General features: G+C 39.6%; 1 protein-coding gene across 2 annotated transcripts; it reads right to left on the bottom strand.

Annotated features, from left to right (window-relative positions):
- Positions 1 to 21674: 21674 nt before the first annotated feature.
- CCDC34 (coiled-coil domain containing 34) lies at positions 21675 to 51582 on the bottom strand. 2 transcript variants are annotated; one of them, XM_082485186.1, is made up of 7 exons: positions 51272 to 51582; positions 47311 to 47443; positions 44725 to 44832; positions 30730 to 30888; positions 28896 to 29037; positions 27132 to 27286; positions 21675 to 21950 (listed from the first exon to the last, which is right to left on the bottom strand). In XM_082485186.1, exons 1-7 carry the CDS (start codon positions 51454 to 51456, stop codon positions 21936 to 21938), a joined length of 897 nt encoding a protein of 298 aa, XP_082341312.1. In that variant the 5' UTR covers positions 51457 to 51582; the 3' UTR covers positions 21675 to 21935. The 2 variants fall into 2 exon arrangements, with proteins under 2 accessions (XP_082341312.1, XP_082341311.1); XM_082485185.1 differs by lacking the exon at positions 21675 to 21950 and having other exon boundaries at positions 26856 to 27286.
- Positions 51583 to 52901: the final 1319 nt, after the last annotated feature.

The following is a 52901-nucleotide window of genomic DNA, read 5'->3' on the forward strand; positions in this document are numbered from 1 at the left end:
GGTGAAGGGAGGAAGTTACAGCTTCACTCGTTGGCTTTTGGCACTGACTGTTTCTTTACGTGAGAATCACTGGAAGGCTGGACGAACCGGGGAATTAGTAATAAGAGATAAAATACTTTCTAGACCGTGCATATGCTTCTGATCAGGCTTGCCTGGACGGCAGTCCGGGGCTGTCATTGTTGCAGAACAAGGCTGCTTTGGTTTTATTTATTATTGGTAACATGGAGGCAGCTAATGGCCCCAGCCAAAAATCAGGACTGTACTGGATCAAGTGCCGTTCTGTAAAATCGTAAGTAAAAACGTTTATCCTCAAAAGCTGGCACATGAGACAGGCAGCGGAAGGAAGGAAACAGTATCTCTGTTTTCCTCCGGCAACTGATGCACCGGGATGTTTGTGCAGGGTCACATAGGAAATCTGTAGCAAAGCCAGAATTTGAACCTTCTGCATGCAATTACAGCACCAGCGCAACAGGTCCTTCCTTCCTCTCACGCATTTGTCGTCTGACTTCTAGCTGAGGGCTCGAACCCAAGAACGCCAGCGTGGAAAACAAGCCTTAAACAGTCGCATCGGGAAAGTGACTCCATCAGCAATCGGCAGTCGAAAATTCCAACTACGCCTGCAGATCAGGACAGGGCAGTTGTTCCACCGGTGACTGCAGCCAGACACAACCTAGCTGCTCGATTATAAGGCTCCACCACACATATGAGTATTCCTGAGCCGAGGTTGAAAGCCATCCATGAGGCGAAACGGCAAAGCTTGTTTTGCTGCCGTATCATCGCGCTGTGGAGGTGTGAACGCGGTGCCAGGGGATGCAAATTCAGACCTGTCCCTACCGGCAGGAAGAGCTGGACGTACCTCAGGATGTTGTTCAACATCTCTGCTGGTTCCCCGTTCACCGCTAATATCTTTGTTTTCATCGAGGAGCCCTAAATAAGGTCTTCAGAAATTACTTGTTCTTTCCCAGGATGCCATGACAGTCGCATTCCTTTGGGGGAAGGTTTGCAGACACAGCATTATCTCTGATAATGTCTAAAGCTAATGTCTTTCGACTGATGTTGAGCTTGTACAGAGCAGGTTGCCAGTTCACAGAACAAGCACGGTAACAGAAAAGACAAAGAACAGAAAGGGAAAAGCAAGGAAACTGATGGCGGCAGATATTTGTGAAATCGATAGCCTTAATTTACTGTGTATCCTTCTCAGAATTTATGGTAACGGAACATTTCATTTCATTTATTCACAGATTTGAATGAGAAAAAGTATGTTGGCTCACTAATAGGACAAATCCTTGTATTAACCGTAAACTAGCATAGCAAATTCTACTTGAGAAATTTAAGTTGAAGTGCACCTTGCACTATTTTTCCGCACTTAGTCATTGCTGCATGTCTCTGAAAAAGACTTTCAATTTACACCACTTTTTTTAACATTTTCCAGAAGTCCAATGAAGTACAAGCATATGGTGAAATAGCGTTTATTTTCTGAAACAAAATTGTTATTGCACGTGCAGCTTTGTTGCCTGCTGGCCTAGGAATCCAGATGCTTTAACAGAATGGCATTTCAGAGCAGCTCAGTGGCCGTTAGAGGTTTTTGGACCCCCAGTTCCCTTAGCGCTTCAGCTGAGACCCTTGGCCCACCCCAAGCCATGGGCTTCTAAGCTCTCATCTCCTGGACATCGCTGGAGAGGCAGCTTCTACAGCCTGGGGAAGGTCATCGTTCAGAGTGACCTGGTCATGGAGAAGCCAGATAAAGAGAACGAGGACAAAGACCATTAGAAAACTGCCTGACAGGCAACCTTTCATTTCTTCCAAAATCCACTTTATTCCAGAAAGTTACCAAAATAGGTAGCACTCCACACTCTCATTTTCTCAACAGTGATTGGGAATGAGCCAAGTGACAAAAGGCGTTGATCGGATTTGTTTGCCTGCCCGGTACCACAGATCTCGAAAGCTTTTTGTCACGTAGAGCAAAATCCTCCAAAAGATGGATGAGAGGAACGTGGATTCACTGATTTTCCAGGACGCGCTTTTGGAATTTTGTAAAGTGACTCGAGAAATCAAAATGTTGATGGTTAAAAGGTGGCCAAAGGGTTTACAGGAACAAACAAGCTGCACTGTATGAAGCACCCTATAGCCTTTCCAGCTAGAAATTCAAATGGAACAGGGGATAACATAGTTAACAAAACCCGAAACTAATAAATGTTAAAATAGTGGACTTCTCTCTGTGGACCTGCAAGATGTTATCTGGAAGGGAAAGGAAAGGGTGTTTGAGGACAGAAGGATACATTTCTATGCTACTTCTAGAAGTCTTTCCTAACATACCAGGTTCATTTAGGAAGTTTGACACAGCCCTTTAAAATGCCTTTTCTTCAGCTGTTTTTGACATGCCTTTGCCATTAACATCAGTGGGAAATGCAGGCAAATTCAAATAATCCCCTCGGGCTATTGTAGGGAATGTTCCCGCCACGTCCACCGTTGGCTCAACTCCACCCACCACAAAACCTGTAGTGGGAGAACCGGAGTAAAGAAAGCATGGGCGACCTTGCGCGCGCTACAAGGCCCTAAATCTGAGTGCGCAGGGGTCTGCTGCTCAAGGCTAGAGAGCCCAGCGGTCAAACGTTATTATTCCGAGCCTGATTTACCACTAGTACTTCCAGCATGGTTACCTGGAGGTTAGCAAACCTAGGAAGCACAAGAGATGTTTAGGGAGCAAAGAAACCTGGCAGCAGGAAGGGTACACAGGCAGCAATCACCGCACCCCCCTCAGCTCATGAGATTTAGGGCAATATCTGACCGTACAATATGTACTCATGCAGTTCTGTGCTACTCATGACTTTGAAATCAAAAGTGGGACTTTTTCTTTCCCTTCCCAGTCCAATTTTTCACCAATATCTTATCAGTTTGCACACACTGTTAGTACAGTTATTATTATGAGCCACACGTTGATATGCTCACCAGTACAAACAGTCTCACTGAAGCAAACGTGCTTCATGCTGTAAGGCGCCAACATTCAACGTGAGAATGCAAAGTAAAACCTGTTCCTAAATCTCGTAGGCTAAAATAGGAGAAAAACCAAACATGACTTTTTAGTTATGAGACACTTTTCGTTTAGAATTGCTTCTCATAATTGTAATCAGTTAAGTGCTTGGTTTAAAATCATTGTTAAACCAAGTGTTCGAGGATGTGCTGTAGTGATAGATTTTTATACAGGGAGCTGTATCACTACTTAGTAATTGTCCTGTTTATTGCAGGTATAAAAAAAAATAATTACACTTTACCTTTTCACAGTAACTACTATTAGAACTGAGAAAAGGCTTGTTAAAGCATGAACTTTTGGAACTATTTGTTTCAAAGTTAGAAAAACCAGCTGGACGGCTATAGATACAGGACACAAACTAACTAGGAGTAATCCTTAGATCCAGTAAAATTAAGTCCTAAACCCAGGGATTTCACCTGAATAATAAAGGAGATTAGGCTTTGATCCCCCGTCCCTGATGTTAATTTGTCGCCCCATATTGCCTGGCAGTAAACAATTAAGGGCCAATCCTGGCAGGCTGATAGGAGTCGAGGGAACTTCATGCCTAGCAAAGATAAGGAAAGTATATTGTTTCCTGTTTACACTGGACATGAGCTTTATATAATTATCCTACCAGTTAGGATTAACTGGGCAATTATCCTGGCAAACAATGGGACATTGATGACAGCAAAACAAAGGCATCTCAGAGCAGCCGGAGCTCCGCCGAACCGCCTGGGTCCTGGCTGGGCTCCCAGCGCTATCAGCCCTCCAACAAGGGCTGCACAGTTCCAGGGGGAGCAGCAAGGGAAACAGTTTTCCTGACCTGTCAGCGTTTAAGAACTCAAACATTTTTCCTTACCACAAAAGGAGTTGAAAATTTGGAGGGAAAAAATGTGCACGGACTAAGCATATGCAGAAGAACAGACTGGTTTTGCTTTCCACGCTTTTGAAACGTTTCCTTCAGATTTTGACCTCCTTCATCCGAACGAAAGCAGCATTTCAACACTGGAATAGAAAAAAAGAGAAAATGTCAGAATGAAAATGTCAAAGGGCCTTTTTTTTTTTTTTTTAAACCCAAAAACCCTCTAAGCTGGAGACTCAGCTAGTTGAATCTTTCTTGGCAACAATTCCAGTTCAGTGAATTGACTCATTTTGTCAGAAAATTTCTGACCAGCAACAGTTGGTGGTTCATACAAGACAAAAGAATAAAACAACAGTGCTATTCCCATGACCGTTTCTAGCACAGGGGACTCCGTTCAGGCCTGGCAGGCATCGTGCTCTGTCTGTGGTAGCACTTCTATGTCCCTTGTCACACCAGTCCTAAACAACACCGGAGTCGCGGAAGGCACTCGCTCTGAGCACCGATTCCCATTAGACGACCCTTTAAAGCTACCCAGCCTGAGAAGCCGCATAACACAATTTCTAGAAATTAAACGAATCATTTCAAATTTTAACACTGAGTTTGTAATTTTTCCAGCATATTTCAGAGACGTCTGAAGATAGGTCTGAAATGTACTGGTGCCTGCTGGTCCCTTGTTAACCCGAGCATCCCAAGCCACCAGATGTTTAGACCTAATCCATAATCTGGCCAATTATATTTAGCCCTAATGTTTTCTTTCCTGTACAGAGAAAAGTGAAAATTTGCTTCTCCTTTTCTGAACACAAATCACAAAATGATTGTGTCTATGGAGCACCTCACACTAAATCTTTAAATAGCTACAATCTTAAATACGCAAAAACCTGAATTTTTACATAGAGATTCAATACCTATGGCAAAATTGACCTTTAAAATCCCCCATATTCCAGTATTTCAGACATGTTGTCTCTACAGCAATATCTACGAGCACCATCTTGAAGGAAACCAGAGCTGAGAATATCTATTAGTTATTGAAATTCCAGATATTCCAAGACCAGCTGAACCACACTGTGAGAACTGGTGCTGTGTACTTGTGCTTACTTCAATCTGGACAAGCTCACCACCTTACTGAGGCTTAGGTAAAACCTCCAGCAAAAAACACCCTTGCACCTCAAACCATACTATAAAACGGACAAATTCTCAGTCTAAGTGGATCCCAGTAAGAACAAAGTCTAAAAATCAATGACTTCTATGAATTCAAGTCGCTTTTATTCTTCATATTCCATTCTGGAGACCCTTAGCCACAGACTCCTCATCCATTGCAAATATACACTAAGCAAACAAAAGTTCCCTTCTGTTTAAAGAAACTAGTTACATAGGTACGCATTCTTCCAGAAATTGAAGACTGTCAAAAGACAGGACAGTATTTCTTTTCTCCTTTTGTCTTTTTGTGTTTGATTTTTGGTGGAGCTTTCTTAAGGTGAAGAAGAACCATGAGGAGAGGAGAGAAGGAAAAAAAAAAAAAATCATTGGGAAGCTGTGCGGGTTAGCAAAATACATTGGGAAAAAAACATGAGAAAAGGTCTTAATACTTTTACACTTGAGCAGGAAAGAAGCAGAGGGTAGATACTTTTTAATGAACCTGATGCTACTTTTACATCCTCGTTCTCTCTGGAGACTTGTACATACTTTTTAGTTTTGACTGATAATAAATAATAGGTTTCCTGCCACTAACGACAAGGTTCCCCTCTCCCCTCCCAGGTCAACTGGGTCTGTCCAAGAGATCTGGCCCTTCGCACACAATAGCTCGCTGGCTGCAGAGCCTCTGCAGAGGCATGCTGAAAGCACACTGAAAAATATTTCTTCTGCTCTCTTCCTGAACTTTTTAAACTCTAGGTGACCCAGAGTAAAATCCATTTTAATGGGGCCTCGCTTAAATCAGTCAACTGAGTCCTTGTTGAACTAGGCAACGCTATACAGAAATAAATTTAAAAAAAAATAATTAGAAAAAGACCTTCCTTTTTGGAGTCTTGGTTCTTACTTTCTTCTATTTAGAGAGCACGGAAATAGTTACGTTCCCAGTTTTAATCCTCACTTCACTGTAGAGCTAACCAGCATCACTCAAACAGTGCAGCTACTGTTCACTAAATAGCGGTGCGTTTGGGTTTATGGCAGTACTCCTCCAGTGCCATAGCAGATGAGGTCCTGTTACTCCACTAAACTATTCAACACACGCTTCTGATTTTCACTCAAATAATTCCCTCTGACGGTGACACAAGTCCAGCAAGCAACAGTTAGAACTGAGAATTGGTAAGCAACACATCAAAGTTGTTTTTAACGTAAAAGGAAAGTAAGAATACGTCTCTGTATTCCACCAGCGCATCAACTTTTTAACCTCTCATTTCAGTCTGATGCTGCAATGAGAGAAGCCAGAGATGTTACAGTAGATGTATTACTTTATCTCTCTTGTGCTCTTCTCTGGAGCAGTACTTATATCATGTTTAACTGTACTTTTAAGCAATTTTAAGCAATTTTAAGCCAAGTGCATAGAAAAAAATACAGAAGACGTCAGATGTCTTCAAAAACTTATTAGTATTGTAAACCTCAACCTTCACACATCCAAACTCCTGCGAATATGATAAATCTACATTACCAAAATAGTGCACTCCTGAATCAAGTTTTAACTTGGATTAGAGTAACAGTGACAAAAGAGGCAAATTTTGCAACAACCCCAAATCTCAGCTCTTGATATCGTCACCTGTATTTAAACAAAATTAGTTACACCAAAACCAGTCAAAGTAAGCTCAAACCACACCTTTCCTGCAGCATGCGCAACAAGTACTCTAGGAGGTGTGGGGGACAGTGGAGAGGTAGATCCTTCCTATCGTCTCGTTCTGAAGCTTCTTGCGTGTTCTCCGGATTTATGTATATATAGCACTGTTCTTTATGACCGAAAGACCTAAGCACACATTCCTTCAGGTCTCCCGTGCCTTCTAGTATTTCTGCGTCAGCAGCCAGAGTCTCTACCCATCCACAGCTCTACAAAACGCGCTTCCTTCACGCTGGCATTAATGCATTTCATTCCATTTTCAAAAGCATTTTAGGAACGAGTGCGAGGCAAACAAATCTTCTAAAGCATTAAGCAGTTCCTGGTTTTGAAAAATCTTACCACATCGCTTAGATGGACAGTCAGTAAACCCCGAGGCAAATTTTCAGGGCAGAGACAGCAGAGGGGACACGCACTCCTTTTAATACTACCAGGATTTGACCATTTAAACAGCCACATACATTTTGAAATGCCATCCTTGGAATTTTTACTCTACCCCCCAGGCACTCTTTCAACAAAGGGTGCCTACATTTGCTGTACAGGTCTTTACACAGAGGTTAGGAAAAAGGTTCTTACAGTAAAAACCACAGAAACAAGAAAAACACCAGTTTAAATGATGAGCCACAGCTGGGGATCAAAGGGTCAGCGTTTTCACCAGAAGGGAATCCCTCTGCCACTCCTTGGTATTATTTATCAAACTAATTTCTGGACTTTACTTCAACAAAGAGCACTGTTTTTCCACTTTTGGCTCTGGTTGCCTCTAAATTTCAAGTAATTTAGCAAGAGTTGGTCTAAGTAAGAAAGCTGTTAAGGGCTGCTACGACACTGACTGCCTCTATTTTCTTTTTGCCTCTCCCCTACCCCATAACCCACACCGAGTCTTGCTCTCTCCATTACCCGCAACTTCGACGCACTATATTTAGATTAAACCGTCACAGTCCTTAGCACGAGATGCTTATCTCCTCTCAACTGCTCCCATCTAAAAGCGATCACAGCCCTCAGCCTTTGTGAACTTTACAACTTGTTGGAGTTTTCTTGAAATGTGTCTCTTCTTAAAAGCCAAACCCATGGAAAAATAACTGAAACCAAATGCCATGTGATCAGGGCCAACCATAACACATGAGAGCCCTAAAATAACAGCAGAGATACTGCGGTAATGCCTGACCTTCTGAACCGTGCATATGGGTTGAGGCAAAACAGCCCATATTCACGTCTTAAATGGTGCATACTAATAGTTTATTTGTAATGCAGAAGAACCCCGTTTACAGAGCCACGATTTTAATGCTTCAAGGACTTGCTTCAGATGCCAGAAATGACTTCACTTTTGGAATAAGCTTAAACAAGGTCACAGTTGAACTTTATTAGCTTATATGGTCAAAATCGGCTCAGCAGGCAGTTTCGACGGCTGCAGACATTCCCCTTTTCTCCTATTGTGTTTCCACCTCAAAAAGGAAGGTGCTTTAGCAGATCTTCTGTTCTAAACATCTTTGAAATATGGAGTTATTCTGGTGGGCCTGAAACTAGCAGTTCACAAACTTTTATTTAAAGAATACAAGCAACACAACTTCAGCAAGAAGTTTCTTACAGAGATGTTATCAGCCTGTTCACATCTTCACCGAGCCCTTAACTCAAGCGATAATGCCTATCAATTACATTCAGATCACCCCTGTAGAACCTGTGCAATCCCAGTAGCCTAAAATGCAGATTACGTTGCTGCTGACAAAGATGACTGGAGCCCTTTGCGTACGTCCATAGGCAGATGATAATGCCACCAAGATACTTACTGACAAGAAACAGTAGTCTTTGCAAAGACAAACAAAGACGCCACGGTACATCGATACACAGTAAAAAAAAAAAAAAACTCTGGCAGTGTGGGGATAATGGCCACGGCTACCCCAGTTGCGTGTACGGTCAGTCAGGACGTTCGGTAGCTGGTATTGTTATGAGCCGAGTTAAATCTCTATACAAAGTACGAGTGTAAATGCTACCCTCTCTTCAGCTTAAATGTTCAGGATGGCCAGAGACACAAAACCCAACCGCAGGCATGTCACCTACGCCCCAAAGAAACCTTATTCAGGTTTGCTCAGGAATTGACGGACGTGTTTCCCGGGAAATATTTTTAACAGGATGTGCAACTGTGACACCAGGAAAGGGAAAAGAACGGGGGAAAGGACAGATGCATCCAAGAAGATGACATCTAGACAGCTGCTGAAGTCTTGACAGTGTGGATAAACGGGAAAAACTTTGAGAAAGCTGCTGAGTCTGGGGCTAGCTGAAAGAGGAAACTGAAAGCGAGGAAACCTTTTCTTATTATTCCTATCCTGGAATAGTTTCAGGGAAATTGATTGTCCTACTTTCTTTGTAAACGAACAGGATCACTTTAAGAGACTCCTCAATCCACAGCCATGCTTTCTTTCCTGCGTGAAAAACTTACAAGGCCCTTGGCCTTCCAGATAAGCACACAGTCAGAAGAGTAAACTTTGTTGCCGGCTAACAGCACTCGTACCACCGACAGCCTTTATGCTACACACGTAAAACGAAATCCTGAACCCATTCTAGCTGAAAGCGCTTCTGCTGCTGGCAGCAACACAGACAAGATGTTCTTTTTAAGCATAAAACTTCATTAAGAAGTTTTATATGAATAAAAAGAAAAGCATTAAAAGAACTATGCAAGATAGTTTCGTCTTTCCCTCCTTCTAGGTCTTGAGTACATACACATCCACATACCCGTGCTTACAGGTCTCTTGCAGCAGAAGCTACCAAAATCCTGGCAGAGGTGGGCAAGTCAACAGGTAAATGATACCAAAACTGTGTGCAATTTGCCACGCTCTGCTTGATAGGTAGTTATCGGAAATAAACAGTTTTGACGACAACGAAGGTGAGATGTGGCAGCCAGACCACAGAGGAAAGAAGCACAGTAAAATGTGTCTCGATGCATGATGAATTCAAGAGTAAAAAAAGAAGCGCTTGTAGACAGACAGGGTAGAACGGCCAGAGGATGAACTGTAGCAACAGTTGATTTTGGCACAGTATCATACTTCACTGTACTGCTTCCTTCAGGTGAACTCCTGCCAGAAATATCGCTGTGCAGAATCCAAACTCTCATCTGACCAGAATCACTGAGCGCAAGCAGAGACCGTTCGAACCGAAACGTACCGTAGAGAAGGGGTTAAAAATATAAACCACCACTTCCTACGGGCCTCCGAAAACAAGATCACTGTAAAGACATACCTTCTTTATAGGACCTTATTTAAAATCCACAGAAGTCAGTAAACTGGATGCTTCTAACTGTTAACAGGGATACTGCTGTGTTTTGGTTTGGGGTTTTGGTATCATCCATCCAGAACATTGATTTCTTCCTTCTCTGTTAGTTACCACCTCAGGAGAGAAGATGAGTACGCGGGGCTAACGGTGGCTCACACAAGAAGGCGCAGGACTTACAGCAGCCTGACTCTCCATGATGACAGTTTGTACCAATATACTGTTCCACCATCTTGTACCGCAGCTTCTGCTGGCAGCATTCAGAATGCTTTCAATATAACGTTGAAAAATGTTATTTTGCAGAAATGTGACTCTGCAGGGGAAAAAAAGAACAGTTGCTGCAATCTCTTTCTTCTGAAGTCAGTAATTATAATGGAAAGTGCAATTATTTAATAAGGACAGAAATCCTTCAGCTCTGACATCTGCCCAGTCCGGTGACACGAAGGATGATCCTGTTTTTTCCAAAAACATCTCTTCATTTGCCTCCTCTCCCATCCCATCAAACCGCTGAGCTATTCCCAAACACTTGTACAAACAGGAAGAGGAAACTGAACGGACACTAACATCCTCATCTTCAAAAATGAGGCAGCTGCCTTGTGCCGTCTCATTTGCTCCCTTTTGAGTCTTGATGAAGTACAAAACATAACAACACACAACACACAAAAGCTCTGCTTAACCTTAATTCTCAAGATTCAGGTTTAATTCATAGCTTACTTCAAAGTAGCTCAAGCAAAGAGGTCTTACTCCAGAACTTTGAATAGTTGTCTACACAAGAGTTTAAAAGCTGTTATTTCTGATTTCAGCAAAATGTTAGTTCTTTTATATATTGTGCCCTCTTTCTAAAAATAATTTTAGCTTCCTGTCTTAAAAATCTGTCGTCAGTCACAGAAAGAGGATGATTTTGAATGTTTTTCCTCTATTCATCTGATACTTTCACAAGTGTGAGAGGGCAACGAGTAACAGTGCCCCTCTTTGTAATAATTTTCATTTCACCAGTATCCTGTGAACTAAAAATTAACAATAAAGCAGGTCAGAGTCATACACTGTACCTTATCAACAAACAAAACATGATACCTACACACATGTCCAGGATGGGATGTCACTAAGCAGATGGGTTAGGGAAGAAAAGACAACTCGGGTTTAGCCTGGTCAAGAAACACATTGAAATTGGGCACAGTTATGCTTTTTCCTAATAGATACAGCACTCCTCAGAGCAGAAATGCATAATATTGTGTCAATAACAATGTCTCGCTCATTCTATCAACTAGGCAAGCACACAAAGATCATTTTCAAAAGCTTCTGCTAACCTGGGTTTTCCGAGCTTCACCACCATTGAGCTCTCCCAGGGAACTACAACATATAGCCACGCTAGCGGAGGATGCTGCAGAGCATCGGCTAACCCAAAAAACACTGAGCAGCAGAACAGGCCCCTGCCTTCTGTTACCTGAACGCGTATGCCCAAGGTTAGATACTTAACTCCGCAGAGTGGTTTTCATTCCTAGAGACAGTGAGCATCCTTCCAAGTGAGGCCAAAGCAAGACGAGGACTTAACATCTTTAAAACCAGGATGAACAATTAACGCCTATGTTAACGCGTTCAAGTTTTTACAAGCTGGAGCCTCAATATTGGCAATCTAATGATAACTGTAAAAATTTAGACATGGAGTTTGACATTTTATCTTCATTGCGTAGATCTAATACACAGAATATAAGTTCTTGTTTTGCACATGTATATCACGTATGTGAGATATACATTGGAAAATACAGCCAGATCCTTTGCCAGATATTGAACTGCTCTCCTCAGCTGCTTTTAATTTTTGGAACCTCTTTTAAAATGTGCAGATTAGCTCTTTTGTAAATACTTTGGCCTGTCATAAATATTTAGTATTATAAAGAACAGTAAGGTCAGATTCTTGCTTTCCATAGAAGTTTAGTCTTTCCCCAACATTTTATGAAAGATTTTGTGAAAATCAAGCATCTGACAATCTAATTAAATTAAATATCAACTCTTTGTCTGCTTTTTTTAGATTAAAACACACAGATTGAGATTTATGCAAGCGATGAAAGGAAACTTGTGCGCTGTTGAAGAGTTGCCTCCCGAATCTGAAGAATTCTGGAAAAGTTTTCTTGAGGGCACGTATACCAACACAAAACTTTGTATGTAGTGTCTCCAAGAAGCATACTACCTTCCTGAATAAGTGAAAAGGAAACCATAACCGTATTAGTTGCATATGTAGTTAAGACCATGTCAACCTAGTTCATATCATGACTGACGAATTGTTGCAGCCCTCCCTTATACTGATCTGGCGATACAAGGAGAAGAGGTAAGTCCTCATGTTCCCTTTACCTTCCTGTAACCTGCCTGTGCTATCAAAACTTCCTTGGAGGAGGAGAAATAAGAGATAAAGAAAATATGTTTAGGGGGGTTAAGAAGTCAACTCCACGAGAGAAGGCCTGGAGGCATGCAATGTGCTGCCTCCTAAAGATGAAACATTTGCTTTTCAAAGCAGTTGAGGAGAACGAGCTTCCAACAATGACAAGAGAACCTAGAGATCCATTAGGACCTAGAGTTCAACTACATGAAAGAAAAATCCCACTCATTTCTATCAGTACTTCCATCTAAACAGAATAGACTGAAAATGCCTTTACAGTCAAACTCCTTCCCATTTACCTAATGCACTGATTAACTGATATCTTCTTTGACTTATTTGCTTTGCAATCTTTTTATTATTTAAAACAAGGTGAACGATTACGTATTATAAAAAAACTAAAGGGAGCAGTAATATTAATTTTCCACTAGGTTAAGAACTGGCCAAACGTTGCAAACCTTTCATTGACGCGAGGATAGTTTGGTTTGACAGAATTGTTTTCAGATTCAAAAAGTACCCATTCCTTCTTAAAAAGCAAAGCTAGTGCTATACGGTATAAATGTGTAATCATATCCTCAACACATAGCAGGCAACGAGGAACATACATTCTAGATACTAAAATCCAGGGAAGTTTCTCAAATGGGTGGGACTTGTGCTAACAAGTATAGTTCAAAAAAATTCAAGAATCCAGTTATGTCTCAGGGTTTTTTTTCAAGACTCAGTTTACCAAGAAGCATACCATGTGCAGAACATTACAGAGCAGCAAGACATCTAGTGAGTTAAAAATATATTGCAAGTAAAGTTACTTTACATGACGTAAACTAAACAAAGTTGGGTTTAGTCATTAGATAGAAGAAGTCTATGGGAGCTTTCCCAGACAAGTGCCATTACTATATGATTTCTTTACTGTACACTTACAATTCTTAAAGTTCCCAGGAAAAGAAACGAGTGGGAAGATGCACCATTAAAACCCACCTGCGTGGGATCTCTGACACCCGACTGTATTCATAGGCTGCGTTCCACTCTCCACCAGGAAAGGCAAAACTCAAGTTCCACTAGGAAAGGCATACCTCACCTGGTGCTTTTGCAACCGCCGTTTTCCACTTCCCCTGAAATAGCTGAGGCAAATCCTTTAATCTGTGTCTCTGAATGTTGTTTAAAGTTTTCTTCAGTATTTTTCCTTATCTTGGGGGCTTTTAGCATTGCTTTTATCAGGTTCTTGCTTTCATAAAGACCTGGTACCATAAGAGCTCAGAGAAACAGTGTTTACTGGTTTTGCCGATAATGCAGGTTTGGTATTAAGTCCTACAAATACCTGGCATATTTATCACTATAGACCAGACTTATTTAAATTAAAATTCAGAAACTGTGATGAACCTCGTGGCATAGAAGGCCTGAACCCTTCTTTATTTTTAAAGGAAACATGAGTTTTCCACAATGGGATTGATGTGAAGAAGCACGACAAAATCCGAAATGACTTAATTCCCGAATCAATAAAAAGATCAAGCTAATTATTTTCCCTACGGGCCCAGCAAACACAGTTCAAGTAATTTACCGTCATTGGCTTCAAACAGATCAGAACTGCTTCTTGGGGCTCATAAAATGAAGAGCAAGCAAGTAAGTCCAGAGAGCAGAACCCCTGACATTCTGCCAGGAAACCACGCGTGCAAGAACACATAGGAAAGACGTAATGCCGACACGTGAATCGCATTTGAGCAACAGAAAAATAGTGGTTCAAATTGTAGTTAAAATTATCAAATAATTATAACTAAAAATGGAGGTTTAAAAAAAAAAAGCAAAGAAAAGAAAAAGAAATCAATGTATTATAACCGGTTCGCTATGAATTGCAAGGGTTGGTAATTATGAGAAACGTTAAGATTCCTTGAAAATGGAAATTAGGTCATATTCTCTTATTTACATAATTTTCTTTATCAATTCCTTTTTTTTTAACGTAAGCAAATTCATATACACCTTTATACTCAATAAATAGGACATATTGGATATACACACCTATATTCTTTTCCCCTATATATCTTCCATACGGAAAAAATGTCCTTTCAAAAAGGAGCAATAGGGAAAGGACTTGTTTTATTTTTTCCTCTCAAGAACTTGAGAGGGGGGAAAAAAAAAAAAAAAAGTATTTTCCCACCACACTACCACGATCCCCGTTACGTTTGAGACTCACTATGTTAGTAAGGCAGGAAAGGCTTAGTGGGAATTTCTGTTTGTCAGAACCCCTTGAAAACAGACCCCTCAGTCTTTACTCCCACATTTTATGCAGCGGTCTGCTGAGATGGAGACAGCCCTCGTATTACCCATTGGCTGGCCTTTCTGCTGGGTCAGGCATCCTTGACCTACTAAACTGCTTAGGTTTTAATTGCTTAGGTTTAATTGCTTACGTTTGACCTGGTGTTTTCAGATTTTTTTGGTATGTGAACTTTGCTTTTTGTGAAGTTGTGAGAAAATTTTGGATGGAAAGAAAAGGGAACCCCATAAATCTCGAGTTCAGATTGACTTCAGTTATCTACGAGACTTTCTCCTTCACATTGATTAGGATTCCATCATTAGTTATGGTTACATATCAAATTACTTTTGACAAATCTCTTATATCACAATCCATCCGGGGGTTCCTAAACCAGGGTTTCTCAGAAATTGCCAATCATTTCACTAGTTGTGGCATGTCTGGATTTTTAAAGGTGTTTGCTGAGCTGCTGGAAAGCTCTAGGAAATGGATAGTTCAGTAATCTAGAAGGACTGGGGAGTAATAGTCCTAGTGATAGCGAACAAAAATTAAGGGGTTTATAGTGCATATTTTAGTGCTGCTGTAAAAGATTTTCTTTTAAAAGTAGGTTAATTGGGTTTCATAAAAACCCTGATGTTTTTCACATATCACAATTTTCAATATTGCAATACCATTACTAAATTGTCTGCTGAGAATTTATGCCCATCATCACCTAACTACCTCATCATTGTAACAACCGCACGCGCTTCAGAAGCCTCACAGAGGTTTTTTCACAAAAATAATCTTCTAGACAATTTGCAGCACGTTCAACCTTACAGAGTAAATAGGAGTAATATTTTTTGCTTTTCTTTGTTATGTTGCGTTTCTTGCAACGTATAATGTTGCTGGGCACGAGATGCACAACCCATACTGTTCATTTATTTATGATACATTTGGGTGCTGCCCAAAGTGATGCTGGAAACTCCATGAGGACCGAGGATATAACAGGCTGCTAGCAACTCTTCTGTCCTACCAGAAACCTACACAACCATACGTGCAAATTATGTCTTTATACTTCTATGACCTGCTTCTTGGTTTTCTCCATCTGACAGTGTAAATGAAGTTAGCTATGAGACACAGTAACAGCTAAAATCTGATTGAAAGTTGCAACATATGTCTGGGAGGAACTGGAACCCAAACAAATAGAAATTTAGTTTGGATTGACCAGTAGCGCTGCTCACCAAAAGGTGCCAAAAGCATGAGTTGATCCTCAGTAAATTATTGGACCATTAGCCTACAAATCACAACACTAAGCTTTCTCTGCTTTCAGACCATTTTGAGGTTTTGCGTTTTTTTTAAGTGACGGTGAGATTATCATTCAATCCAGGATTTTAATGAAAAAATACCAAAGACTCATAATAAAGTTGTGATGTGACAACACCAATAGATATGGTTTATCTCAAGACACAGCTAATGCTACGAAAGCTGTGAGCAGAAATGGCACAGACAGCATAAACCTGACCAAGCAGCAGCAACCTGTATGGTAGATACCCTCGAAGGTAGTGGTTATATACAGTGGGAAGAAACACACACTTTGAGAGCTTTATTTCCCTTTGTCAAAGACCACTGCTGTAGCCTGAGCATGCCAATGTCCATTCATTGATATAAAATAACACAGTGGGAGTAGTTTACAAGGCGGATGTCTAAAGTCAGGCGAGATGAAACTGAACCTAAGTGACTTTTGCTTTTCCTCTGTCTCCAATTATTTGAGATAAATTTTAGGAAAGGTATATCTGCTTTAAACCGATGAGAAATTTCTCAAAATTCACCCAGTTTGAGGCATACCAAGAGTGGATCACCTAAGGAAAAAACCAGCACCTTAAAACCACTCTTGAAAGTACACAGCACTGCGACCAATTCTTGATGTTGCAAATCAAGTTGCATTTGAAATCCATGACACAGACTTTCATCCCTCCCCTCCCTTCTCCATCAACAGGAAGAACTCGTCTTTCCAAAAAGCTGGATTCTAAACTATGCCTCAGGCTGCAGTGAGTCAAGGTTTCATATGGGATTGGTTGAGCGGTTGTTTCTTTTCGGCCTTGTGGTTTTTGTTTTTTCTTCCCCTAAAAAACTACCAAAGGGATTCGGGGTGGACTTAAAAATGTAGAAAAGTTACCATGTTTTATAACTGGTAAGAGAGAAGAAAACTTTTACTAAGTAATAATTGCTCTGCACACAGTACTTATCTGTGCAGTATTGGACATTACAACTGGATATAATTTCCTTTTGTTGCCAAAGCTTTTTTTTGCCCTCACCCCCCTTCCCCCCCCCCTTTTTTTTTTTTTGAAAGGGCAAGCCCTTCTGGCTTACAATGTTAGTTCCAGACATTCTTTGAGCTTGGTTTATGCTCTACCAGTAAGCTTTTATTATATCTTTTAGCTTTTTAAAAAGTTCACATTGCCAAAATGCATTTAGTTGCCTAGCAGAGCGTGCCTTTTAACTCATAATCAAGAACAAGAACGCGGCAGCAAAGATAGAAACAAAATTAAAAACGAAGTCGTGGAAAACATATAGTGATCTGGTTTCTAGATAATATTTAATTGCATCTGGTTGAGACAGTGCCTCTTACAGCAGTGGAACATAAGCGCAGTTAAAGTAATACCGTACATGCTAGCCATTACAAAAAAAGGCAGACAATTGAAGGGCTCCCTTATCACTCAGCCATTCAGCGTAACCGAGTCTTCTACACCCGGTTTGGTACGTGTGTTTTTGCCTGGCAATCAAAAGTGCTAATTTATGAAAGCTAGTAGCTTTCAGACACGCTCTAACTTTGGCAGAGAGAAGTGACTTAGCTTGTCCTAGATCTAACAAAGAGTCAGAGGCAGCGTTAGATACATAACTCGGGAGTTTTAGATCAGGTTCTTTGATTTCATCACAAGACAGCATTCTTTACCCACTATATATTGTCTCAATGTTAATTAAAGAGTATACTGTGTAACTCTACAAACTACACACAGCTAGAGAAGAATTATTTTTGAGATCATGATTCAAAAGCTCATGATTATTCATTTTACTTCCCTTTTGTGTTAAGAAACACTAAAACTTAGCCAAATGTTTTTCATATATATAAAACTACACATATTATATATATTAAGGCTCCAAGAGGAGTGCATTTGAAATCTTTATGCAAATAAAAATATAACTTCATACATGTTTCTACTCTTGAAAAAGTCCCAAGATGAAACAGAACGAAAATGCTTCATAGCACTAGAAGGAAGAAGAAAACAAACAAACCCCTGGATACGCTTTGTAGATCATATCGTTAACTTGCGAGGTGTGTCTTTTGGCTACCAGTGATTTGGTCTAGAAAGCCTAGATTGCCAACACTTTTTATATGGGACTCAAACACAACTTACGATTGAATATGTGCAAAATTAAAAGGAAACAGTAGCACAGCATTGCAATACTCGTGTTACAAATAAAGTCAAAATGCTAATTAATGCTCTTTATCCTAGCTAGCCTCTCTGTCGACCACGCAGGGAAACGTAAGTTGCAGTGCGCAAGCACGAGTCACCACCCATGCATACGTGTCCTGCCAACCAGCTGTGTGCGGCAAAACCTTAACTGTAACCTAGACGCTAAGGGACAGAGCTGTAAAAATAATTACGGTTTCAACATCAGTAGAGGAACTACGTTTTCCCACCTCAATCCTTTCCCCAAAGTATCATTTGAACTGCATCCAAACCCAAGCCAAAACTGGCCTTATCGAGATCAAAAGCCTAAAATATTGTTCCCTCACCATTAAACTTTTGACATAAACCAATTTTTATTTGTTACTATAAATAAAATATGACACAATTAAAAGAGATCTTTTACAAAACTTCTGGAAAAAAAAATGAAAACACTTTATTTCCCAATAGTCAAACACGTCCCAGTGATTCCCATTAATTTCTGCCGTGGGCATTCAGGTGAGTGACCTAGTAGCCAAATGAGAAGATATCACCTGGAGATGTTTAATCCCTTCTGCTGGAATTATTTACTTTGTGTATATAAGTAAAAGTTAATGGATCTGAGACTGAAACTCACGTATTTTATTTTCTAGGCCAGTGGCTCTGGAATCATTATCACTTGTAAGTTATTCTATAAAAACCACAACAGTTTCAACAGCACCGTTGGAGTAAAGTCAAGTTCTATACGTTTATTGGCAAGGACAGCAAACTAATGGTAAACCACCATTCGAAACACTGGACTAGGCATGAAGTAGATTAATATTTTAAGTGACTGTACCAAACATTTTAACTGCTTTACAAGAAGATTATGCTTTAAAAGTATCAAAGGCTTAAGGGTAAGTTGGAAGGTGCAATGCCACCTTTCAATAGTTTTAAAAGGCATAATGTTGAAGCTTAGTTGCCTTACTCCTGTTTCAGTGGTTTAATCCTGAAATATTACACCTCTGAAGCAGTCTTAGAAGAACCCTAACAATTTTATGTATGAGCAACACACCCAGACCACCTGAAATAACAAAAAAAAGTAGGGAGGGTTTTTTCGAAGATTTGTTTGTGTTGGAATCTCATGAAACATGACCAGCACATCCACTACATTCAGGAGATTACATAAAATCTTACCAATTTTCAAAGCTGTTCAGTTTAACCAAGATGGAAGGGAAAATAGTTCCACGGTCAGGATTTAAGCATGGACTTTACAAATAGTGTAACAACAACTTCAGCCTAAAAAAACAGAAGCGGGGGGAAGAAATAAAACATCAGCAGCAGCACCTGGATCCTAAAGTTTCTTCAAATTCCAGTTCCTGTAACTTTTTGTATTACTAGCAGGTTAAACCAGTATGAGAATACTCTCCTTGCTAAATTCATTGGCGTCATATTACCCACTTCCCCTACACCAAGAGTCTTGGTACAGTTAGACTTACCCTTCCATTTTCCTTCCTGAGGAGTACGAGAATTTGGATATGAAAGAGTGCTAAGTTCTGGAAAGCCATTTGAGGTTGAAGAGCACACAAGGAAACGAGGAAGTTTCGTACAGTTTATGTCAGCTGCAACAGCCTGGAACATTACAAACCAGTGCTAGCCAAAAGCTTTAATGTTCAACTCTGTATCAGTGCAGCAGCTTTGACATTTAGCTTAATAAATATCACACTGTCTAGATTCTGCTGGTGAGGGTACTTCACGCTCTCGTTATTCACACGTGGCTTGGGAGAATTTTGATGCACCTCTGACAAACCGTGCAAAGGGTGGCATAGAAAAAAGTACCGGATGAGCACAATAACTCACTTGTAGACATGTAAGCAATGTTGACCGGGAATGTCACGTGAAATAAATAATGGAACATCAGTACCATACTCTGCCCTTTCACAGCTGCAGTGTCAGTTGCCATCTGCCTTTCATCTTTGTTCCCCACATCCCTAGCAGTTACAACTGGTATGGAAATTGTTTTTGCAAATTTCACGCATCCTTTTATACATTTGCCATTGCCTAACTCAACACGCTGTGAACTATGCTCAACTGGAACAGGCATCCTAACAGAGAGGGAAATCACTTCTGAACTGGGGAAATAAAACCACTGGCCCTTTAAACTCGTGCACTCACTCAGCAAGACCACCACAGGAATTCCTGGGACCCATCCTCTATAACTTGATCACAATTTTGTTAGCAAAGGCTGAAGTGTGGACTTACATCGGTATCTTTGAAGGGCCCTTTGAACTCAGGCATACCACTGTCATGCCGCTTTCCTCCTGGGTACTGATAAATATTCTACATAGCTTTCACTAATTGTTATTTAAAGATGGATGCACACGCGTCAATGTAAAGGAGCAATTGAAGAGCTTTCTTCTTACCCTGATCAACATATTAACAAAAAGGACTTACATATTATGGATTTCATATATGGTGGCATTGTATAATAACGCTTGTAGGGTTTTTTTGCTTTTAGTCAGACTGAAGTTACGGAGGAAACATTCTAGCATCTATCAACATTTTGGCATTGCTGGATTACATATTAACAACTTGCTGCCTCAATCCCAAAACACACCACCTTGCATCGTTTAAACAGATTACTTGTAAAAGTCAAAGACTCTTCTTCCACAGAACCTATACAGAAAAGCACCTGATATGGTATTTATCTAACTGGGTTAACCACTTATCATTGTTTAGCGCTAACAATACTGAAATCATTTCAGTTGTGACTTGAGTAAAAGAAACCAAAGTCTGAGTCCTTTGTGACAATATCATTATCATTAACAGAATTGAATCCACCCTTGGATCTGGCCACAGCATAGTTTAATAGATTTCAATATTAGAAGCTTCAAGTATCTCACTTCTGAAATTACCCACCCTGCTAACTTTCTGTAAATCAAAAGTTGTGAATTAAATCTGTGAATTAAATATTTGCAGTCCCTGCTTGAGCCACTAAATTAGACCAAGCAAACATTTAAGTCCACATATTAAGAAAACGTCTTCACAGTTTGCAAAAATTTACTCTCACTTAACGGCAGCTTTAGAGAATTGTCTAATAGGTCATTATAAAATGAGTTACACATGTGAAAACATGGATATAACACTATATACGAAACACAGGCTATGCTAACTGAATAGGCTTTAGGTCCAAGGCCTCAAATCCAGGACACCACGACTGCTTTATCAACGATCTCCCTAACACATTGCAAGCTAATCAAGTGTTTATATGCTTTACTAGATCAGGGTGCTCAGATTTCCTTTCTGTCACCCAGTGTAAACACAGCTCACGACGTCGCCCAGGGGACAGCAGTCTGGAACACTCACCTTTTGACCACATCAATAAAGTGTGAAATCTTTCATATTTACTCACAAAAATCTCCCAGTGAAAATTGTATCAGGACTACTCGCTGCTCTTCAATCTAGTTTTCAAAATTTAAGTTAAGAAATTAATTTTACAATTAACCATTACACTGGCAAGGACATTATTAGAATCTGATGCAGTCACTGGGTTCAAGGGAGGTCTTGGCTCCACACCAGAACCGGTCACAAAACTTGGAAGGGTGAAGTTGCATTATGTTACACTAACCAGACGACTTCCTAAGAACACAAGGCTGCCTACAATAATAGCGACCTCTTACTCACCGTGTGCTCTTCTATGACTTCTTTTGATCCACTTTCCTGCTTGTAGACTTTCAACCCTGAAACACCCGTGTGAAGATCCACTGTCAATTACTGGAAAGTCATGCTACTTTATGGAGCACCTACACAGTAATTTTCAAAACCAGTAAAAGCTCATAGGAGATGCAATCCTTTCCCGTGAGGCTGAGTCTGGCACTCTATTTATGACTGGCAGATGGAGAGGAGGAAAGCTTGTGAATCCTAGAAGGATGCAGCAGCCAGGATTTTGAAGCGGTCTGAATTCTTACAACCAGAAGCTCTGCAAAAACAAGGGGACGAAAATAAGCTGAGGTTGAGTCTCATATTTTAGCAGCATAGACATCAAGATGCAAGATCTTGGCTTGTTTCTAGTGAGTAACTCGAGATTCTGCAACCTGATCTACTGTGAAATTTCACGAGCACAGAAATCCAGGAGAGAACTTAATAAGAGACTACAGAATGCCATTTAAGCTACAACAGTGTTAAGATTTTATCTTTCCGACATCTGAGAAATAATAGTGTAAATTAATTATTTGCCGCAACAGCATGAAATTATAGCTTTCTGTAGCATACAATCTTAAATTATGCTACAAGGCCAGACCGCTTCATTGTGTGATTGATATCCTGTTGGAAAAAATCCAAACAATATTTCTCTTCTTTGCTCCGCACAAACCATTATGTTGATTGAATCGGAGCCAATGCCTATGCTCACAAGCTACCTCGACTTAACCTTATTTGTAACTTAGCTAGGACAGAACCGCATTTACAATGCTATAGATAAGCCTCAGCAAGGGCCTCCTCTTAAAGCTGCTCTTTCAGGGGTTGTAAGTCCACTTCAAGCTTGCTGTCTCTAAATGAAACATTGTTCTGATTCTGAAGACGGGATAAGCCTTTCCACAGAAAATTCGGTGGAGAAAAAATAACACTATCTTTTGTTGGGAAAAAAAAAAGAATAATGGCTTTAGATACTTGTTAGTATTTCCTACAATCTCTAAACCAGAATTCCGTTAAGTACTCGGTTCGATTATTCTGGCTGAGGCATCCGAAAGAAAACTACTAGACTTCAGAATTTACTGCTATATTCCCACTTCTGAACAAAATATACATTTAAGACTTATTTAGCCCTTCACCCTGGGTGCAGATGCGCAATCCTGAAGGACAACTCTATTTGGGTTCGCATAGGAACCCCTGTTAAATTGCCATTTGTCACTGTTCAAGCCAATAGAAGTCTCATCAACGGTGTGTTACAGCGGAATCGAGCTGTAGATTCTTTCTTACTCTGTTAATATAAATGCTATCAATGCCCCATCTTCATACGATAGGCTGTTTTATGTCACTACAAGCAAATAAATGCTAAAGCGAATCATAAATATACACTCAGTTAATTATGCCAACACACCTTACTGGCGGCCACATGCTATTACAGAAAAGCTATGGAGAAAATACTAATGTGATAGTATATCCCTCTTCAAATAAATCAGAGTCCCAAGAAACCTCTGTAAGCTAATCCAAAATTAATCATTTACATTACAGTAAAATGCTGTCCCTTCATCTAAACTCTAATGAGCTTCTGGTAGCTTACACAATCGTCAAACTTCTGACTCTCATAAGCTATCTCCACACGGCAAGGTCAGCTGGAGAGATTAACAACTAATCCATTAATCTACTCGTTTCATACCAATCCGTCACAGAGGTCCTTATAGAAAAAGCCGGGCACAGAGTTCTACATCCTGAAGATAATGTGCAGACTTCTCCTGTGAAGCCCATGTTCTCCTACTTAACAGAAACACAGTTTGACACTCCGCATATTTTATGGAGTCCAGACTTCTCCTAAGTGTGTACAGTAAAATTAATATCAAATAAATAAACAGAAGAGAATAGTGCGTGAACCATTACAATTATTTTCTGCCTTTAAAAAAAAAAACAAAAACAAAAACAAACACCTGCAGTGAACCAAAAGCTGTACACACTTAGAATATGGAAATAACCTATAAACAGCATTAAGAGAACATTCTAGTAAGTCATGGCAGTGGCTTTGTTAGGAGTTTTTATTGTCTTTCATGAGACCTGTATTAGGTGTCTTTGTTTTATTTATGTATTAGAATAAATAGGAAAATAAACTGTTAAATAAATCCAGCGTTAAAAATTAACAGATTTTACTCTGTATGGCCTATAACAAATATTAGACTGCAGAAAGTCAGGTACTCTTAACAGACATTAACTAATATAACAATAACCCATTTGTATATTACATATTCATAAGTGTTTGGCACTTGATTTACGCACTGTTAGAGAAGTAACGGGAACAGTCCCCCCACGGACACCCTGGAGCCTCGCTAGCTTAGTGACAGTAGGAGTGAAATGCATCAGATCAGCTTGGGCACCCACCGTATGTGATAAGCAGATGAACCCACTCGTATACTTGTACTAGCTTTTGTCGATTTTCTCGGTTTAAATGACCCACCTTCAAGTATTAAAACGGGCTTCCACTTGCATTTACATCTGTAGTACACAGCGGTCCCAATTTTAGTTATTTTTAGCCACTACTATAATAAAATGATAGAATTGACTTAAAGACGTTTCATACATTGCTCTTTAAAGAGTTTTTTCTTTCTTTTCTTTTTCTGATAAAGAACAGGGGTTTTGTTCATGATTTTACACTGTAAAATGAAAAATTAAACTCAATTGCACGTCCTTTGCACTGCTTTAACAACAGGTGTATGTGAAGTACCTTGTGAAAGTCTAAATAGGTGAGACCACACTAATTCATATCATAAAGTACTGACAAACAGAAACCAAATAATCTCTTAACATTAATTTCTGTAAGATGTTGCAGTCTTGTTAGCATTTGCCTCCATCTAGAAAAAACAATCTGGGCATATTGTATAAACTGATTCACTCAAAGTAGGGGTACAAGTAACGTTTTAAGTATAAACTTGACACGAAATAGTATTTTTCACAATTTGCTCTGAAGAAATTTAAATTGATTATTAGATTAGAAGCAGAATCAATATATCAGAATACTTACATGCCAGAATGTGCCTTAGTGTTTTTTTACCATTTAAATGTTATAATGCATAATATACTTTTTAACGTTGTGTAATTTTTAAAGGATAACAATGTATTTCGTAAAGTGGTACAACTAGGATAACAGGAAGAAAAGTCTGATTTCTTTCTGCTTTCTCCTTTTCACCCTTAGTCACAGAATTGTTGCGATTGGAAGGGACCCCTGGAAATTGTCTAGTCCAACTCCCTTGTTCAAAACAGGGCCAACTACAGCAGGTTGCTCAGGGCTGCAGCCAGTCAGGTTTTGAGTATCTCCAAGGATGGAGACTCCACATCTCTGGGCGACCTGATCCAGCTTTGATTGGTCTCACTTTAAAGATTTCTGTCTCGTGTTTAAATGAAATTTCCTGTATGTTAATTTGTCCCCATTGCCTCTTCTCCTGTCGCTGGGCACTACTGAGAAGGGTCTGCTCTGTCTTTCTCCACCCATCGGGTATTTACAGACATTGGTAAGCTCTCCCTGGTCTCTCTCTCCTCCATGCTGAACTGTCCCAGCTCTCCCAGCATCTCTTCGTCTGTCAGACACTCCATTCTCTTAATTGCCTGTGTGGCCCTTCACTGAGCTTGCTCCAGTATGTCCAACGGCACTCTTTTACTGGGGTGCCCAGGACTGGACATAGCACTCCAGATGTGGTCTCAACCAGTGCTGAGTACAGGGGCAGGATCGCTTCCCTCAACGTGCTGGCCAAAGCTCCTTCTCATGCAACCCAGGAGGCTGCTGGACACCTTTGCCACATCCATCACCCTTCTAGGTGAATGAGGTGAGATCCTCTTCCACCAAGATTGTCTCCCTTCCTCCAGATTTTCCCACTGGACTCTGGGACCTGTGACTGCTGAGGTCAATCAGCAGATTGACAGAAAAATAAAAGTGAAGAAAGCATCGAGTACCTTGGTCTTTTCTGTCTCCATTGTCACCAAGCCCCCACCCCACGCGGCAGCGGGTCCGCATTTGTCCTAATTTCCCTTTTGCTGATGATACACCTACAGAAGTCCTTCTTGTTGCCCTTCACATCCCTTGCTAGTTTCAACTCCAGAAAGGCTTTGGCTTTCCTCATCCTATCCCTGCAACACTCGGACAGTGTTTCTATATTCCACCAGGGTCACTTGTTCCTTCTGCCCCGTCTTGTATGCTTTTTTTTTGTATCTAATTTTAGTCAGGCGTTCCTTGTTCATCTATGCAGGCTTTCTGCCACTCCTGCTTGACTTTCTGCTCACTGGGGAGGACCATCCTTGAGCTTGGAAGAAGCAATCCTTGAAAACCACCAGCTCTCCTGGAACCCTATTCTCTCCATGACCACATTTCCGTGGGATTTTTCCAAGTAAGTTCCTCAACAGGATGAAATCTGATGTCCTGAAGTTCAGGGTTGTGATCCTGCTATTTGTTCCCTCCTCTCAGGATCCTGAACTCCACCGCATCCCATCGTTCCCAACCTTCATATCCCTGACCAGTTCTCCCTTGTTTGTACATATCAGTTCCCGCAAAGCGCCTCCCCCCTTTTCAGCTTCTCTACCAGCTGTGTCATGAAGTTCAGGAAGTTACCAATGCTCTCCAGAAACTCCCTTGACTGCTTGCACCACGCTGTGCTGTGCTTTCAGCAGATTTCAGGGTGGTTCAAGTTTCCCTATGAGACCAGGGCCTGCAAGCAGAAGGCCTCTTCCAACTGCCTGAAGAACATCACACACTTCTTCCTGATTAGGTGGTCTGTAGTAGATGTGCATCACAACATTGTCCACCTAGGTGTCCCTTTTCAATCTTAACACATTAGGTCTCAGCTGTCTATCCATTGGTCCTCATGCAAAACTTCATACATTCCTCCTGCTCTGTCCCCTCCTCATCATCCCAGCCTGTGCTTCCTAAAGAGCCTGTAACCACCCATTGCAGCAATGCAGTGATATAAGCTATCCCACTACATCCCTGCAAACCCAATGACAACATAGCCCTGCAACTGCACACAGGCCTTGAATTCCTTCCACATTAAGCCAAGAATTGTTTTAAAGTCTGTTATAATTAGCATCTTTAAAATAACCCAGTAATACTGTTCCCCAAAAGAATAATCACATACACAAAAGAACTCCTTCAACAACAAAAGAGGAAGAAAGGAAGAAACAATCCTGTGCATTTTATTGGTATTGAGGTACAGTGCCATTACAATTGGCTAAAAATGACTTTTTTCTTTTTCCTTTTTTTTAAAAAAAAAAAACTAAACCGCAGTGTATAAAAAACCATATGAAAAAGCTGATTGCTCAGTTGGCTGTAAATACAAAACCTGCTCACAAAAATTAAAAAAAAAAAAAGAGACAGCTCACGATCATAAGAATAGTTTTGGTTTCTGTACTATAACTGCTTTTTGCAAAAGGATCCAATACATGGGTTGTTTTTGGGCTTATAAATTACCGAAGGCAAAGATGCACGTGGCTGACAAGATACAGGTCTCTTACTCTTCTTCCCGGTAAGAACATTGTCTTCCTTTGGAGGAGGCACATGTATGGGTTTCCAAGGAATAGGGTTACAGTACGTTGGAACTGGATATGAATTTCCATCAGCACACCCTAAAATGTTTAGAAAATACACATAACTAAAAAGGAATATTTATACTACAAGCTTTACAAGGCAAGCAGTTATAATAATCATCTGAACTAACAAAGACACAACGATGTCTTCAGAGGAAGACAGCATAGGCACATGACATAATTTAAATGACTCAAAGCAATAAATCTTCCACCTTTTTTTTTTTTTTACCAGTAACTGGCACATTCTTCACCTCTATTTAAAATAATAAGCAGGTCAAATTCTGTGTAACATTCAGAATGCTCAGTCCTTTGTAAACTTAAAAGCTGTAAATGTCTACGAATTGGCTACTTTGCATTACTTCAAAGCATTTATAAATAAAACTTCCTGTCATCACATACACAAAGCTCACATTTTTCCATCTTTTCTTAACTGTTACTCTTCATTTTATCGAGGAGCAAAATAGACTAGTTATCCACATATTAATAAACTGCAATTAATAACCTAGGTCCCATAAAGCAATATCAGAAAACCTAAAATGAAACAGAAGGAACGTGTTGCCCTATCAGCCATGTGTCTGTAGTGAAATTTCAGTGCATACATCATGTGGTTGTGTAAAACAAAGTCTGCAATACATTCTGAACACAACTGAGTAGAGAAATATTTTTCAAAAATCACTTAAAGAAGTGATTGCAGCTGCGGGGGAGTAATGAAGGTCCAAAACAAAACACAAAGGAAAAGTGTATCACCATCTATAAACAGATGTAAGCAAAAGAGCAAAGGTTGTTCACGGGCTTTATATATTTTCTTAAACATTAAGAGCCTGGAATTTAGGCCCTAAAATATTTTCTCTTGCAAATTCAAATAACAACAATTATTTTAATTCTGTGAAAAAATAAAGGCAAAAGTATATACGTATCTTTTAAAGAAAATTTAAGCACTCAAATGTAAAACGCAATACTATTTCTTACAGCTCTTCTCCTTTTGTACCATGTGGAATGACAAAAAATACAAAAATAAAGTGAGATTTCACAAAGCACCACACTATCAACAGCATTCTCTTCAACACTTCTCTTTAAAACAAAAACGGAATAGGATTACAGAAGCTAAGTAGGTACAATGCAGGTGTAAAGCTAAATGAAAAGGAAATCTTAGCTCAGAACACAGGTTGATTCCCACGTCTCCTTTTTCAGCCAGGATTTCTGGCCTTTTATTAATTTTTGCGTCTCAAAAAACCACCTCTTTTCTAAAGGGGATTCAGGTGCAATGAAGTGTCACATAAATTCTGTAACACAAATATTAACTTTACAAGGATGCTAACATAACTGATTTGCTTCACAGGAACCAGCAACTGGCTCTAGTGATTCCCATGCCTGATAAGGAAAATTAGATTAAAATATAATTTGGTATGCCACATTATTCCCTCAAATAATATAATTTTCCTCCCAAATAACACGAAGGGCTATAAAAAACGCACAAAGCATCTCAGAGTAAAAGCTTCTCTGACTTACACAAAATGAGATATTCATTCCCATGTGCCAAAATGAGATACTGGATGAAAATCTTCAAGAGGCTTCATTTTATATTAAAAGTTTAGAGGGAAGGAACCACAAATCTAAGTTGCTACATATGTGTAGTAGAAGTACAAACCTGAAGACTTCCCACGTGGGAAGCCATAGGCATTTGAAACAGGGTGTGGTTTATTTCTAGCATTATGTAGCCATTCCTTAAATATCTTTTCTGATTTTGCTTTCTTCTCCTGTAGCTCAGCTTCCCTTTCTTTTTCTTTTTCCTAAAAATAAAAAATCAAGATCTAAGATACTTATAGGCAAAGCGCTGTATAAATATACACAAAATGGTAAATAAATCTTTTGCCGATTCCCAGACTGTTGCATGTATTTCAAATAAGTTTTCAAATACAAATACATTACAATAGAAAAGCTGCATTATTTTTTTTAAGTCTGAATTATTTTTTTTTTTAAATCAACCTTCCCATTAATCCAGCGTTTCTCTGTGAAAAGCTCTCAGAAACCTTTTGGAAGACTACATGTAGAAGATATTCTGAACATAATGGGCAGGTGAGCAGGGCCTTCTGTGCTGCAGTTGGCCCGAAGAAGCTGTTGCATCTGGGACAGCCATCCACCCTTCTCATTTACCCGTATTCATACACCCCTATATCAGCCGTGACCGGGTTGCCTCCAGGTTCTCCAAGCCTGGAGTAGGCTTGGAGAACCATTTATCAAAAGGAAGAGTAAAAACAGTATGTTTAGACATGGCATTTGGATTTAAACTAAGCTTAATTGATACTGTGAACATGGCTTGTAAGAACCTAAGTAATGAAGACATGACTAAAAGAATACACGTGGTTGCAATCTGTCTGATGACTTGCATTTTCGTGGGTTTCAAGGTCCTCGTGCTGTGCATTTTAGAGGCTCAGCAGCGACACAGCATCAGTTTGTTAAGCAGAAAGTAAACACCACCAGTACAGAATATTTAAGTGTGTTTAATTATATGGGAAATTTTGAAGGACTGCAAAATTAAGGTCATTAAGGCTTTAAAATTGATCTGATACAGTTTACAGTATTTTAAAGTTAATCCAAAGAAACTATTATACATACTTGTGAAATACTTACAAATGTGTTCAGCACTTAAAAAACAACTGCTGCATTTACAGGGGGAGTATCGATAAATTCTTCTCACCACAATCCTCCCCCACACTTAGCTACAATGGTGGTCCAGTACTCCTATAATATTACATATTCTACTGAAAAATTATACTGTAATGTTAATTAAAATATGACCAATCAACTTCACAGATAAGACATCTGGCCACACATTTCATCGTTTTCAGGCATAATAATTACCAATATGTGACACTTCAGAGGAATTCTGGATGATTCCTGCAAGTGTAGCCTTGTTAGAGCATTTGTTCTAGTGAACTAGAGGACCTCAACGCCCGTACTTTGGGAAGCTTACAATAAGGAAAAGGGCTTCTGAAGCTCACTATAAAAATACATAGGTGATTAATTAAGATGAAATAACATTAAAATTAGAACCCCTATCATCAGATTAGTACAGACAGATATGAAGAATAATGGTTTTAATTAGAAACATGTGCAAGTATCATAATCATACAATAGTGGTGCTGGGAGAAAAACATGCATAATGCCGCCCGTTTTCTGTCTGGGTCCCCCCGCAACAGACTGCGTAATAAAGGTTCGCTGTGTGGTTTCTATTTTTCTTTCCCTTATATCACATTTGCAGTGGGTTTGCAAAGACTAGTAACAAAAATGCATTGATATGCACCTTGCTTTGCTGACCATACCTCAATGTCTTCAACGCATTGACATTACAACTTCTGAAAGCTGTTGTCATGTATAACACTGCCATTTGATAAATTCTAATCAATATAATCAACCAATATATTTAACATAAGTTACAGATTAGTTATTCCCATCCAAATAAATGATTAGTTGATTAATACCTTCTCTTTCTTCTTCTTTTCTGCCTCTTCAGCTCTCTTCTTCTTTAACCATTCTTTATACTTTACTTCGGCCTTTTCTTGTATCTGCATTTTTTCTAGTTCCCTTGTGGCTTTTTCTGCCATTTCCTTGCTCAGCTTTCGTTCCCTTTCCCTTCTTTCCTACATGAAACGGATCAAAGAAACAGAACAGAAACTTTTCAGTATGTTTCAATGGGCAATTCTTTCAAGGGATAGAGTTAATTTTATTACATAATTACAAATAAAATTATCATAACCCTGAAAAAAATACCACATTGCAAGCTCTTTGAGGACAGAACCTATTCATCGCTAGGTTTCAGATAAAGTATTTTTAAACACATACACTTGTCAGAAAAACAATAAAAAATGTACTTTCAGCACTCCTTATTCTGTTTACTACTCTTTTATTTATTCAGTCATTTTTCTAAAACACTTCAGACACTTATCAATATTTCTGGGAAAGAAATATACGTTGCAATTCTTGACAATGGTGTGTTAGTTTCACTTTTCAGTGAATCCAGAGCAAACTATACTTCCAAATGGAAGTGACACAAACTGTCCCCTTCTAAGAGTCATTGAGATAGGCAGATCAGTACCCTTAAGCATAAATTGATATGAGAGTAAGAACTTCACATGGGAATCCCATTCATGTTTTGTGATATTCTCTACTTTTTTAATATTCTTTAGTTTATTCGCATACGGACTTCTTCTATGAGTCAATCTACACATTTCTCCTCTTCAAACGATGAAAGAAAAAATGAGAAAACACATTCTAGGGTAGGCAAAAGCTGGTAACTGAGTGTGAAGTGAAATTGCTAAACTGTATAATTTGGAAGATATACTACACAAAGGTGCCATTCACTTCTTTGCTGTGTGTATATCTAATGGTACACAAAAATGTTCTGGGGACAGTTCTCTAAGCTAACAAGCACATATTGATGACCTTTTCTCGATCTGGTGAGAGAGGTATTTTCATTTGAAGACTAACAATGGCTCTCACTTCGCTTCCCTGTAACATTTATGAAATGTCTGGCATTCTACTGATTCAGTACTACTTCTGCTTAGCTTGCTTAGCTCTGAAGAACCTGCGTACACACATAGCGGCAAAAATCTTTACTAGACAAGCTGTGCACGTGACTTGGAGGAGAGGCAGAAGGCTTGAGATCAAACAGTTTCCACTTCACAGAAAAGAACTGCTGAATAAAAATGTTTTTCTCTTAAGAGATATGTTTCTTGCATGCTCCCCTGCATACTCCTCTTGAACAAAGGAGATGTGTAGTTTAGCAGGAACTTATGCTGACTCAGAATTATTATAGTTGGCAGTATGGAGGTCAAAGGCCTAGAACTACAGCTGCGAAGTATAATAAACTGGGTCTGCCTTCTTTATGGAAAAGACGAAAAACACCTTTACAAGACGAGCAAGAATACATTTCTCTTCCCATTTTACCTCTTATAAGCACAAAAAGGCAGAAAGTTAGAGCTCTGAGCTTCTCACCTCGTGAGCCCCTTCCCTGCCTTTTTTCCAGTTTTATTGCACTCTTGGAAAATCCAGTTATGCATAAAGAAGCAGAAGCCATAATACTGGAGCTGGGGACCAGCACAATTCTCTCAGTTTGGTCTAAACAGGATATCTGCTGGTTCAATCCTTGTCCTCCATACCAAAATTTAAAAGTAATCCAATATAGTAGCATCATACAGAATAAAAACGTTAGCCCTGCCAAATACCAACGCATTTCTGCTGTTCGTTGGATGAGATGACAAGGTGCAAACCCAGGGCCAATAAAGAGAAAATGCATCGTTTTCAGGTTAAAGCATTTGCCAATTTTTTCTAAGACATAGTACCGGATAACAAATGCTTTCGTGTTTGAATCCTTATCCACGCTACATGAAATTGTTTTGATAAAGAAAACATTCTAGGCATAATCTTAGCTTACTCTTGGCGTTCGTTTTTTTCTGAGCATGTCATAATGCTAAACTGCAGACTTCTTATCAGAAGAAGCCAGTTTACAAAATTGCTTGAGCTAGTGTGCCCTGTTTTGTGTTTGCCAACACTAGAAGCATTGCTACAATTTTAACATTGGCAGCTAAATTATGCATTAGCTGTGGGTTTTTTCCCCCCCTTTTACAAGCTATGCCTTATTACCTATATTTACCATAATCTCTGAGGTGGATGTTCCTTCACCTAAATCACGACGATACTTTCAGTACCACTGGTTTGTTACACTCTTGTCAAATACTTTAATATGAGAAGACTTATTTCTGTATATACTGCACACAACTACACAAAACAATTAACTAATATCTGTATTTTCTCCTTGGTTTATTTTTTCCTTTTCATTTCACTTCTAATACTTTCTAGCAAACATCAGCTGAATCTGCTCTGCAGTGCAGGGAAAATGGTCAGATATGAATACACTTCACTTCCAATGCACATTCTGGAATGTAAAACTCCATAGTGAACTACAAAATAATGGAAGTCTTACTAACGTGATTTCACAACACCATTTGTAAGGGCTGTACATGCGATTAAATTATTATTTACAACAACAACAAAAAAGAATTTCATTCTGGAAAAAAGAAGTTGAGATTCTGAAAAGTTTTTGTACTAGTGAAGAATGGAAATGAGATCTTTCTTAACACGAAACAAACCCTTCCATGCTTAAATATGTTAAAAAGGAAAAATAATCTATTTTTGGCAAATTATGCAGATCCTAAGTATCATCTGCCTGAAAAACAAATAACCAATTGCCTAAGCTTTTCCTCCTTCTTCATCTAAAAGTCATCTTAAACTCTTTTATTCAGACCTGTTCTTCTCCCCCTTGATTACCAAATATTCCCCACATGCATCTCTGGACAACTCCTGTTTCTGGTAATCTGGGATACATAAAAAAACATTACTGTAGATGAGACATATATGCTAAAACAGTGAATTAAAACCATTGGCAAAGAAGGCTTACAAAGATTTCAAATCTTTTGTTGTTTGCCAGCTTATCTCTACTGTACATGAAGTAAGTCACAAAACTAAAGATCTTTCAAAGCTACAGTCTTTAGCTAAGGATCTTATCATATAAAAAGCATGAAAATAAAGATAGTAGAAAACTGAAAAAAATGGACCCCTTCCATGCCTCGGGGAATTGTTCAATAATGGACAACAATTAGAAGCAGAGAATAGACTAAAAATCTTTCTAAAGACCGTCATTAAATGGCAGGGAAGCTTCTTAAATTATGTAACTTTAATCACAATACTTCAGATGAGTTTAGCTACTATCCTGGCCGACCCAAAGTTAAATTAGGTCCTATGTAAACAATGACATGCTATGCACACTACCATGAAAGCCACAACTATTGTTAAGTTTTACTTCCAGTGAGACATCCTTCAGACAGGGAGAGTCCCTGCAGAATTCCAGACTTTGCAGCTGCTTAGAAATTATTCTGCAGACAAATCAGAAACGCTTCCTCTTTCTCTCACGCACAGAACAGCTTTTCCTTCATAAAGTTAGTGTACACCACATTCCCAGCTGCTTTAATAACCTGTTTCATGTCAAGCTCCTGTCACCCTGGCCTTCCCAGCTTCCCCCCATCTTCATTACTTGCCCTTATACAAGTCTATCAAAAATGCTAGGAATGTGCATACTAACGTACATTTTCTTCAATCCTCTTTTCACTCTCTTTCCATGTATATATGGGGGGAGGGAAATTATATAATTTGTTTATGTTTGGTGTTGTCAGATTGGGTTTTAAAAATTCTCTTTGATCTTGTGTTCAAAACAGACACGATCTATTCACTAAACCACTAGTACATTTACATACGCTTTAAAATATGATTACAGGTATTACATAAATTAAGGTATTGATTGTAAAACATCCAATTACTCATTGCAAGAAAGGCTTGTTCTCCCACCACCCCTCCCAAGCCCATTATTAAGGAGAAAGGATACGAATCTGCCCTGTGGGTTCACTGCTTTGGGCTGTGATCCTATCAACCCCCGGAACCTAACCGTGCCTGGGCTAGGTCAGTACTTGGAAATCCCCCACCCAAACCAAATCCATCCCACAGAACAGTGATGGTGACTCAGCAGGCAGCATGCGTCTCACCAAGGCAGTACCCAACCAACGTCTCATCAGCAGAACGGCTAACTTTTCAAGAAAAATCAGACCTATGTCTCTGTGGGGAATTGACAAAGGAATTTAAAATTTGAAGAAGCATTCCATTTTCCTCCTGACAGAAGGTTGAAATATGACATAATTTTCCAGGCAGAAAACAGCGCAATCACCATTGAAACAGAGACACTATATCCAACTGGAAGAAAATTCATAAAATATATATTTTTGTATTTTCATATCAATGATTAAATAAGAGGCTGGAAAGGGTAAAATGCAGAGCCACTTTCTGTTCTGCATTTCCTATGTAGAGTGTCACCGAACAGAAATATTTCCAGAAATTAATGTTGTGGTTTATATTTTTAAGATACTTCTCACAGCAATTCCCATTTTCTGGTCTGCAGAACGTGACAACATTTGTCTTTTCATATCACAGCTGTTTGCTCTGACATCTTAGCTCCCATATTCTAGCATCATTTTATGCTGACTGGTGGCAAAATATAGGAAAACTCCACACTGCCAACATCAGAACGTACATCCAAATTTCCTCATTTATTCTCATAATAAGCCCGACCATCAATCACATTTAACAGCCTCGGAAATCTGGGTTGTTCAGCCAATCGTTACTATCTTTCCAATTTAGCCCTATGACACAGCTCAGCCACCAAGCCTAGCCCACAGAAATACTTCTTTAATCTCTCCAGAATCGGCATGTGGAAAGAACAAGAGGGTAGAAATGAGGTGAGTGAAAAAACACTGAGATGCAGTTGTTTACTGACAGGCAGGTCTACAACAATTTACTGCTCAAGTTCACACAAAGTCCGTGCAGACCCCACTGCGGTCTGGTAATGGGAGAATTGTAAGATGGTTACATACATGGATCTTGCTCCCAAACCATGTTCCTTTCATGTGGGTACTCAATATATGTGACAAAGCAGAAAGTCTTAGTGTACTCGGTCCCTGAACACTCTTTGGGCCTGCAGAAGAATGCAGACTCCGCAAACGCTGCTGAAATACACGAGCACTCATATTTTAATCATCTGCCACCGTCAATTCCTCCTTCACAAGGCTATCTAAAATTCATTCCAACAGTAACCATGAGAAATTAGTTCATTCTACATACTGAAATCTAGAAGTAAGTCTGGACACAATTAAGGCTCGGGTACAACCTAAAATTACACCCATGGCAGCAGCTGTGGATGACCTCAGAGCCCAGAGTTACAAACAAAAGTTTAGATATGTACAGACACACTTGAGCACCTGAACAGAAAATCTGAATTCTTAAATGACGCTGGTTCTCAAATTTGGAAGGTATTTATGCTAGATATTTACGCTTTCCTCACAAATACATTTCTTGAAAGGGTCCAGTCTTGAAGAAGGTGAACACTTCAGTGTTTCTTTCAAGTCTAAACTGTCAGCAAAAACCACAGCACATCAGGCTCTATATAAAATGTAGCAGCAACCAAAGCTTTGACTCAGAACAATAGCTCAGCTGTTAGAACATTAACCTAGGACAGGGAAGATCCGGATTTCATTACCTCTCTGCCTGAGGGGATTCGAAGAAACGTGTCCCACCGTGGGGAGAAGACTTCATCTACCAGGCTGCAGGCTGGCATGACAGGATTCTCCACCCCTTCTGTTGAAGTGGTACCACTCCTCACAAAATAATTAACAACTCATTGGATGAAAGAAAGAGAGCATGAGCGAGCATGACTTTTTAACTTGAAAGTCATGCTCAAGCTGCCAAACAATCTGTGTTCTATATTAGCAATGGTGAGATAAAGCACGCATTAAACAAAGACTTTGGAGGGAGAGCTGGAATCTAAGTCTTTCCTCTGGGAGGAATCATGCAGCATACCATGAAAGGGAAGTCTGCTCCAAGAACATTGTCATTCGTTATTTTATAGTGTGTTGGTTCTACGCTTTCGTATTTCTTACTGTTTTTTCCTTCTTATAAAGACAATTCCTTCTTATCAGCCAATAGCAAAGTAAATTATGAGAACAAAATTTTCAATGAAAACGCACCAAAACAGAATTTTCCCATCCTGTACCTGTTTTCTATTAAAATTATATTTTTCAGTAAGTAATGAGGACTTACTGAAAGAAAAAATGAACAACAAAAAAAAGTTGAACATCAAAGCTCTACGATTAACGCCTGCTTTGCTCATATTTACTTTTAAGAAAAAATACAAAGTGATGCCTTATTCTCTATTCAACAATGCAGAAAGTATTTGAAATGCTACCGTCAAATTAACATTGGTATTAGAATAAACAGTTTTTCCAATGTAAAATGTGTAACTTCACTACTTGTGCTCTTACAACTTTGCGAGATATTGCACTAATATAGCGTAATGTATTATCTGCAAGTTAAAAACTACAGACACGGATGTTAACAACATGAGTTTCAGAATTACAGTTATTTTGGGATGCAAGCATTCTGCTTTTGAGATTTCAGTTCTTGTTGCAAACATATGTATTACATATATGTACTGTATTTTGGCTGGGACTGAGTTAATTTTCTTCCTAGCAGCTCCTGTGGTACTATGTTTTGCATTTGTGACCATAACAGTGTTGGTATCACAACAGTGGTTTAGTTATTGCTGAGCAGCGCTTACACAGCTTCAAGGCCTTTTCTGCTTCTCGCTCTGCCCTGACAGCGAGTGGGTCTGAGCTGCCCAAGAAGCTGGGAGGGGACACAGCTGGGAGAGCTGACCACAACTCACCAAAGGGATATCCCATGCCATACGAGGCAGTGCTCAGCAATAAAAGCTGGGGGAAGGAGGAGGGAGCGGGGGGCCATTAGGAGTTACGGAGTTTGTCTTCCCAAGTAACTGTTACGGGAAATGAAGCCCTGCTTTCCCGGAAAAGGCTAAACAGCTGCCTGCTCATGGGAAGTAGTGAATGAATTTCTTGTTGTGTTTTGCTTGTGCACGCAGCGTTTGCTTTACCTATTAAACTGTCTTTATCTCGGGTCACAAGTTTTCTCACTTTTACCCTTCCAATTCTCTCCCCCATCCCACTGTGGGGGAGTGAGTGAGTGGCTACACGGAGCTCAGCTGCCTACCGGGGTTAACCCACAACAATATAAAATATAAATATTTATATGTACCTATATGCATATACATGAATGGAATACTCTAGATATTTCTAAGTTCATATTCCATTGGCATTCTAAGAATGAAGTTGCTTTGCAGAGTCAATAAAGGTGGATTAAGTATGACTGGAAGATACCATATTAAATAGACCGCAGAGGGTGGAGTGCACTGCATCAGTGTTAATTTTTTAAATACTTAATCAAAAAGCCGTTGCCATTAGGCCTGACCTTTAATTTTAATATTTTATTCAGCATCAATTCATAAGAGGTTCTGACTGTTACGACAATGTTCTAAAGAATAAACGGTCAGATCAGTTTACAGACACTTCACAATTTATGCATCCACAATGCATTCCTCAGCGCCTTTGGTACTTTGATTTGAAGGCAATTAATCAGTAATTCAGCAATCACACACACACCTTACTTAAGTGTTCAATCCCATAGTTACGGATAGGAATGAAAGAGGCTCCACATCTCAGGATCAAAACTTCATGTAAAACAGGAAAAGAAAAAAGAAACTCGCTACTGTCAACAAGCTCCTAATGTTTTGCCAAAGAATAGGGAAGTCAGTCATATACAACTGGGGTTCTTCAGATGCAGCCTTGTAAACAAAGCAATCTTGATAGTGGGTAAGTCTTAAACCCAAATTATGCTTACAAACTATAAAGGCAGGGGCTGGGTCCCTGTTTACATGACGATAACAACTTTTCACGTGAGATTACATAAAGGTCCACAGTCAAAACCATCCTCAGTTCCTTTGAGAAAAAACAGTAAGAGGACACAGACTAAGGAAGAAAGGGAGTCTGGAAAGACAAAGGTTTTATAAACCAAACTCTAACAAGGAGTTCTGCATATGGCACCTCATTCCTGGGAGATGAGGCTGTCAGGGTAAAGTCTTCTCCCTGGAAGAAGGCTACACATGTCTTGAATTAATTAACTCAAAAGCAAATGAGGGCAAAAAACCCAAACTGGCTTGAGACAGCAGCTTATATATTTTCCAAAACAGAAGAGAAGCTTTTCGCTAGCATCTCCAGAAATTTCCACTGAGTAAAACTCAGTAAGGTATCAGGCAGTAGAACCAGTGCCTGGTCACACTGCGACAGAACCTGGTATTGAACCACATTGGACAAAAAGAAAGTCTGAACAACTGATCAATTCTGATCATCTATGACCTTGCCTATTACACTTTTTTTTTTTTCATATTTTATACCCAGACAGAGTTTTGTCATTGCCTATTAATCCACCAGAATTTAGATGAGAGAGAAAAATCCTTGGAAAGAACCAGAAATGGGATTCCTGAATATTTTGAAGATGTTAAACAGTAATTTTTATCTACCTTCCTAAACTGTGATTTAGCCAAGTCTGTAAACAGTCTTGGTATCTTCTACAGCCCACTAAGCCAAACAGTCACAAGACTTTCATTTGTTAAGCAAAAAACATGTTTGACAAAACACAAAACACAAAGATGGCACTATAGAGAGGAGATTTTCAAAATATATCTTACATGTAGGTCCTCCGATCCAAATAATTCCAAGATACAGTTTGGGGGAGTGAGGTGAGGGTGTTGTTGGCTGGTTGGTTTTTTTAAACTTACTCAGTGGTGGAGAAAACGACCAAAGCCTGTTCAGTATCTACAGGAAGTCAGCATATAAACATAAATGATAGACTTCGAAGGTCTCATTTTTATGATAAATTCTAGCCATTCTTTCCCTCTTGTTTTTATTTTCAATAAAAAAACTTAATCCCACTAAGAACAGGTCGTTTCTTGGCTCTTCAAATACTTTATGTTTTTGTCTGTCATTAATACAAGTGCTGTGTATTAGCTGAGAATGCTTCCATAAACTCTTCAGGTTTAGTGCTTACTTAGCGTATCAGCCCATGAAACGACATAGTTACACTAAATATATCCAAATTTTCAGAAAACATTCAGCTACAAAACCATTGTAAACAATGTCAGAAGGAACTACATACATATGTATTTTCAAAGTCGGTCCAATACTGAATATTTTACAGTCTAATGTTTTAGAGATTTTTCAAAGGTTTAATCTAAGTCCTAGTATTTCAAAAGTATGAGTTTAGTCCCAACTACCACCACTTAGACAGTTCTTGAATTTCAACAAAAGAATCACATATTTTCAAAGAACTTGGAAGAATGTGGTGAGTCAGTGAAATCATGTAACTTTTCCCCAAAGGAAAAATACCTTTTTCCCTGAGGTTACAGAGAACTATAAGAAGGATATTAATAGTTTTTCAAGATTTTACTGACAAAATAGAAAATAACAGTGGAAAAAACAACTTACTTATTAATGTAAAAAAGTAGGCAAGTGAGCTCTCTATGGGATCTCTATGTGTATACATATGGGAGTATATATAACATAAGCATTGGCTGACTGTAAAAGTAGCACCGTAAGTAAAAAAAAGTTCATAGAATCAACACAAATTTGAATTGATTTAGGAGTCAATACAACTATATAAATATACACTTACCACATCCCAGCTTACAAGTAGCTCAGGTTCTACGTTACTTCACAAAAATACATCTTTGTATTTAAAATGTAATAAAATTTCTACTTGGCATAATGAATTATGAGATTTCAACAGAGCTACACCATTTCAATCCAAAATAACTGATACATATATAGGTCAATTTCACCTCTTAAAAGCTTAGGTCCTTCACATAATAACAGATTTACCCATTTGTGGTTATGACAACTTCAAAAATAAGTGCCAGAATGAACAAACATGGAGAAAATAGCTTTCACAACCATTAATTCTAACCTGAAGACATGAGACAGTAGTTAGTTTTCAGTATCTATTTAAGCATTAGTTCTATGATGGGGATAGGGATCAAGGACTTCGATTCCTTTCTTTTTAAATTTCACAGTTCAGATATGAGTAGCCTACACAGAGCTCCTAAATACAGTCTACATACAGCAATTAGCAATCAAGCAAACATTTTAACACGCCAGAAGGATTAAGACAGATTCTAATGGCTTTGCTGATCTATGTCTAGTTCTGCATACCACTCAAATCAAGGCTACTTTAACAATGAAAACGACACTGAACACCAACTTTGCTTGCTCAGCATTTATAACCATGCCCCCCTCATTTTTATCAATAAGTCTAACTAACTCAGAAATAAAAGTTTTAGTTACACACAAAATCATGTTGGGTTCAGGTAAATATTCTTCTGGAATCAAAAGCACGTTTGGGGATATTTTAAAGTTAAAATATTTTGATTGATATTCCTGTGACTTGCTAAAAATAGAGCTCTACTATATCTAAAACAGAACAAGTCAAATAGACCATTTACTGTTTGCCCACAAATGACTCAACCTTAGGAGAGAAAGTAAGACTAACTTTGTCCAGCAGAGATATATCTTACTAAAAACTGTAAAGGCATTAGTAGAAACAGGACAGCGCCTGACAGTTGATTCTATTAAGCTTTTAATTCCTAGTGAGCTGCAAAATTTTGGGATATTTGCATAAACATATTTCACAGCTTAGAATGGTCTTTGATAGCTCATATTTCAATATATTGCTTCTAGTTCATTTACAACATTTAAAATCACAAAAGCTATTTACATAGAAGAATATTAAATGGTTATGACTCCCTTATTTTCAAAAATAGTTTATGCAAAAGGATTTGAAGCATAAAAAAAAACTTCACAGCATATAGTTTTAAATATATATTAAACAATAAAAAATTAAACTGCCAGTGAACAAAAGTAGTGCTTAAGCTTTGCTTCCTGACCTGACCCTAAAGGACTTTATTTAACAGTCAGAGCATCATAACTGACATTACTATGCAGCAAAAAGCAAGAAAACAGGCTTGGCATACAGAACAACAGCAGAATTCTTTTATGCATATACAAACTTCTCCTTCTGACATAAATGTATCTCACATTCATGGTATGAAGATTTTTCCAGCAGCGTCTCCTGGTGTTGGATGCTCAAGATGAAGGAAAAAGTTTCATGTGCGCTCAATAATCCCTTACTTCCTTCGACAGTACAGTATTCAGCAATGGGAAAGGATACAGACTTGTGGGGATCATAGAGGTAAGACCCCCGAAAGCGCTGCCTCCTGTCAATAAAGCATTTTCTGCAGCCTACGCACAGGGGCTCAGAATCAATAACTGGACGTGAAAAAGCTGACTGCTTAATACATATTGCAGTGAAGAATACTGTGAGTTTTGCCTCAAGGAGCACCTTTTGATGCTTCTAGAAGGAAATGAAGTGAGCTTTCCCAAATATGAGATGTCTACACGCTCCCCAAGAAAATCAAAGCAACTGTAAAGTGCTCACAAACCTAGCCCTAAAGTTCATCTGAAATCTTCACACAATTTTAAACACCTTCTTAGTCACTGAATTGACATATTTATCCTTCATTCTGTGTCCAGATGCACAGATAATCTTGCAGAAACCTGAAGTGGCAAGGTCTATGCAGCACAAATGTTAATATCCTAAAGACAGTTAAGCTTTTAAGTTCAGTTTGTTCTTGATTTGAGTGTGGTTTACAGAAAATACTAGCCAATGAATCATCTGATTTAAATGAAAATCAGATTACTTTTGGTAAAAGCTTGGGACATGGCCTAAGGATGACCTTATCCTTCCAAAATATAATGTGATAAAGTCCAGACACAAATATGTTTTTCCTCCTGTTCTCTGGGCTGATGTGATTACCATAAAAAAAGACCTTCCATTCCCACTGACAATAGAAAAGAAGTTAATCAGTAAATCCACAAAGACAAAGATCTTTGGAAGACCCAAATAGGGAAAAGTTTACAGAAGTTGAAGGTGGGGGTGTGGGGGGGATGGAGGGGGAGGAGAGAGAACAAGAACTTTCACTGTTTTGAACTGTGAATAATTTTAACCGGCAGCTCGGACTTTCAAGCCAATGAATAGTTACAGACACCTATAATTTAATTTGCATTTTAGAAGAGGAAATGGCATTGTATGTGCTGAACAATACATCTTCTACTTTTTGCTGTGTACTTTAATAATGGAGGACCCTTTCTACATCATAATAAATGCTTAGAGCAGGATTGGTTTTGAGGCGGGTTTGTGCCAATCATCCAGTCAGCATTGAGACTAAGAGAAATTAGGTCAGATCCAAACACAGGTGTCATGGTTTATGCCAAATCAGCTACTGGGAATCTGGGGGACCCCAGATGGGACCGACAGATGCTCCCCTCTACCCCTCTTCAAAGAGAGAGGCAGAGGAGGAAAAAGAGACTTATGAGTTTAGAAGGAACTAAACAACTTTAATGAAATATTAATAATAAAATAAAAAGAAATAATGAAATATACACAAAACCGTATCAAGCTCCCGAGATGACAATCACGACACCGGTTGGCACTGGGGCAGTCCCAGGTTGGACTCAGTGACGGACGGGAACTAGATTCTGGACCTGCATTCAGGATGGGGATCACAGGCAGACAGAGTCCTCCTCAGACATCGGCCACTGAAGAAAAAGCACTGACCCTTTCATCCCTCAGCTTTTATACTGAGCATGAGGCAGATAGGATAAAATACCCCGCTGGTCAGTTTTGGGTCACCTGTCCTGTCCGCTCCTCCCTGCAGGTGGGACCCCACTATGCTTTTCCGCTTCCGACCCTCCAACGGGGCACATGCCAAAGTTGGCTGCCCTTGGGGGTTATAGCACTGAGTATAAGCAGGAGCCTCTCTGCATACCGTGCCTGGGCATCAGCTATAGACATAGGGCTTATCACTCTGGGAGTGAACACTTTCTGTACAACATGCAGTTAATTGCAGTAGTTAGAGAGGCCCAGCTTAGAAGTGAAGCCACTGAACAAAATTGGTTCTGTTTTACCTCAAACCAGGACAACAGGTTATTCTAGTGGTTCTAGAATGAATCTGGAGTTCTGAAATGGTGAAGAAATGTATGAGGTCTGGATATCTAGTCCAGCTAGTGCCATTGTGGTATTTTTAATCTGTTTTCATCTGATTTTATTCAGAACCAGAAGTACAGAATGGTAAGCAACTGGTATTGCTACAGAGCATAAGACAATGAACTCATGTGCCCACAAACTGCCAGGGGCTGAACAAGCCCAAGCCTCCCAAACGTTCCCATTTTTGCCACCCAGTACACATGCTCACTTTGTGTGACACAGAGCTATACAGTACCCTGTTGAGATCAGGATTCTCTCTGCTTCCGACCCTGGACTTAGGCATCTCTCTCAAGAGAACTTCAAAAATTTTTTGATCCCACTCAGAAATGACTTTTTGGATGAAGGAATTCCCAATTGCTAACTGTGGTCTACTGAGAATTTCCTGGATCTGGCCTCACACCTCAATTATCCCTCTAAATTCTACCATACAATTTGCCTGTCCACAATGGTACTTAACTAAATCCTTCTTCTGGCTCTACTTGGTGTACAAGACATGGCAGACAGTTAAGATGTACGCTTTACCCAAAATGCTTGGGCATTGAACCTAGGAAGTCAGAAAAAGTAGGGTATACTGAAGACCAGAACCCCAGCTATAATTAGCAGAAGGCTACTGCACAAGATGTAGGCCAATTGTCAGTTGTCTGACTACTCAGAAAGCAAATCTCTTTATACCTTGTGGAAAAAAAAAAAAAGAAATCAGTCTTGGAAAAATGTTTAACTGTGTTGGTGTGGTTTTATAATTTTCAATTAAAACAGCCATTCATTCAGCAAAGTAAAAAAATGGTTGTCCAAACAGTCTAAGTAAATTTTACATAGGTTTACTTATGCATGGTATGTGCTGGAATGTTTGCAGCCAAAGCAATGTTTACCTCGTCTCTTTTTTTTTGGACCCATTCCTTGTGCTTCTCTTCAGCTATCCTTTTCCTCTTTTCACATTCTTGCTTCTGCTTCATCTTCTCAAGCTGTATATTCATTTCCTAATTAAAGAAAAAGTATACATCTTAAATCTGTGGTGACCATCAACACCAGTACACTCAATACTGGAAATGGCGCTGCAGTTAAAATGATGTAAGCATTAGATTTTGAAATTTTTCTTTCCTTAAGATTTTGCAAAAGATGGGTGACAGTTAACAGAAATATTATGAAATACAATCCATGGAAATGTATACTTTTTAGAATATGAACTAGAAATTAATTAGGCTTTGGAAACGATTCAACATAACAAATCACTCCTCAGGTTATTTAAATGCCCTTTCAATCAGTAGAATCTTAATTTGCAGCAGTACTTTTCTACAATACTTAAAATTTACATGGTGTACTGCTCTGCATTCAGGAAGGCATCAAAAGCTAACTGAAATATTACCCACTTGTAATGTTTAGTATCAGAACCACAGAAACCTTAAGGCTTAACCCAAACTTACTAAAGCCAAAATTATTGCAGATTTTAGCAAACTTTGAAATGGGAGCTTTATTTTGAAGATGATAGAAGAAATTCTGAAGTATTTTATCTTTACAGGACATACAGTATATATGCAATCACTTATATCTCTCCAAAGAAATGAATCAATAAAAAAAAAACCCACTAAGATGATAATCTGAGATGCCTAGCTTCTAGGCACAAAGTGCTATTTTTCAGTGAAAATTCATACCTGCAAACACAGATGGAATTAGTTCCACGAAACTGATTTTATGGTCCCTACACTGCAGTGAGTTTCAGAGAGAACCCCCTCTTCTTATGACATTGAATTTGAATTTAGTAAGACATCATGAAAAAATAGGAACCTACAGAGAGCTCAAAAAAAACCACTCACAATACAGGCATAGTTTGAAAATACAGTTGTTGCTGTACTGAGGCAAAGTTACAGCAACTAACACCTCCTTTGAGTTCTGAGACATCTGTATTTGCAAGGATCCTGGTTTCTGTAAAAGGCGATGGCACTGTAAGTACCTCAGAAGACGCCATCCACTATCCATGAAAACGTTTATCCACACTTCCAACATTCAGGGCAGACTCAGTGCTGCTGTCAGCAAAAGATCTGGGACTTCACAGTTATTTCTTCAGATATCAGTTTAGAATACTTTTTATATGTAAATGCAGTAATACATTTTTATATCACAGTCACAAACTTTGTTCTCTTCTGGCACCTTACAAAATGTTGACTGTATTTTTTCCCCTGATGTAAGCTATTTGAGTTGCCTACATTGCAGTTTAACATGTAATGTTTTCAAAACCTTACAAACTAAAAATAAAACATTCACCTATTCCACCAATTCCTACATGGCTTTAAGTAATTCTTGTCTTATAACTGCTCCTAATATATATTTAAGGGAGACATCTTCTAGATTACATTTAGTACTGTATAAATGCTATTGTGCGATACACAATAAATTGCTTTGGTTCCTCATCAAAGCCACATGAGAAGTCCAGACACAAACCACATTTATTACATGACACCAGAAATTACTTCGACTCATTTTTTGTACTTAAAAATCAAAACAGGGAGAGACAATTACCAAACTGGAATCTAAAGGGGAAGTCATGAAATACGTGGTGAATATTAATAGATCAGAACATATTCCTCAAGTTTAACAACCTATTTTGGTGTTACGCTGACCTCTAAAAGACTTTTCCGGAACCTTCCAGTGGTGGCTGTTTTATAAATGTCATGAGGTAGCCCATATAAAACAGCTGTATGTTATATTCACTTTACAGATGAAACGAATCACAAAAAGGCTAGGACATTGCTCAAGGTCAAACATTAAATCAGTAACTAAAGTGAGAAAAGATTTAACTCTGATGTGATTGTTCTAGTCATTGCCCAATACTTCCAATTTGATTTTAAACAACAGTATCATTTAATCAACTGCAACTACAAATATATTAATCAAGGAAAGAGACAGCGCTCTCAATTCTGCCCCAGCATTCAAGAACTGTTCATTTGCAAGGGGGCAAAAGATGGAAGGAGGGAAAAAAAAATGCTGGGACAGGGAAACCTAACCTGGGAAAGGACACCAAACAGTTGTATAATTACACACTAAGTGGGTAACAACACTGTCCCTCATATCTAACAAAGTAGCTTGGCATACTTACACGTAGCACACGCCCTGTCGTGTTTTACTACCTACACGCAGGCATATGTACCCATGATGAAAATCAAGGTACCAATTATATAAATATGTTTTAATCCTTTAAACTCAAACCATTACCTGACAGTTGGATAAGCAAAATGCTATACAGCGCCACTTCAATGAAACATAACATCTAGCAAGAGAGAATGCATATAGCATGAATCATGTCAGCACTGTCAAACACAAACGCTATGGAGGCCTCAGACACAAAAAATAATGGACAAAACTGCTTGTGTTTCTGCAACCAAAAGAAAAAAAAATATCCTGTATTTTGGTGCTTACTATCTTCTATTAGACTTACTATCAAACGAATTGGATGTATTTACCTCTGCAGCTCTAGCTTGTAAGCGGGCGCGTAGTTCCTTCTCTTTGCCAATGAACCATTCTTCCCATGGTGAAAGATTATCTTTCAAAGGTGATTGTTTTTTCCCCCCTGCTATTTCAGAGTCTTCAGCCTTCCTGAATTAAAAACAATAAATATAAAAGAATATTATCTGTAATACATTTGATTGAAAGGTTAAGCAGTGCTAATGCCTTGAAAAATTATATTTACAATATGCCGTGACAACAATGGCATTATTCTTCTACTTGCTTAGTAATCTCAGAATGGATAAATGGCATTTATAGTGCACCTCTGATCATCCTTCTTGCGTTCTACTTATTAAATTCTAGCTTGTGAGTTTTTTTTCGTCCCTGTTCCAAACTGTGGAACAGATTCAAGCATTACTTTTTATGAACTGAATAAAAACTAACACCAGAAATATCAAAGTGTCACCTTCCTTTTCACATATGGAAACCGTGATAGGTTCTGTTGATAGGATAGAAACGTGATAGGATAGAAACGTAGGGAAATCAGAGATTTAACATTAACATCCTGTCCTTGGTCACAGAGAAGCTCCATGTATCAAGTGGCCTTTAGCATGAGCAAAGGATAATCAAGAACTTGGTTTTTCTTCTTTTAAGTCCTATAGAACTGGATTCGTGATATCAAGCAAACTCAGCATTAAGAATCCATTCACTCTGAATAGGTAAAGTTTTCCACCCTAAAATGCTTCCACAGGAAACATACTTAAGAAATACGGCTTACATACAATACTTGACAATATTATAAAAGGTACTATTAGACTTTTAATAGGATACCTTGCATAACTCACTCGTAACTTCTTTACTCATGAATAATGCAGCAATCATAGCCCCAGGCCAGAAATATCTTTTACAATATTCTATACATGTACTGCCTCACAAGTAAGACAGTATGTTAGGCTCTAAGTTAACGAAAATTGAAAACATGCCAATAGATTCCTTTATAAAATTTATTCTATCTTATACAGAATTCTTTCTTAACAACAAAACAGTGAAACTAGACTTCACTTTAGTATTTTATAGGGCCGTATGGGCTCTGGAAATACCTACCTACATACTTCAGTACAGTTTGCCGAATTCAAGCTACAGAAGAGGCATCCAAACAAGCATATTAAGGCTCCTGAAATAAGTCTTTTAAGCATAAGATATCTGTTTTTTATCAATATAAAAGTATTACATGTTCACAGGGAACAGCAACACTCTGTTACAAAGCATTTTACAACTCAGTAATCTTTAGAATGTATTTCTGTGACACAAAACATGTGGAGACAATGTCAGTGCTAAGGAGGTTTGTCCTACTCCTCTCCATTGTTGTTATCCCCATGTGTGCGCTAACATGACCGTTTGCTGGTCAAGTCACGACATATCCAGGGGAACTGATTCACGCTGAAACTAACCTGGCAAAAGGTTGTCTTTCCCCCCACAGAATCAGCCCCCAACCCTCTTTATACCATGCTGCCACAGAGATGTAACACAACGGAACTGACCGAACTGCCTGGCACACAGAGCGTGCGTGGACAGAAGCAGCGCAGGCCAAGCACTCCCAAGCCCAGCATTGTAGGGCTTTTGTGCTACAGCGTTAACACAGAGCAAAAATTTAACACAGTTTTTAAACTGGTACGTGTAATAAGGAATGCAACTTAAGAATGCATAATAACACATTTTGTTAGAAAATAACTCTCTGAAAGTTTATTAAAGATAAGGATGAAAGTATTATGCATTCAAATTGAGGAAACCAAGGCAACTTTGTCCAGACTTGACATTTTGGGCGGGGATACTTCCTCAATACATTCTTTTGCTATGCGTGATTTGCATTATGGCATTTTGTACTAGAATAATGCTGACATATTAGAGCAACCTGAGAAAAAGTACTAGTAGAAGGAATGAATAAAGAAAAATAATATTTACTATGTGTTTTCTTGTACCAGTGATTATAGAGTTCAAGCTATCAACTTCTCAAAAACATAATTCACAGTAATACATTAAAAAGTTATTGTATACAGTAAAAAATAACAGAAAATGAAGTTTAAACACAAGAAAACACAAGCTGAATACGAAGAACTGTTTGAAGAAACACTTCTCCTCTTCTACAGTACTGTGTCTAAAGCTTTCAGATTGCACCGGAGCATGGACAGGAACCCAGCCCTTCTCACTGTGCATCCCAGCCACCAGTCACACTCTCCCTGGCACACTGATGATGTATTTTGAGCCACACAGACCTTGAATTTCATGGGACCATCTTCCGAAATGCTAGCACGTTCACAGCTATGACCTTCCTTCGAGTAATTAAAATAACAGACTTCTTAAAGTACTACATTCTCAAGAGCGCATTTGTTTTTAAATAAGTATCTTAAATCGAATTAGCTACACTTGGCATTAGAACAGAAGTTTGATTAATAGAAAACACTGTGATTATCATTTACCATATATTCACTTAAGTCACGCCATCAAACATAACACTGATCCATAATGAAAGTATGAAAATGCCTAACACTGTTTCACAAGGCCGTGTTTTCAGCTTTTCTCTTTTGTAAATATTGTATTTCCCACGTTAAATGTCTGCCTCTGGCTAATTTTTGTGTAGTTTTAAGAGGACAACAACAACAACAAAAAGACTCTTTGAGAGAGTACGTGCATAAGTGGAAGAGGGGGTAGTGGCTGTGTAAGAAGTGTTTTTTATTATTATACCTTTGAGATCTTGGCAGTTACACACGGAAGCTGCTATATGAACATTTGGTAGACGCTTATTACAACACAGCAGCAGTATTATTCAGATCCGGCGTCTGCATGAATGAAGCATATATCATGCCTGCAGAGTTCAATGACATTGTTCCAACCCGGGCCCCTAACAGAGGTCCTCTTCAGTGGCATCTTACCACTGCCAAGGAATACTGTAGCAACAGGCCCAAAAATTGAGAGCTGTTCCAAGTAGCATCCCAAGCTGCAAAGACGTGTAGTAGTTTGAACTGAACGCTACAGAACTTCAAGGTACGTGAACAAAATTGTTTTGTGGGAAGGAGTAAAAGGAGACGTAACAGAAAACCTGAAACAGGAGGGACCAAAACAGGCTAATATCCTCTTCACTCTCAAGCTTCTATTTCTGACTACAACTTGAACACTTTCCCCTGGGCTTTCAGCACTTTTCCCAAGAAATGCTTGTAAGAAAAGTGCATGGTGGTCCATGTTCCTTCACTGCTCTCCATGGAAGTCTGAGCCCCGCACTGGAACCCCGCACCCCCGTGAAGCTCAGCTGTCCTCTCCTTACCCCACTGGCACTTTCAGCTCAGTTCAGTCTCACTAGTTACATCCACCATCTGAAACCGCACAGATCTGTTCCCATTGCGAAGGCCACAATCCAGAAGGAGACAGGCACTCCCTGCTCTTCCCCCTTCTATTCTAAAAGGGAGGAATAAATATTATTTATTCTTCTGTCAAGCACAGGAGATCCCGAGGGAAAGACGACCTATTAAGTTTGCATATAATTAAAAGGGAATGAAATTAAGCCAGGGCAACAAGAACTGTGCCATGCATACACACGAAACTGACTCGGATATAGCAATATGCACTAGGCAAAACAGGCCTTTAGTCACTAAGAACATTTTAAAGGATGACAGGAATGGCTGCAACTATTTAACCTGCAAAGACCCTGAGGCTCTGGTCAACATCAGCGTATAGATATTTTACAAACCCGTGAAAATACTCAACTGCCCACAGAAAAGACTGCCGTAACCTGCGACTTCCCAAGAGACGATGAAAAGGCAAGGAGGGGCCTAAAGCGCTTATCTACGCAAACAGATCCATATTTATGTGAAACAATCCTCCGTCCCCAAACGAGGCCTCGAGCGGAGGGGGGCGGGTACAGGGGCCCGGCGCGGCCCCGAGCTCCCTGCTCCGACCGGGCCCAGACCCAGACCCAGGGGTTACCTATCGCCTCGCCGGCTCCGGGACCCCGCCGCCCGCTCCTCCTCCTCCTCCTCGTCGTTCGGGGAGAGCGGGGAGCAGCCGGAGGGACCGAGGGGCTCCTCGCCCTCCGAGCTGGCGGAGGACGGCGGGCTGAGGCGGGCGGGCCTCCTCCTCCTCCTGCCGCGGGTCCAGGCGCCGCTGCTCATGCCGGCGGGTGGCACCTGAGGGAGAGGGCAACCGTTAACGGCCGTTTCCCGCCCGCCACCACAGAGCGGCAGCGACCTCCGGTAGGCGCAGAGGGCCCGGCCCGCGCTCCCGGCGGCCCCCGCGGTTCCCCCCCGCCATGGCAACCGGGACGCCGCGCCGCCAGCCGCCGCCTCCCCGCCTGAGGGAGGAGCGGGCCCCGCCGCCCGCCTCACCGCCCGCCTCCCCCGCCGTGTCCGCGGCCGCGCCTGGCAGGGGACGGCGGGAGCACCGGGGGTGTGTGTGTGTGTGTGGTGAGCGGTGAGGCCCTGCCAGGCCGGCCCCGGGACGGCAGTAGGCCCGGCAACCGCCCGCCTGGCCCTGCTCATCTCCGACGCTCTCGTATCCTGCTGTATATGAACTCTTCGCAGCTGTTCCTTCTTACTTCATAACGTTTTCGCACGTTTACCAGTTCAATAAACAGGACTCAGCAACCTGACTCGCAGACGGCGATTCCCATACGTCAGAAGAAGGTAGCTTCGGGCATTTTCTAACAGCCCAAAGTTCGTAATCTATCCGTACATTAAACTAAACTGCAACGCCCCGTTTCAGTCCCCACAATGAATATCTTGTTTCTGAGTTCTAAAGACTTTTGTTTTTCATACCCCTCTGCTAGGCTAATGACGTCCTTTCTCTTCCCTCCTATTAGTTAATTCTGCACTCTGTCTATAACTATTTGTTCTAAATAAAACAGATTTGTCTTTTTTTTATACATCCCTATCCTTTCCTGTTTGCCACTAGATCATAGAATGGTTTGGGTTAGAAGGGACCTTAAAGATTATCTAGGTACAACCCCCTGCCCCGGGCAGGGACACCTCCCACCAGACCAGGTACTTCGTCGATATTCCACTGTGGTTCCAGATCCCGGGAACACAGTCCCTCTTCACTGCCGAGGTGTCGGGCCACCTTTGCTTGGCCTTTTTAGCCAAATCCTTAAGCAGGATCAGCAAGAATTGTATGCACCACCAAAGCTTTTCATTGCCTTCAAATCTCACCTCCCAAGCAGGTAACGGCTGAGTAGCAGCAAGTAGATTTTTAGAACTTCACCGAGTCGTTTTGTTGTAGCTGGCTGATCAGAAGCTATTACAGATATTAACATGAGATATAAAAGTCTGAAAGCCATTGTAAATTTGGTTGCTATGTTGATATAATTGTTCTTACCAAGAATCTCCGGGTAGGTGAGTTTAACAAGAAATACATTTTCAGTTGGATAGGCAAGTTGAAAAATAAGCAACGGTATTCAAAATGCTTTGTCTAAAATGGGAAAGCCATTTGTGGCATTTGACTTGCCGTAAAAATTGAATTTTACTGGCTCAATGATATAAAAAGGCCATCAAACCCACACAACCACTACGTGTGCCTAGACACCACCTAAAAATGAGCGCACGAGGTGGGAGACATTTCCACG

Source organism: Vanellus vanellus (genome assembly GCF_965231255.1).
Source record: "Vanellus vanellus genome assembly, chromosome: 6".
Taxonomy (NCBI): domain Eukaryota; kingdom Metazoa; phylum Chordata; class Aves; order Charadriiformes; family Charadriidae; genus Vanellus; species Vanellus vanellus.

Excerpts from the sequence above, each read along its gene's own strand:
- CCDC34 (XM_082485185.1), bottom strand. The coding sequence starts at position 51,456 with ATGAGCAGCGGCGCCTGGACCCGCGGCAGGAGGAGGAGGAGGCCCGCC. Across the intron at positions 47,444-51,271 it reads CGGAGCCGGCGAGGCGATAG|GAAGGCTGAAGACTCTGAAA; the intron begins GTAACCCCTGGG and ends TTTTTAATTCAG. Across the intron at positions 30,889-44,724 it reads TCCAAAAAAAAAGAGACGAG|GAAAGAAGGGAAAGGGAACG; the intron begins GTAAACATTGCT and ends CGTTTCATGTAG.